This window comes from Euleptes europaea, chromosome 12, assembly GCF_029931775.1.
Source record: "Euleptes europaea isolate rEulEur1 chromosome 12, rEulEur1.hap1, whole genome shotgun sequence".
Classification (NCBI taxonomy): domain Eukaryota; kingdom Metazoa; phylum Chordata; class Lepidosauria; order Squamata; family Sphaerodactylidae; genus Euleptes; species Euleptes europaea.
Window position 1 is genome coordinate 27310573 of NC_079323.1, and position 72089 is coordinate 27382661.

General features: G+C 42.5%; 1 protein-coding gene and 1 non-coding gene across 2 annotated transcripts; one reads left to right on the plus strand and one right to left on the minus strand.

The window, feature by feature from the left end:
- Positions 1–9940: 9940 nt before the first annotated feature.
- SMAD9 (SMAD family member 9) lies at positions 9941–26842 on the minus strand. The gene is made up of 6 exons (XM_056858135.1): positions 26425–26842; positions 23223–23477; positions 22431–22541; positions 19419–19640; positions 17789–18045; positions 9941–10339 (listed from the first exon to the last, which is right to left on the minus strand). Exons 1-6 carry the CDS (start codon positions 26834–26836, stop codon positions 10196–10198), a joined length of 1401 nt encoding a protein of 466 aa, XP_056714113.1. The 5' UTR covers positions 26837–26842; the 3' UTR covers positions 9941–10195.
- Positions 15012–15083, plus strand: TRNAP-GGG (transfer RNA proline (anticodon GGG)). Its single transcript has one exon. It is a non-coding gene; the product is annotated as a tRNA-Pro (tRNA).
- Positions 26843–72089: the final 45247 nt, after the last annotated feature.

The following is a 72089-nucleotide window of genomic DNA, read 5'->3' on the forward strand; positions in this document are numbered from 1 at the left end:
TCTAATTAGATTCTCTTGTCCTGTCCAAATTGTTTGTAGCTTTTTATCTGTAGTGTTCTGTGCAGTTCTCTCTTTGAAATGCTTATTCTTAACAAAAGTACCCACCTTTTTGGTTTGTGTGTCGTAACTGTGGTGTAAAACTGCACATCCTGCTTAAGCTCAAAGTGGACTAGAACCTATGGAAATGGCTGTAAAAATGTTTTTGCCCATTTGATGTCCAATGTAGGAAAAAATTATTGGATCAAAACTATGAGGAAAATAAAATCAAAGCTAGAACAAAATCAAAAGCTGAGTTGAGCTTTTTGTTGAAACTTTGTTGTTCAGGTGAATACCACTTTATTTTGTTGCTTGCTTCTTTGAATGGAAATAGTGTTGGTCAGATTTGAAATTCATTAAATACAAAGGCTGGCCCCTATGTGAAAACTTCCATTTGAATGTTTGCGCATTACTTGAAAAGGTTGTTACAACATATTTTCACTGTACTGTGATAAATCCATTATAAACAGTTCATACAATTTGAAAATTTTATCTTACTATAGTAACACAGATCTTCTACAAAATATTTTTGTGTGTGGAAATGATATACATTTCATACTTGTGCGCACATGCACAACCAGTTACATGTGTCTATGAAAGTAATCTGAAGTCTGCAGTAATTGTTTTGCATAGCACTTAAGCAATACAGCCAGGCGTCGTATCAACTGTTTCAGCTATGAAACAGGCTGAAAGCTGGTCATGGAAGCAACCCTTCTGAGGTAAGCAGTGAGCAGGCAAAAGCAGCTTGTTATCCTGAGAGGGGGGGCGAATGGCCTTAGAGCTGGCGTGACCCCTGCACCAGCATTAGTGCCCCTTGCACCAGCTAAATGGGCACTAACACCGACGCAGGGCCACTTACATTGGCACCGGGGAACCACGCAGCAGCACCACCACACATGGGCACCAATGCAGCCTCTGTGGCAGTGTTTCTCGGGCACAAGGACTCGTGCCGGTGCCAAACAGGCCTTCCCGGGGGCAGGACTGACTTTAGTCAGCTCCCTGAGCCCTTTTGCCCCGGGAATGCCTCCTTTTGCTGGTGCAAACTTGCGCTTGCAAAAATGATGGCGCGGTTTGAGGAACATGACATTTTCGGCTTGCTGTGCCAGGCCAGCAAGATGCTCAAGAGGCAGCTCAGCTGCACCGTCCCAAGGCCCACTGCAACTATGCCCCCTTAGGATTGCACTGTTAGTATTTACCTGCTTAATAGTATCTTCCAGTTTTCATGTTATCGCTTTTCTTTTTTGAGGAGGGAGCTAGCATTGTTCTAATCATGTGGATCTCTCATCTTTGTGGTATGTTTCGGCTTCTCCAATAAAACAAACATCTGTTCCAAGTCTAGAAATGGACACCAAAGTAAAACTGGTACACTTAATGAAGGAATAACTTTATTAACATTAAAGATAATGCATTGCCACTGTTACAACAGAGTAATTTTAGCCAAAGAATTTGTTCATTGTGGCATGTTAAGTTTATTCACTGGCCAGCCAACTTCGGTAACAGCAAGGCTAGTGGGACATTGCATAACTCTTTCATTGCCTGTTGCAGAATTCAGAGTGGCTTTGAAATCTAAAGTTAGAACAGTTTTGAGATGTAATTTCTTGAGGCAAAGATAGGGTGGTATTTTATACAGCCATGTTTATTGTTAGCAGCATGCTGTTAATATTTCCTGAAGAATTTCAACAGTTCTTCTGTAACAGTTCTGCTCTGAAAACAAAGTGAGGGGTGAAGTCAGTGTCTTAGATCCTGTGAACAATTTCCATGTATGCTAGATTGTCAGTTGTGGAGCACAATTTCCCTTCGGCTACAACTTCCATATCCACAAACAAATGTTTTTCTATGGGTACCTGCAAAAATGGAAGTTTCAGCAGAAGGGGATGCGTGCTTTGCAGCAGAAACTAGAAAGTATGGAACTTCAAGCCATAGAGACTGATCAGATTAACTCTATATTGCATTTTATTCTAATTGCTGACTATTTTCCTTGCAATTGATTACCATTGGTAGTCAAAAACAGAATCTTACAAAGCCACATGCATAGATGTTACAATTGAATATGGGGTCTTAGTATGCTTTATAAAAGAGTAGCAACCATAAAAGAGTAGCAACTTCTCCCCACTTCTCAAGATTAAATAGTAGATATAGTATGTACTCAGCCTTGTCCCTACCAAGTACACTAAAGTACATCTACTCATATCTTACAAAATACTACATTTCATTATCAATAGCTGCAATGAGCATAATCTTGTTGATACGATATTAACTATTTTTCATGCCCATAGAAAATTGTTGCTGTGTGAATTAATTTTCTGCTATGCAGGAAAATAGTTTGCTACAGGTAACCGTTTTAAACTTATTTGACATTGCAAAGGGCCAGTGGTTTCAACAAACATCTATGGAATTTATTTACACTAGTATTCATTATAGTTCTATCCCATTTAAGAGACGGAACTGGCAGAGAGGACACAAACTGCACAGCAACGTTAATGAGTAACTGCAGATTTATGTTTGTCATAAAGGAGCATCCCCAAACCCACAAGGCAGATGAGTATCTAGGCCTTCTTTAACAGTGTTTCAAAGGGTAATTTTTAAAGGAAGACTAAGGGCCTACTTATAGTTGTTTGGGGTGGGGGATGCTAAAATACAAAGCATCTCTCAGTTCTCTCCACTTGTATGTCAGGGCCATTACAGGGCTGAGAAGATGAGGACGTATGCCAGGATAAAAGACTGTTTCCTGATGGAAGGACTTTAGTAAGTTCTTTTCCTTGGACTCTCCATGTGGTAAGGGCTACAGAAGTACCTGGCCGAAGGAACGGGAGAATGACCGAAGAGAACTTACATGAGGGTTAGGAGAATTGTGATTTTTATCTTGGTTGTCTTAGTCAACACCTTCAATTTGTATTTTTTTTCCAATTTTATATTCTGCTCCAAAAAGGCTTTTAATACAACTCCTAGCCTTTTTTGTTTGCTATTGTAGTTGTTGAAGGCAGATGGGGAAATCTTAAATCCCACAGCTAGTCTTGATGGCTCCCAGGGCAGTGCTGTTAATTTCGATGGTGAAGAAGAGGTCCATCCTAGGGACATTCTTCCTTGCATGGTTCCACTGACAGGCTGCCTTCACAACAGCTGGAAGGGGACTAAGGAGAAAGTATTTGTATAGGATGAGCTAATTCCAACTTGTTTCTTCGCACCTATGCCAATAGAGGAGTGGGGAAGACCTTACTTCCTTTACTAATATTAAGGGGTTTGGGTATTGTGTGTGTGTGGGGGGGGGGTGTCTTAGTACCTTCTTAGGAAACAATGCACCAACTAGTGTAGCTGATGCCTTAGATGTTATGCCATCAGCCTGACCCAACTGCCTACCTGGCTAATGTGGAATATGAGCGCTGCAAAACCATGTTTGCAGCTGTTTCGGGTTGGACGAGAGTAGGTGCCTAAGAGGCGTGCATCTGTCCCACGGCTCCTGTTTATCATGAACATACAGACCTTAGAGTGGGAAGCTGGCCATGTAAATGCACCCGGGGATTGTATTTAGGTCTTATTTTCAAAGGAGGCGCAACAATTGTGGAGAACTGCAAGGTTCTAAACACGCTGTCCTCATTTGCACATAAAACATAGGAGTGGGTTGACGTGGTTGTGAGTTCTTGGACGAGAACAGAAGACATATGGCATTTAATAAATTATAAAGCTATTATACAAATATACATCACGAGCAGCGTTTCTCTCAAACTCCCTACACCCTGAAAGCATAGTGGTGCTTTTTCAGCTAAATGAGTCTAGTAGGTTAGAATGCATGTCTGCAAAGTTTTAACAACCACCATATAATATGCTGTACTACTGCATACTTTACAACCTGCTTCAATTCACTAGAGGTACAAGAAAGCTGGTAGAGGCTAGTTCTGAGTACCAACAAAAAAGTGAATGAAGTGCGACCTGCTATCTTCTGTTACAAGCCTCCTGAGAAACAGTACCGGTAAGAGATTTAAACCTTTCAATTAACCCAGATTTCACGTAATATCATATATTCTTGAAGGTGAGAGTTGACAAAAATAACTTTCCAGTAAGATAAGATGGTTCACTATGGTCCCCCTGATATTAATGCAACTGACAAGAAACAGCTTTACATTGAATTAGACCACTGGTCTGTCAAGGTCAGTATAGTCAACTCATATTAGCAGCGGTTTTCTAGGGTTTGAGGCAGAGGTCTTTCAATCTTTTTAACTGGAGATGCCAGGGACTGAATCTGGGACCTTGTGCAGGCACAGCAGATGTTATACAACTGAACTACACCCTATCCTCATCCATAAACCTGTAATCCTGGAGTGACAATTAAGTAAAATTCTGGTCTTAATAGGCTTTAACTGTGGGGCTTGCACCTGAGCACAACACAGATGGAGGCTCCTCTGGTGAAAAATGGCTTGATTGTCTGGATTTGTGACTTGGTTCAAGAAGTAGACATGCCAGCACGGTGTAGTGGTTAAAGTGTCAGACTAAAAGGTAAAGGTAGTCCCCTGTGCAAGCACTGGGTCATTACTGAACCATGGGGTGGCGTCACATCCCAATGTTTACTAGGCAGACTATGTTTACAGGGTGGTTGCCAGTGCCTTTGCGTCAGACTAGGATTTATGAAATCCAGGTTCAAATCCCCATTTGTGCCATGGAAGTTTGCTGGGTGACCTTGGGCCAGTCACACACTCTCTTACGTCACAGGGTTGTGAGGAGAATGGCATGAGCTGCTTTGGTTCCCCATTGAGGTGAAAGGTAGGATATAAATAAAGTTTTTTAAAAACCAGCTATGTACCAATAGGTGTTTTTTTTCCTAAAGGTTTGTAGCTCTGTTTATCAAGCACTTGGTTTGAAAGCCTGTTAACCTATATAAGGCTTGGTCCTGACAGCTGATTGGTGATAACTGCTGCATTCAACCAAGAGATCACTCTGACACGTAGTTGAGTGGTCTAGCTCTGTAAGGGTGAGGGACCCTTGCATTTGATGAAGCAGACTCTCATCCACTAAAGTGTATGCTTAAAATCAAAATGAAGTGGACTTTAATCCATGAAAGCAAATTGCTGAAATAAAAATGTCTTTAAGATGCAGCAAGGCCCTGTTTTTGGATGCAACAGCCTAACAGCTGCCCCTTCAGAAATTTCTTTCTAGCATCAGTAAACACTTAATTGTCATCGCTGACAAGGCTATTTATTAGGTGTCAGAGTTCTCAGAAGACTAACATCATTCTCTACTTAATTTCTAAATTGGGCAGTGGTTACACAAAGCTTGCATCTTTTGGCTCCTGAGCCCATTCACTGTAATACTAGATGTGTGTGGTTAATTGTAGTTACTGACAACCCATTCCTGAGAACAGCCGGGAACGGCTTGGCCGCGGCGCCACCACGACGCCTCCAATGAGGTTTTGCGGCTGCTCTGAGAGGGGGGAAAGGGCTATTTAAAAAAATACAGGAAATGGGGGGGGAAGCCCCATTGGGAACAGCGATGCTGTGCCAACAAAAAGGTGGCGCAGCACCGCCATAGCTTTAGGGGGCATTCCTGGGATGAAAGGGGTGAGGAAGCTGCCTAATGGCAGCTCCACCCCCTGGAACGCCGGTGTGAGGTCTTGCGCCGGGAGGACACCAGCAGGAGGCCGAGCCAGCGTCCAAGGGCCACGCTGTTGTCCAGGAGGGCTGGCGTAAGTGCCCCAACGCTGGCGTCCATGCCAGTTTAGATGGCACAAGTGGCATGGGTGGCGGCATAGGGGGTCAACACCGCCTCCTAAGCTCATTCGACCCCCACCCTCAAGAATGGGCTGTAACAGGTGAATGAAAAGGCTCTCTTTTTTGTGCGGCCAAAGATGACACCTATTGTCAATTTATGTGTTCCACGGCTAAGTCCCTTCACTGCGTCAAATTAAGTCCGACCATTACCCTGAGAAAAACAGCAATTTTTAAAAAAAATCCTGTTTCTCTTGGGCCTGTTAATAAATTTATGCTCCACTAGAATGTGATCCAGAAAACAAATTATTTTTGTAATGACTGGCAGTTCATTATGATATATAATTAACATAATCTACGTGGATAATTCACAAATAATAGGTTTAATTATTTCCACCCCCAGCAAAGCTAGATTACTGCATCAAGATTATTAATGGAGAAAAAGGCTGAGAATATGGATCCCTTGGAGCTCCTGGTAAGATTCAATTCTGTGTTTGTGTGTTAAGTGCCGAAGATTCAATTACATCACTAAAATTCTGGTTTGCAGATAATCCACCCTCAGCCTATAGGAGTCCATTTTATGGGCAGATTTCTTCATAGGAAAATAGCAGACTTGAACACTGTGATAAGTGATTCTTTTTTTAAAGACACAGATTGAATGCTAGCAACTCCCCAATGGTAGCAATGTCCATGGAAAACCGGAATCTGCTTTGAACAGTTGACATGCAACTACCTTTACAAAATTGTCATCTTTTACTTAAACCAGCCATCAATAAATAACTCCCCCCGCCCGCCCCAATACAGTAAATGGTTTTCAATCTTCCAGGCAGCTGATCTCAAAGGATGGCTTGTTTATGAGCAGATTCTTTAAACATAACACTGGCTGAGAGCTATATGAAAACTTCTGGACATCAAAGTACCATTTAAATGGGAAAGTCATTAGAGGAGTGGCAAACAGCCCAAGGATTCCTATATGAGACCCTGAATCCAAAACTGAAGCCTCAGCCAGTGACCTTTTTCAAAAGGGAAAAGTAAAGGGCCTTTTAAAATGTATTTTTCAACCTTGATTTGGCAATATACTTTGTTTGCTTCTCCGTCCTATTCCCTGTTCCCCCCTTATTTCAGTAGCTGATTAGAACTCTCATGCTGCAGGTAATTTAATACTCATTACCTACCAGTCCAGTATTAGAAATGTATGAACCTCACAATGTCAGCAGATTCCTTAAATTTCAGAGGCAGTTTCTCATAATTATCACATATTACACAGCTTCTTAAGGGTGTGAAAAGAGCTTGTGTTTGATTCTTGACACAGCAGGTATGCCAGGATTTCAGAAAACATTGGTCTTACTAATTAAGACTGTGAAATAGATAACCTATATAGTTTTTTGTGTGGAAAAATCAGAGCAAAAGAACCACATGTTCAATAAAAGAATCCATAAGGTTATCGCACGTGTGGAGAAATTTGTTTTACTTCGGAGATTTGGACAAAACTTTCATCTTTAATTTTCAAAAAAAAAATTCCTCTCTTAGCAGAGAATAAGTAAGGGGGGGGGGGGAATCAAGCCTCACTCAGCCAGGCTTTGGAAATACTAATTGCTCCCTGGTCAGAGACAATGAGATAGTCAAGTCACAGTTCCAGCTGGAAGACAATTACTCCTAGCAGAGAAGAGTTTGAAGGTTTAAAATGCTAGCAACTGTCTTCCTGGAGACTTCAGGAAAGGCTTCTTTAAGCCACAGAGTGGGCAAAGAGAGAATAAAACCCCTTGGCACAGAGGGGAGGGGCACTTGGGGCTGATTCCATCTAGGGGGAAGGAACTCCCACAGTTTCCCACAGTCTTATGACACCTCAAGAGCCCACGCTGGGGTCTGGGAAGCCACACACTGTTGACAAAATGCAGTCATACTGCAGTGAGGAGGAACTGGGCAAAATCACCCCTCTTGCTCTTCCACATGCAGGAAACTTCCTTCTGCTAGAAGAAGGAGGCGGAATGAGATTGTGTCTGATTCCTCCTCATTCTCCTCCTCACTGCCCTCCCCTAACTTGTGCCTTGTTGCATTCTCTCTATGAAGTTTCCCCGACTGTCAGCTTGGCGGGGTGGGGGAAACAAAGGGGAAAGTTGTGCGAAAGGCAGGGAAGACCCACCTACCTAAAAACAAGTTTATAGGATCTAGGCTGATGTGTCCATCTCCTCAAAGACAATCTTTGATAATGTCACTTGGTAGAATCCACAGTGGAAACACTAAACTGGAACTCCCATCCTAGTTCTTGGGAATTTGCTGCTCCTAGCTCTGCCAAGAGCTTATGACAGAGAATATCCCATGAATAAATGCTACATTGGTTACTCAACTTCACAATATGCTAAATGCTTTACAAACACATATGTACTTCCCTTACTATTTTTTGGGATCTCAGTTTAAGTCCCTTTTGAAAACGTACCCTTGATGTCCACACCGTTAACTAGAGATATTCTAGTGTTTTTTTTTTTTTTTAAAGACACCAGTTCTACTTACCGAGTAAAATTTGGTAAACTGAAACAATAAATGTTTCCTTAATTTTTAATACTGAAGTTAGCTAATTTTTCATTAGATCTACTTTTGGTTCTTGCTAATACGTACCATTTTAATGAAAGTGTTGTTACTTTTAGTGTAACAAAACTAGAGGCTCAGAGTACCAAAGCACAGGCTTAGATCAAGGAATGGGATTGGCCAAATTGCTCTGCTAGAGGCCCTTCCTGTCAAGACCTGGATGCTACAGCAGGCGCTGTTTGGCAACTAAGATAAAATAGTCTCTACTAATTCAAAATGCTTTGTAGGAAGAAGAGATCCTTTAGAGTCCAGGTCGGCAATCATTTCCTGTATGGCCAATTTAAGAAACAGGGGTCTATCATGCGGGTCCCCAACGTGGTACCCAGCAAGTGTTTTCAGGAAGTGGGTGGGGCTTTCCCCCAGCAAAGTTTCTGCTTGACTATTGGAGATCTGATTGGCTGTGCAGATTTTTTAAAATGTTGCTTTGGCAGGAGCTGCCAGCACAGCACAAGGATCTGCACTGTGTTACTGAAGTTAAACTGTCACAATCATTTTGCGGCTGGCTCTGCCATCCTGAGACAGCCATATCGTTGCTACGCCCACTGTGCTGTGTTGGGATTCCAAATGTGCGCACAGGCTCAAAACGGCTGAGGACCCCTGGTCTAGCACATCAGTCCTCACTCCCCATAGGGCCCTGCCATCACGTTTTGTTGCCACCAGCACCACTTCTCCCATGCTTCTTTGGCTGTTCCCACCCTCACTGCCAGCCTGGAGGCAGAAGAAGCATTCCTCAGAGGGTGGCATTTGGCACAAGACCAACCAACTGGTGACCCCTAAACTAAAACAACCTGCATTATTTTGACCTCTCCCCAACACACTGTAAATAGGGTTGCCAGATCCCTCTTTGCTACCGGCAAGAGGTTTTTGGGGCAGAGCCTGAGGAGGGTGGGGTTTGGGGAGGGACTTCAATGCCATAGAGTCCAATTGCCAAAGTGGCCATTTTCTCCTGATGAACTGATCTCTATCGGCTGGAGATCAGTTGTAATAGCAGGAGATCTCCAGCTACTACCTGGAAGTTGGCAACCCTAACTGTGGGTGCCATTTTCAGTGGCAGCTGTGTGTTTAATCCAGTATATAACTCCAACCTCAGATTTCATTTTTAGGCAAGTTTATAAACCTCCATTATTGCAAAAACAGACTTGAAATGATGTGGCTAAAATCTTGTGAAATCTTGCGCGTGTGACTCAGCAAAATTTCACTGCTAGGCACAGCTCTGCCTCTCCACGTGACTGGAAGATGGAAAATGAATGGCACAAAATAAGGAAATTCTCTAGACAAATTCATGGAGTATGGGCCTATTAATGCTATTTGCCCTAACAGTTAAATGGAACCTGTATGACTGGAGGCTCCATGCCTCGATTACCAGGTATTAATGACAAAAAAAAAAAAAAAAAAAGATGTGGCCAAAACCATATGGACTTCCACATCTGATTGGCAATGGTTGGAAACACATTGTGGAGAAGATGAAACTTGGTCTGGATTTAGCATTACAATTTTACATGGCATTTTTCTAGACGTGCAAAATCTATATAAGTTATGGAGTTTTGCTTCTACTGGTGCAGTTTCGATTTTTTAAAAAAGCAATATACATAAACACTGGCCTTATTCAAACCAAAAAAACATGCCTGTTGACCCCAGATTTCTGTAGCTTTTCCCCACAGACAGCAACACAATGGATCAGATTGGCACCATATTAATAATCACAAAATGGACCATAAAACATTCACCAACATCACCCTTCCAATAATAGACTATGTATGTACACATTCATATATCTACAGCTACATACAGAAATTCGGGTTTGCTGCAATGGGAGAATTCTACTGGCCACTGCCTGCAATAGTGTTCATCCCATAGGTAAGCTACGGAGATGACTTTTATGAAACAGAGGAGATCGGGTTGTGTGGGGAACCCATTTGCGTCAGGACTTTATCTAGCCATTGCAACGGTCCATGGAGGTGGATCTCAATCCAGCACGGAGTACTTGTCACATCCTGCCGATGGTATTCTGCTCCCCAGCCCTACAAAGAAATGATCAAAAAAGGTGATTGCTATTTTGTCCTTTAACTCATCAAGAAAGGTCTAGTTCTACCACATTCAGTGCAAAAAACTCTTGCTGCATTTAAAAAAAAAGAGAAAGAGAAAAATAGTCATTTTTTGGCTTAGCCAGAGCAAAGTATTCAAATCAAATTTGTTCATACCGGGAAGTTGTCTAGAGGTAAACCCGAAATAAGAAAACAACAATCAAGCCCTACTGTGGGTATTACCTACTTACCAACTAAATAATTTAAAAACCAAGAAATAAATGATTCATTACATGAATGAGATTTAAGATGTTTAAATGTTTTTTCCTCTCTCTTTTAAGTTCAGTTTATGCTGAGGTTTGGAGGATGAAATATGTTTTACTAAGTTTTAAGATTTTTAAACATTCAGGATGAATGACAGAAATTATAGTAATAGCCTTTTTTAAGTTTAGATCATGCCGAGGCTCAGAGGATGAAATATGTTTTATCTTTTTCCCCTTTCCCTCTTTTTCCTTTCCTGTATCCCTTTATAGAAAACAACAACAACTATAAAAACAATCAAGCCCTACAAGCACTGGCTCTGTATCTGCGAGAACTTAACCCTACATACATTGTTATCTAGGTAGGGCATGATAGAGATCAGGGCTGTGAAGGATTTTCAGTACTGCCCGAGCACTGATTCACACGCATGCTTGCAAATCATACACATCTCTTCAATGACTCACAGCTTACCATGTTCATCGACTTCATTGAAAAGCACTGAGTTTTGAGCTTTGGTAAGTAATACAAAAATAAACCTTTTCAACAGAGTTTGATTGATGAACTCACCCCAAGATTATTCACAGAAGTTGTGCTGGTTTTACAGGAGAGAGTACTATGTGTTCACCTTGAAGGAGCAGTGAAGACTCTAACTCAGGCAGCTCTTCTCCCATTCAGAGAGACTTTGCACAGAGCAAGAACAAATTCCACCAATACTGAGCTTTTCTGACATATGGACTACCGAAGTGCGAGGGGCAAGCAAAGGCAACCATGTGACCAAGCCACCCCAGGACACAGAACCGAGTGCAAAAGTGCTCTTACTCCAAGTAACTGTTGTCGGACAAGTGGAACAGCACTTCTGTTGATAGAGGGGAGTTACCTTTCCACTACAAACCCTCACTTCACCTCCATGATACTTGTGAGGGTCCCCTGACCTTGAGAAGAATTTTAAGAAGCTCTTTTGGCTGAAGTAAGAGCAAGGAGGCTGGAAAACCCTGTTCTGTGAGCTTTACTCCTCTTGCAGTACTTTGGATCCAACCCACTGTCACCCAATAATTCTGTTTATTGCATAACTTTCTCCTTACTACTCCAATTTATACAGAGAAATCCACTTCAGAATGAGAACTGTATTGCTGGATCTGCTCCAAAAAATGCAAATCCAATTTTGAGGTTTAAAAAAACAGAAGAAGAGTTGGTTTTTATATGCCAACTTTTCTCTCCCACTTAAGAGAGAATCAAACCGGCTTACAATCCCTTCCCTTCCCCTCCCCACAACAGACACCCCGTGAGGTAGGTGGGGTTGAAAGAGTGTGACTCACCCAAGGTCACCCAGCTGGCTTCATGTGTAGGAGTGGGGAAACAAATCCAGTTCACCAGATTAGCCTCCTCTGCCGCTCATGTGGAGGAGTGGGGAATCAAACCCGGTTCTCCAGATCAGACTCCTCCACTCCAAACCACTGCTCTTAACCACTACACCACTACAAAAGAACACAACGACAAAAAACCTTTGTGCCATACCAAGGCCTCTTATTTGGCTTAGCCGGATAAGTGACTGCCCCTCCCCCCTGCCACCCTCACAGCTGACGGCAGCATCTATTTCAAGAGGCCTATACACCACAGCAAATCCAGAAAATGTCTGTCTTTATATTATACATCTGTGTTCATGTATGTTCATGACACCCAAAGACACACTTCATGCATCTGACAAAAGCAGGCTGAAGTCCAAGAAAGTCTGGGCTGTTACTGATAGAAACCTGTTATTGATAGAAAATTTCTTTTTTTGTTTTTAATCTATACACTGAAGACTTGAACATTTGTAACAATTGAGTGTAGGACAATAACAGCTGAAGTGTGGAAATACAGCTGCCAGATCCTGTAGACAGAGACCAACTCTTGAATTCTGTGTATGCATATGCATACATAGAGACACACACATATTGCATATCTGACATTTCAGGCAAGAAACAGCATCAGACCTGTAGTGCTTGTCTCGTTAAACGATTCTCCATCCCCCCCTGGTGGTAGTCAGAAACCAGTTTCAGGCTAATTTTTGTTAGTATTTGTTCTGTGTAAGCTACATGGCACTGGAGTGCTTTGCGTGCCTTTTTAAGACAGTAATTTAAGACAGTGGTTTGCATCCTTGGAGCTCCTAACAGTGCAGCTGTCTAGGATGGCTGATGAAATCCTTTATTATACTTTTTCAGGCGAGTCCCAAAGGTTCAACAAATGGACATGATGCAGCGAAAAATGTTGAGGTCTGTTTTCAACATTGGGCCCGCGGGATGGCCCAACAACACAAAAGCCTTGGTATATTGGCTGTGTGGGGACCACAGGCCAGGAAACCAGCAGGGGTACAGGGAAGCAGGGACCTGGGGGTGCCATCAAGCGACAGTGTGGCATCATGTGATGTCACGCCTCTCTTGGAATGGCCAGAGACACTGTGGTAAAACCAGTCTTCAGCTATTCCTAGAAAGGCGAGACCGCACTCCAAGGTTTCTCAGAAAGTGACATCATGCTATTGGTCCAATAGCCATTTTTTGGTGTATTTTTCTCCCAGCACTGCTCTGAGTGATGGCAGGAAACAAGACCCAGGGCGGGGGATCCCCCCAATGGGGAGAGTCTGCACCAATTCCTACAGTGGACCAACATTGCTTCTGGGTTTTTCCCAGAAGTTTTGTCATACCATTGCCCAATGGCAATTTTTTAACATTATTTTTCTTCCACTGACTGCAGGAGTGCTGGAGGGAAATGGGAGCTGGGGATCCACCCCCACCCCCAGTTGGAAACCAATAAGACTGGAGGACTATGACCTCACTATGGAAAGGTCTTACAGATTCCTAGGTCAGATCTGGAATACAGCAGCCAAGCCTAGGGCCACTTACTGAACTTTGCCACTGAAGAAGACCATCTGAGGTGAGCTAGAGAAACTGGTCGATCGGGAGCCCCGATAAAATCAAGATTTTCCTCTTCAATTACTTCCCCAAAGAAACCGTGCACCTGTGTGCCAGGGCTCTAGCCCAAGAAAAAGTTGTAGAAGCCTATATAATATACCCAACAATTTTCTCTCTAGGCATAACAGGATTACCAGATACCAAACTCCAGTTGAAGCAGAAGCTTTCTTGACTGACCTGACTGCTACTCATTCAGCTTTCATGCTTTCTTGAGTCCTACTGCAGATTGATACTTTATTCAGCAGCCTAAAGTTCTGAACATTTTTCAGAACTTTGTTGGTACTTTTCCTGAATGCTGTTTTTGCAAATTTTATTGGCTATGAACATCTACAGAAATGAGATGCCTGTACTAGAATGAGAGCAGCTAGGTCCCACCTGGCAACCAGCAGAGGATGGGGGTGGGGGGGACTTACTAGTTGCAGAGGGAGGCCAACGCAACAATGTCACTTCCAAAAGTGACATCATCACGTTGGTGACATCGAGGGAGACACTCTGGTACTGGGGCAGAAACTCTATGGTAGCAGCAGTTTTTACCATCGAGTTTTGCCCAAATACCAGAGCATCTCTATCGATGTCACTGATGTGATGACATCATTTTCAGAAGTGATGTCATCATGCCTGCAACATCGAAGGCTAAGCCTCATTTTAAGCCCTGTAAGATCCCCACCGGCCAGCTGGATGGTGCAGGTGGGGGGTCCAAAGTGGGGGATCCCCCGCCCCTGATGGGGGTATGGCAACCCTAAGAGCAGCTCACTAAGGGGTGAGTGGGACAGGCCTACTCTTCCGGGAACTCCAGTAAGGCTAGGGGAGTTGCAGTTCCAACACATATTATGCATGAAGTCACCTGGCCCATTTGTGGGACACTCTTAAAGCATATCTAAGGGGATTTACCATTGCTTATGTCTCTTGCAAAAAAAGTCAGTGTGTTGAAGAGCTGAATAAACAATAAATTAAATTACGGGATGCCACAATCTACTTTTATTCTGTTTCTACTCCTGAGAACTACAATAATATGATGAAACTTAGACATGAAATTAAGAAACTGATTTTATTGCAAGCTGAATTTAAGTTGGCCTGTATTAAACAGAATTATTGGGTGTCAACAGAAAAAGCTGGCAAATTACTGGCTTTTAGACTAATGCAAATATGAGCTTGCAACTATATTGCAGCAGTTAAAGATAAACAAGGACAGGTTCGTGTCACTCCAAAATCAGTTAATGACCAATTCAGAAAGTTTTATTTAGTTCTTTAAACTACAGACCGGGTCCCTGCTGCAGAGGCTCGTTCAAAGTTTCTGAGCAACCTGCCCACTTTGAAAAAGCAACATCAGGAATTTCTGGTAGCTTCTCTAATAGATTCTGAGATTGAAACAACAATAAAAAAAGGAAAGTAGTAAAGTTCCAAGGCCATATGGGGATCCTGTGGAATGGTATAAGGCCCTTGTCAACTGGTACCCCTCTTGAGCTGTGGCTCAGTGGTAGAGCATCTGCTTGGGATGCAGAAGGTCCCAGGTTCAATCCCTGGCATTTCCAGTTGAAGGAACCAGGCGAGTAGGTGAAAGACTTCTGCCTGAGACCCTGGAGAGCTGCTGCCAGTCTGAGAAGACAGTACAGACTTAGATGGACTAAGGGTCTGATTCAGTATAAGGCAGCTTCCTGTGTTCAGATTGCAAAAGATAAACAAGATTCTGGTGCTCTGCCAAAGTCGGCATATGAAGCATCCATTACCGTGCAGGGGAAGACCTGCTTCTCTGCCCGAACTACAGGCCTATATCCCTCATAAATGTTGATGAAAAAGTCCTTGCAACAGTGCTTGCAATACGCCTTAAACATAAATTACCTACGTTGCTCCACCCAAATCAGGTAGGTTTTGTCTTAAGGAGACAAAGTGCTAATAATCTAAGACATCTGACTGATATTATTGCCACTAGAGAATACAGGCATTATTTTTGTGGGCCCTGTCGCAGGATGCAAATGAGGCCTTTGACAGGTTGAATTGGGAGTTTCTGTATTCTGTGAGGCAATTCTCTGTCATCCTGACAGAATCTATTAAAGATCCTTTATAAAGAACCCTGTCCTAGTTACTAATGGTTTCCATTCAGATAGTTTTCCTGTGGCACATGCCAGGGTTGCCCTCTTTTCACCTCTAGTATTTGATCTGGCTCTAGAGCCCATGGCATGTTCCATCTGGCAACCAGTGGGAATTAAAGGTGTCAAAGTGTGGGACACTGAATTCAAGCTAATCTTGTACGCAGATGATGCACCTGGTTCTGCTGACTAATCCTAAGCAAATCATTATCAAAACTGATGAACCTTATCACTGAATTTGGGGAGAAATTAGGATACTGCATTAATTGTGATAAATCTCATGCCCTGTCTTTCGGAGGACACACTTCATCTGACATTTGCAGCCTGGGGCCATTTAATGTTGATGCTGGATCTGTCAAATACCTTGGCCTTATTGTTCCAAGAGTTCCTTAGTTCAAAGTGAATATGAAGTAGATTCTGGAACAGCTTTCCCAAGATTTAGAGGTGGGCCTTTTTAACTGTGAGTATCTGGGGTAGAATTAACATGCTTAAACTGAATGCTATTCCACATATCATTTATGTCCTGAGAGGGCTTCTGGTACATACACTCCAAAGGTTTGACAAAAACTAATTCCATTTCAAACATTTATTTGTGGTCCCTCAGGAGGGCAGGCCTATGATTCCATGTAAAAGCTTTAACTACCTACCAGTGAACTAATGAATAAAGTGAGGTCAAGTCGCAGTCGACTTCTGGTGACCCCAGCAAGGGGGTTTCAAGGTAAATGAGAAGCAGAGGTGGTTTGCCATTGCCTTCCTCTGCAGAGTGTCCCATGGTGGTCTCCTTTCTAAGTACTGACCATGCTTAACTTAGCTTCTGAGATCTGGCAAGATTGGCCTGCACCATGATGCCTTCCCTCCTGTTACCAGTAGAAGGGGGCTTTAATCTCCCTAATCTGCATAACACTTAGCCTTCCTGGTAGAAGCTATTTTTACTATAGAATTTTGCTCAAATACCAGAGCGTTTCCCCCAATGTCGCTGGTCACATCACTTCCAGAAGTGACATAATCATGTCAGCAGCACTGAAACCGAGGCCTGATTTTAAGGCTAGTAAGACCCCCACCGGCTAGCTGGATAGCACCGGGGGAGGGGTCCAAAGCAGGGGATTGGCAACCTTAGTAAGTGGATAGCCTGGGGTTTAGATCATCCTCTCATCTGTTCTTCTGCAATTGAGGCTACTACTGTGGCTACAAATTGAGGGTAGCACTCTATTGGCCTTTCTCTACTCCAATCCTCAGAAATTCTTCCTAGAATTTTATAGTTATATACAACGTTTTAAGAAACCAAGCAAAACACAATCTAGATTTCTCCAGTCCCAATGGAACTTGGAAGTAAATACCTCAACCCACTCTTCCCAATGACAAAATGCACTTAAATCCATTAAAACAGCTACCCTGTATTTGTGTCTAAGGCTTATTCACAAAAAAGAAATATTTGATGATTACACCGATATCCTGCTAGATTTAGCCACCTTGGTCTTGCTGAGAATGATGTCTGTTGGTGCTGCCAGATATCTACAACCAATTTGGTCTGCATGATAAGCAGTGTCAGCCCTGGCTAGTACTTGGATGGAAGACCACCAAGGAAGTCTATGGTCACTATGCAGAGGCAGGCAAAGACAAACCACCTCGGAACATCTCTTGCCTTGAAGACCCTACGGGGTTGCCATAAATTGGCTGTGACTAGAAGGCAAGGAAAATGCAAACGAGAAAGGGGGGAACTTGCTCTCAACTACCCAAAACTACAAACAAAACACAAATGTGAACAAGTATACAAATAGATTATGAACAGCTGAATGTAAGAAAATAACCAACTGGTTGCAGACTGTAAATCACCTCAAAACGAGAAGTGCAATATGCAGATTACAGTCTCACTATAGTTTCAGCATTTTAATGTCTATTTGTTGTATCATTAACAAACATTTCGGTTGAAACAGCTGATGTTTAATTGCGGTGAGATTCTGATCTGCATATCATGCTTCTTGCTTTGAGATGATTTACTGTTTGCGACCAGTTGGGGTTTTCCCCCCTTATATTCAGCTGGTTGTTTGTTTAAAGAACTGTCTGCAAGCGACTAAGTACGTTCACGATGAAAGAGATTAACAATGCCATTTTGTAGTCCAGTTTCACATGGGGAGAAAAGAAATCCTTACTTTAACGAAGCTCATCCGGATGGTGCACATCTTGGTTAGCTCATACACCACCTCAAATCCGTGATTAACAGACTGGGCGAGCAGCTGGGCAAAGAGCTGGTTGTTGAAAATCTTCAGGCTGCAGCCACTGGGGATCTTGCAGACAGTAGCCGGGTGGAAGCCATGCTGATAGTTACAGTTGCGGCTCTGCACAAAAATGCTGCTGTCACTCACACACTCGGCATATACCTCTCCTCCAACGTAATAGAGGTGAACACCTTCAAAAAACAAAACAAGACCATAAGAAAGGCCATGCTGAAACAGAGAAAGGTCCATCAAGTCCAGCAGTCTATTCACACAGTTGCCAATCAGGTGCCTCTAGGAAGCCCACAAACAAGACGACTGCAGAAGCATTGTCCTGCCTATGTTCCACAGCACCCAACAGGCATGCTCCTCTGACCCTGGATGGAATAGGCATGCATCATGACTAACAGCCATTTTCACTAGTAGCCACTTAAAGCCTTCCAAGTTGGCAGCCATCACCACATCCTGGGGCAGGGAGTTCCACAATTTAACAAGTTATTTGCAGTTTTAAAAAACACCCTGTAGCTCTAAACCATTTTATGTACAGTGCTTCATGCATTGTAACGTGCTTTACAGAACACAAAAAACGTCAACATCATAAAAGGGATGCCATCTACAAACCAGATCCTTAAAATTGGTACAGGGATCTGACTGCAGAGTCAGTTATTAGCTATGCTGTGGACATTCCACATCTCGGGTTTTGAACAGCCTGGTTACTTGAGTAAAGGACAGGCCCCTTGCGTTCTGGATAGCAAATTAATTGCCCCTAGCTGGTTTGCTTCTTATTCTTTATTTATTTACCATTTATTTATTTACTTCATTTATCCCCCGTCTTTCTCCCCTCTGGGGACCAAATCCCGCTTACAGTGTTCTCCTCTCCTCCATTTTATCCTCACAACAACCCTACGAGGTAGGTTAGGCTGAGATTGTATGACCTCTCATGGATACCCAGCAAGCTTCCATTACAGAGTAGGGATTTGAACCTGGGTCTCCCAGATCCTACTGCTTACTTAACACTTAAGTGCTTACGTGCTCACGTAGAATCCATTCCCAACTAGGAAACCCAGGCACTGTCAGAATAGGTTCATCTGAACTGGTTTTGCTGCCCCAGCTACTTTCACTGCTTATCCTTCCCTTCTGATCTCTGCTCCCGATATCACTCCCTCCATTTCTGTTAAGCCCTTCCCACTTTGAAGACTGCTGCAATATCATTGCACAGAAGGGAAAGGCTTAATGGCCAACACAGAGTGGCATTTTCATTGACATTCTGGGAAGCCACAGAAAACTAAGTATCCTGAGCAGCTCGCTAAGTTATCTATTTTATGCCCAATGGATCGTTGTGAAATCCCCTAGGATTCTCATGCAGCATGCAAAGTATACAGTTCTCATGGTGAAGTAAATATGTCAAACATGCCATAAGCCATATGGATAAATGGGGCTGAGCTGGATAGACCTCAGCATCAAATACTACTTCCAAGCACTGTTTCTTCTTTTTACCAATAACAATCATAATAACAATAACGTTAAAGCTGTAAGCATTTCACAATGAAGAAACATTTCCACTTACCCTTTCCAATGTGTCTCCTAGTGTTTTCTATAGTAGAGTTCCTGTTTACATTAGACAGCAGTCCAAGGCAGAACCTGTTCTTATTGTTTGAAGGATCTGTAAACCCATCTATAAGTATACTTCGAGAAGAGGCCTGGAAAGTCTCCCCTACTCGATTATTGAGTTCATAATAGGCTACTGAACACCAGTGCTGAGGCTCTTCATAACAAACTGGTCGGAAGTCTAGAAGAACAACACAGAAGTTGAAGAGCAATCCTATGGTCATGCAGAAGAAAGCAAAGCTCTTGCCTATTCAACAAAACACATATGACAACGTGGGCGTTACCGGAAGATGGCTCCATTATAAATTCTAACTTTCCAACTCAAACCATTCCAAACTTGTCTTGTTATATTCTGATGACTTACGGCCACCTGGTAGCTGCTTGAAAATTTACCATGTGGCACCTGTAACCTGGGAAGGAAATCAGTGATCTGTAGCAGCTAACTGAAGTATCCTCACCTCTCCACTTCTCCAAATTTCTGACAGCTGCCTAGAGGTGGTTTATCACGTGATCATGCTTCCTCATATGGTTCCAGCCACTGGGATGCACCTCACCAAACACCAGCGGAAGTCACATTTTCTCCAAGTTCTGCTTCCTGCAGCAGTATCCAACCAAATTCTAGCATAATGTGCTTTGATTTCGCCTTGTTCCCCCTATTCCAGCAATCCCTTTTGATACCCAGATTGATGATGCATAGATTTACAGGACGCAGGTAGAAGAAAGTCACACAAGCAGGGAGGATGCAGTGAGGAGGTAGAATTGTGCAAAATCAGCTCCCTCTTTGGGAGGCGAGCACAAGTGTGTGTATGTGGGGAGGTGATGAAATTGTGTTTGATTCTCCCTTTTCACTGCCTCATCTCAGTCCACATGCCTTTTGTCTGTACAGTTCCTACAACTCTAGACATCATATTTTTGGGGTTCAAAAGGGTCTGTTGAGAGAAGTAAAATACCATGTGCATTATGCTGGCAGTTAGTTAGATATAACCCATTATATTGTACCCCCCCCAAAAAAAAGAACTCTCACATTTACACATTTCCTTTTCAGACATGAGGAACGTGTGGTTAAAAATTCTCCCCCCATCTGCAGGTTATATTGTACAGACATCCTCACAACATCACAGTAACTATTCCTAGAGTATCCATTTGACAAACACTGTGTGCTCAATTGAGGGAAGATAATCTGCAGAGATCAAGAACCTTGCCTTCTTTGAGTGAAAACAGTTTTTACCGATGTACTACATTTCCCAGACTGTGTATTAGAGTAGGCACAGAGAAAGACAGCTAAGTAATTATTTATATCCCAGCTTTCCCAATGCTTAAGAAATTTCACAATACCAGGAGTTGCTTAAATATATATATATTTTTAGCTAAGGAGAAACAAAAGAGAACTGAGTGGGAAACGCTGAGTGAGGAGACCAAGGAAAAAAATTATTAATTCTTGTCAAAATTCACTCTCACAGTATCTTGCAATTAACAGTGGGTAGCCATGTTAGTCTGTCTGCAGTCTTTAAGGTGCTACTGGACTCTTGCTCTTTTCTAGTATCTTGAAATGAAGCTGACAGGAAGAAGAAAGCAACTGGGCCTTCACGCCACATGTAACACACTGGGAATTCACTGCCATAGGATGTTGTGTTGACCAGTAGGATATACGCCTTTCAAAAAGAATGATTAAATATGGTGGACCGGTATATTTGTTTACTTCATTTATGTGTGTGTAAAGTGCCTTCATTTATACCCCACCATTTTTCCCAACAGGCCCCCCAAAGTGGTTTATATTGTTGAAAGAAATAAGTCATGTAGTCTACAGTACTACTTTGGATCCATACAAATAGTTCTATTAAAGAGAATGAGGTGGGGTTTCCAGGGGGGGGGGAAGTGAATTGAAAGTATTCTGATGCCCTAATGTGCTAGGATTATCTGATTTTATTTCGTGTGTGTGTGTAAGGGAGAGAGATCTTTACCAGATTTGATTCTTAGAACAGGCAAACCGGAAACATCTCTACAACCTTGAAACGGCTCAGTTTGACTGGAATTTTCATGAAGTTAATGATTAATTTTACAAGACACTGCATTTATGGAAATGAAAAATTGTGTGCAGTATTTGTTCACAGAAAACTATAGCAGTGGGAAATTTTCTGCTCCACATCACTGCTCAGAGATTATTTATTAGCTATGGCTGGCAACAGTATAACCTTTATTATCAGAGGAACTTTGGTCTGAGCCAGAGGTGGTGATTTTTAAAAAATGTTTCTTAACAGAGGAAAAGTGTGCCAGATGTGCAGGTGAAGAATACAAAGGACAGGTTCTTCACCTCTATAGTCCTATCAAGAATGTCCTCAAATCTCTCTTAAGTATTTTTTTGAAGAAGAAGAGTTGGAGTCTCAAACTGGCTTACAATCACCTTCCCTTCCCCTCTCCCAAACAGACAACTTGTGAGGGGTTGAGAGAGTTCGGAGAGAACTGTGAGCAGCCCAAGGTCACCCAGCAGGCTTCATGTGTAGGAGTGGGGAAACCAACTGGTTCACCAGATTAGAGTCTGCCCCACACGTGGAGGAGAGGTGAATTGAAACCAGTTCTCCAGATTAGAGTCCACTGCTCTTAACCACACCATGCTGGCTTAGTTGCCTTGGGCTTTCAATACCAGTCTAATAACTGGCACGTTCTATCTGTCCCTGTGCACCAAAAAACAGCTAACACCAAAGCCTTAGAATCACTCCACAACTGTGCAATCCTAACAATATTTTAGGCAAAGCAACAGATCTACACAAAGATTTATCTGGAGTAAAGGATTTGAGGATTTTAGTAAAACACAACATTTGTTGTTGTTGTTAAGGATCACCCCTATTAACTATTTCAGGTATTTCAATCAGTGGACCATCAATCAGGCATTACCCACGTCTTTCCCCTAGAAAGTAAAACAAGTATACAAGTAATACAAGTATACTCTCGTGTTCTTCATCTGCAGATTTACCTCCATTGGGCAAAGACAGCACTAACTGACTGTCTGCAGGTGGGTGTATAGGACGTCCACTGTGGTTTCCTGGTGTTTCTCTTACATGATAAGGTGGAGGAGGTGTTTCAACTGGGAAGAAAAGCAAAAAGACACTGGATTTGACATTTCATTATCAGACTTGTACATGTGTTCACTGGAGAAGGGCTAAAAACAAAGCACTGGTTCTTCTACTTTTCCTTATCATCTCAGTTATGGCTGATTCAGTGAAAACACTGGGTGAAATCACCATCTATCTATGGAGCTCATACCTCTGAGGTTCTTGTATGTTTTTCTAACTAAGAACATGGAACAAATATATATATATTAAGTTAATAGTAGCAAAATTGTTTTTCCAAATATCAATTACTCTGCTTCCTCGATTGTCAAACAGAGGTAATACAGAAAGTTTTAGAGCTGACGGACACATTTACAAATCTTTGGAACTGTAAGGCATTCACCAAGGCCAAACTAGGAATGACAGGATGGTGTCCACACTGCCTTTTAAAGTAGTTTAAAAATACCATGAGGGCAGTCATGTTTCTTATTTTGACTTTATGGATTTGATTTGTACCCCGCCCTTTCACCAGGCTGCCTACCTCCCCATAATCTCCCGTAAACCTCCCCTAAATCTCTGACATCCCTGTTCACCTCCAGGGATCATAGTAATACAATTGGCATATACTTGACACACTGAGGTAATTTTCTTTATTGAAAATTCTGCAAATTTCTGGGTACTGGAAAAGGTGTCCAGGACTTAAGGCTGTCTTGTACCTGTGACTTGATAAGGACTTCCTGGTGCAGAAGAGCTTCCTGGAGAATCAGGGTAGCTTGCGCTGCTAGGCGACTGAGAGAACATATTGGGTGATGCTGGAAAAGGAGTGCAGGGAGGCTGCTGGAAAGAATCAGGATAGGTTGCATTGTGAGGCATCAGAGGCTCATTGTGAAGGGACGTGTTCCTGAATTTCGCAAGGAGGCTGAGGTGTGGGTTAAACTCACTGTGTCTTGGAACCAGCACCGGAGGCAACACTAGGACAAGAAAAAGAAGGACTAGTTACAAGCCAGCCTGTTAATAAGCTCTGGCGCTTACCCACATCATCCTTCTTATGCTGTTCCTGGAATGTTGACATCAACATGTTAACTCAAAGTAAAGAAACTGTAAATGCCATGTCAGGAATTCCTTAAGAACAGACCTATGAACTCATGGATTCTCTACTCCCCCTCCCAGTCAGTATCTTCTCTTTACCAGCTGTCACTTCTCCATTCTCTCCCCACACCTATTCTCATGTTTCCAGACCTGCTCACCCTTTCTCTCAGGTCTCTCTCTCAGACAGATACAGGCATGAAATCCATTTTTGAGAAAGCAGTTCGGCCTCTTGTTCATCAAAGAAGGCCAGGAGGCTTTCTCATGAGTGACCACCAGAAGCCACAGCCAAAGGACCTCTTACCCCGAGACGATTCTCAGGTATAGTGGCATCACTACTGCAGCAGCTCCCTCAGTGAAGCCAGGAGGCTGGCGAAACCATGGCCACAAGCCCAAATTACTATGATTTTAAATGTTGCATCTCTTACAACTAAAATGAAAAATGCAAAACAGACATCTTCCTTTCCCAGCTATCATAATGTTATACATTTGACCTACAGGATGCCTTTAAAATCACAGAATATTAGAGTGTTTCTTCAATCTTTCCAAACAATAGTTATCAGTTAAATGTCTGTGCAAATGTTAATTATAAAATGCAGTATTTCCTAGACAGGATTTCAACAGAAGATTTCAACAAAAAGAGACTTGACACAGGCTTTGGGAGACGCCAATCAGGATCTGAAAGTTAACAGGAAAACACATTTAGAAATCCCCTTTGGAAAGCAGCAACAAAATGAAGAGAATGGGAAAAGGAATTTTCATTTGCAACTGATGCTTTCCCCCCATGAAAATAACCAATGGTAAGAGTGCTATTGAGAGCCAGCGTTGTGTAGTGGTTAAGAGTAGCAGACTATAATCTGGAGAACTGGGATTGATTACCCACTCCTCCATATGAAGCCTGCTGGGTGACCTTGGGCCAGTAACAGTTTTCTCATAATATTCTCAGCTCATGCAGAGGCAGGCAATGGCAAACCATCCCTAAAGTCTCTTGCCTTGAAAACCCTACGGGGTCGTCATGGGTTGGCTGTGACTTGACAGCACACGCACGAGTGCTATAAAGCAGTAAAGATTGGGGGGGGGGATAATAGAATTTTGGAAACTTTGCATTAGCTCCATCAAAGTAATGGATTTTCTTCCACATGAACTGTCTCTCAAAACTACATTTCTTGAATCTGATTCACAAGTTTTTGAAAAAATGTGTCAAGCAACTGCCAGCGTACAGCGATGGGGCCTGTTCACATAAGCAACGCAGGTTTGTAGTTACAGAAAAGAATACTAGATGGTTTGTGAATGTTGGCTCCCAACCAGTGACAAACTGGGTGTGCATACATGCATATATGCAAGATCCACTCTTTTAGTGTGCAACAGCACATGCTAAAGAAGACAGTGAAGTGCCAAATGTGAAGCACTATCTAGCCACCACTCAGCTCATGAAGCATTTTCAGGTATCGACCACAACTCAGATGTTTGAACCTAATTTGCCATAACAAAAACACCATCATAATCACACATCAAACAGGTACAAGCCTTGGGGCAGTCAAGCAGAAATTCAGCGGGAAGCAAAAAACCAGTCAAAACTTCAGCACCTTGGACAAGGACAAATAACAGAAAGGCTATGAGAGAGGCATAGGCAGATACCAACTTCTTTTGTAAAACAAATGAAGAACTGCTGTTTATTGGTTCACCTACATTCAAAGCATTCAATAGCGCAGAGACTTTCAAGAAATATTTATTGTACAACCGACTTGCTAAGCCCTGACATAGGGTGGCAGTAAATGGTATAATTCAGTTTTTTAAAAAGACAGATCACAATTTAAATGGTAAGAAGTGCATCTGAGCTGAACTTGCAGTAGAAGTGATCATGTCTTTACAGAACTCAAAGCTGAATTCCCATGTGCAAGGTAACAACCCATTTGCAGAAGCTCTGCCAATTGCACAGTAGAGTTTAAGTGCAAGTGGTGTCCACGGTAAAGTAATCAGGAAACCAGTTTATCTCTACAGACTCTGCCCAGACACGGTCAACTCCCATTCTCACCATGCAAACCATGGTTTGGATTGGGATATTACTCAAAATTACCACTGATGCAAAGATTTCCATCTGCAGTGTACGACTTTCTTTTCTTCTGCCTCCCATTGCAGCCCTGAATGAAGAAGAGTTGGTTTTCATACCCCACTTTTCTCTACCTTAAGGAGTCTCAAAGTGGCTTACAATCACAATCTCTTCCTCGCCCCCCAACAGGCACCTTGTGAGGCAGGTGGGGCTGAGAGAGTTCTGAGAGAACTGTGACTGGCCCAAGATCACCCAGGAGGCTTCATGTGGAGGAGTGGGGAATCAAATCCAGTTCCCCAGATTACAGTCCATTGCTCTTAACAACTACCCTGCACTCGCTCTCTGCTGGTGTAATGCCAATACTGGAAGATGGAGCCACTGCTGAAGGATGGAGTACCCACCCTGGAAAGCATAAGTTGAAGGTCAGCAGTGGGGGGAAATCAGCAAAAAGCACACACACCCATCAGTGGAAATTAGGCAAGATCCAATCCAATGGCCCCTATCTAAAATGTGAACACAAAGCATGTGCTCTTATATTTAGGAGTAACTGAGCTTGAAATTGCCAGAAGGTAGCAACACAGAATTCCCCCCCCCCATTACTGTGTTGTAGTGCCCTTCCTGTCTGACTGTTGGAATAAGGCTTTTCAGCTAGAATGAACCATGTTTTTATCCTGCATTAGTAAAACCTGTTTCCTGATAACAGAGTAGGAGTTGCGGTCTGTTACATGACACTCAGTGCTGTGATAACCTTAAATGAAATGCTCTGTAGATGATTTACTCACCTGGGGTTTCCACCCGCCGATAATGGTAAGGATTAATGCACACTTCTTTTTGCTTGGAGCCAAAAGGGAACTCGCAGCATTCCAATGGTTTTAATTCGTGGTGAGACTGCAAATCGGGCCAGCGCCACACTCGGCAGTAAATGACATGTGGCAGACCTTTACGATGAGACACCTGCAATCTCCCATCCAAAGAGCGAGGGATTGTGACGCACTTGCTGGGCTGTCCAGGACAGCTCAGCGCCCTCTCCAGCTCCTCCATGGCACCTTTCTTTTTCTTCAGCTTCTTTACCAAGGAGTCAACAGCTTTTTCTGCCCACTTCTCCTCTTCATCTCCTTGCTTCCAGCCAAGCAGTCTCTTCACTGCAGGGCTGGTGAAGGAGAACAAAGAACTAATAGGGGTGCTGGAGTGCATATGAATTGGTGATATGTACAGTTGCAAATCGAGGCCCAGGTATTTCTCTTTCTCTCTCCTCCCACAACAAGGCTTGGATAAAAATGTGGGATGGGCAGCTGTCTTCCAAGTCAGGATCCTCCACACATTATCTTAGGAGTTGTTCAAAATATTTCATCTCAAATGTTTTCATCTCAAATGTCTTCAAATGTTGAACAAGTCTGCAATTGAAAAAAATAGTGTTTGGTCAGGACATTGAAATCTCATTCTATACTTTTTCTGGATTTTTTGGTCTTAAAAAAACCTTTGCACTTTGTCTTTCAAGGACATTTCTTATGAATGTCACAACCAGATTTTTTAAGCACTGGCAAAATTCAACAGGAACTCAACTGCAGTCAATGAAAAATAATATGCTGTCATTTGGTTGTGGATATGCCGTTACTTACAAAAGCTAAAGCAGAAAAAAATTGGGAAGGATCTCCAAACCTCTAACCCTATGTTTCCCTCACAAATATCATCATTCACAGACACTCTCCGTTTCACATTATCTTTAAATCCAGTTACTAGAAGTGGAATACATTATGCAACTTTCATGTAAGAACAAGCAGTATTTGTACTATTTATTCACTGTTTCAGATCCGAGTACTCACAGGCAGACACCGAGGAACACCAAGAGGTGTTTACTGCCTCAGATCAGAGGTTTTTGTGATCAAGAAGCATTCTTGCGGGATTTTTTTTTTCAAATCATGAAGTACCAATGTTAATCTTTAGCTTTTCCGACTCATAACAGGTTTCTTAATTTATTTCCTTTCTTTCTTGTTTAGCAGTGGCAATGGTCATATTTAGTCTCTTTTGCTTTTGACTAGGCGTTCAACATTTCAGTTTAAAACCAGTGATTTTCTGAAATAAAAATTTCAACCAGCTAGACTCTGTGCTATTTGTCCATGTTCTTAGAGCTGGGATTATTTTTATCTGAACTAGTTTTAGTTGGTGGGTTTCTGAGGAAAGTCAGATGGAGACATCAGTTCTTTTTGTGCCAGTTTACAAAAGCCAAGAAAAGACTACTTTTTATAGAAAATTAACACCAGGTAATGAATAAAGCTTGCTGGGGGTAAAGGGAAGATGACTGGGGAAGGCACTGGCAAACCACCCCGTAAACAAAGTCTGCCTAGAAAATGTTGGGATGTGACATCACCCCATGGGTCAAGAATGACTCGGTGCTTGAACAGGGGACCTTTACTTTTAATGAATAAAGAGCATTCATAGTCTTGAAGTTCCATAGGAATTTGTCAGCACTTTATTCCACGGATAGTTACTGAGACACACTGGGGACTTACTCAGGAAATAAGCATGAAGCTGAGTGATGGGAATTGCGATGGGAGTATGCATATGTTTGTTTATTGAAATATTTATATTCTGCCTTCTTCTAGGGAGTTAAGCTTTTAACAAATCGCTGGTCAGACAAAATTAAAACCACAAAAACATAAATCAACAATATCAACACAAATATAAACACAGATTAAGAAAATTATTTTCAGCTGTACTGATGTCCTTGCTGAGAAAGGATAGTTTTACACCCCTTCCTAGAGAGGCAATTAGGCTCTTCCAAATAACAGGTCCAATAACTGGAAAGGCTCCATATTGAATGGATGTGAAACAAACTATGATATGGTACCATGAGCAGGAGCTGGCAGGGACGCAATTAGTCCATGGGTTCATATATTTAGATGAGGTTCCTAATGCTGACAAGGCAGAGGTTTTCTGGGTTAGCAGAAAGGTAGACCTGGGACTTGGGATCTCTCCTATCTTGGATTTGGTTGTAAAAAGGTAAAGGTACTCCCCTTGAAAAGCAAGGTTCATATCTTGGGAGCGCTACTCGTCACAGCAGTCACCTTAGAAAAACCCAGGTGGTTCAGGGTGTTTTTCCCCAGCTTCACCCAGTGCATCAACTGCATCCATTCCTGGGTTAGTCAGATCTAGCCACAGTGATCCATGCCTTAATTACATCCAGACTAGACTACCGCAATGCACTCTACTTGGGGCTACCCTTGAAGACTGTTCGGAGGATACAGCTAGTGCAGAATGCTGTAGCTAGACTGCTGGTCAGGGCCAGCTACTGGGAGCATGTGACTCCCCGATATTACACCAATCAGTGGCTACTGATCTACTCCCGAGCCCAATTCAAGGTGTTGGTTTTGACCTTTAAAGCCCTTCTTGGGACCGGGATATCTAAAGGACCATCTTCTCCTGTATATTCCTGCCTGGGAATTAATATCACAGGGAGAGGCCCTCCTGACTGTCCCATCAATCAAAGAAGCTCGTTTGGTGAGTACCCAAGAGAGGACCTGTTTAGTGGCAAACCCACAATTATGGGACAACCTCCCCAAAGTAGTATGCCTGGCCCCCTCACTTTTGATCTTTAGGAAGCAGCTGAAGAGGGTTTTATTTAGATCATGATGGGTAGCCGTGTTAGTCTGTCACTAGCAGTACAAAATAGTGGGAGTCCAGTAACGTCTTAATGACTAACAAAATTTCTGGCAGGGTATGAGGTTTTATTTAGGATTGAGTTTGGTTAAGTTCATTAGCAGTCCAGCATTGTGATTTTAAAATTGTGTTTTAAACTTTTTTTAATGTGTGCTTTATCTATGGTGCCAGCCACCTTGAACTTCATAAGGAAGAAAGGCAGCTAATAAATGTTATAAATAAATAAACAAATAAATATGGACACACACATACCCGGAAGCAGTACTTATAAGCAGACATTGAGGAACACTACTGTGTATTCACTGATACTTAGGTTTTAATAAGGGAAATGTGTATTGCAATACTATGGAGAGGAAGCTCATAGCCTGCTAAGTACTTTTTTGAAAAACTTAAGAAAATACAGAAAGGCCATACTTCTAAGAGGCTTTCTTTCTACAAGCCTGCTCCTGATATAACATTATTCATTTTATTGAATTAATGGTTTGGAAATTGTGCTTATTTGTATGAACCACCTTGAGTGTTTCATGAAACAGAAAAGGCCATGTGTGCCTTACTATAGAAACACCCTTCAGTTCCTAGAATCTCTGAAAACTAAGTATTTTAACATTATCATCTCTGTAGAAGGAAACACCTGGGTTCTGGTATTTGTGGGTGATGAGAAAATCAGGTGTTGTTTTTTTTAATTCCATTTGAGAATCACTTCACAAGCAATAATATACTTAAACACTCTATCCCAAGTCTTTCAAGGTCCATTGACTAAATGATTCTAAGCTGGTGTGAAATTCACCTTCAGTCTTACCACCTGACCTAAAATTAAAACACACGCTTTTTATGCTGACAACCTATTCAGACAGATTTTGTGACCCACAGGTGAGATCTAACAGAGTTCAGGAACCAATGTATTAAATTCTTGTTATATGCTCAGGAACTAGAACATGGACTAACACAGAACTATGGACTAGTATCAGAGGTTAGTTGTGTTGGTCTGCAGTAGAACAGCTAGGCCCAGCAGCACCTTATAGAGACCAACAAGTTTTTCTGGGTATACGCTTTCAAGAGTCAAAGCTCCCTTTGTCAGAGCTATGAGATTATTCCAATCTCTTTAAGTGAACTGAAAGGAGGCGGTGGAGGGAAGTCTGGTACTGCCATCGAAGCAGGAAGTCTTGAGATCAAACAACATAAAAGAGAGAGCAACCCCAAAGCTGTGGGGTTACGCTACTTATCTGAAGGCAGCTGCACAATGGTTAACAGACGTAAGCAAGGTTTCCATCCCGATAAGTTAATGTGACTTCACAGTCATGCAATCGTCAGATCTTAAAACTAACATTTCTGTTGGGGAGTGCTGTCCTCAGACTCTTTCAAATCCATGTTCAACAAGGTTTTAAATAAATACATTTATCGTTGTTGTTTTCCAGTCAGATCAAACAGGCCACTAGTGACATCAGCATGACTTTAACACTGCCACTGTTAGTGGAAGAGAAACTTAGGACAGAGGGATTTATGCAAAATAAAATAAAAGCAGGCCTGCGAGCTGTACAATAGGAACCAATTCTTAATCATCTGTTCTTTTTCACGGATTCCTTTAAAAATCCCAGAAATGTCCAAAACACAAACAATGTCAAACTCTTGGAAATGTCAGTACTGACATAAGACCGCATTTTCTTGCCTTGGCAGATGATCCTGAGACCCAAAAAGGCTGGTGCAAGAGCCGGTGTGGTGGTCTGTAAGCCAGAATCCAAGCTATGAAGCTACTAGAAGCAAGCCGCTATCTCTCAGCCTGATCTTACCTCACAAAAGTTGCATTCAGATGTCATGTTAACCTGATTGATGTTAAGAAGACATTGCTGACAAGCCAGGCTTTGTTGCTGGGCTCCTGCACACACCTCATCCCTTCCTTCTTTCCCTCCCTTCTTTCATACAAGTAGTGTAGGAGGCTTTAAAACAATCTCTGATTACCTGTGACGTAAAAATGCATGCGTCTGAGTCAACCAGAGTTAGTTTCCCCCCTGGAGAAGGCAGGATTCTAAACCATGGTTTAATCTAAGCTTAGAGTTGTGGTTTGTGGGGTGCAAACTAACTCCAGTTAACCAAGGATCAAACTAGATGTCACAACAAAGCCGGGCCCAACTATTTTACAGCTGAATTCAGCCAATTAAAAATGTTGTGAGAGCCTGATCCAGTTTGGCTGTCTGCATAGCGGGACCAGGTGATCTTGTCCCCCACACACACACCTTTTCAAGCACCAAACCTGCCCATTTCAGCTCTTGAAAGGGAGCTGGAATGGGGGGGGGCGGGTAGGACAACGACAAGATCACCTGGTCCCACCACACTGTAGGTTCAATCAGGATTGGGCCCTTGCAATATTTCTAAAGGGCCAAATTCAGCTCTAAAATGGTGGTGTGCTGTAGTGTCTAGTTTGGCCCTAAGCCACCATTATATGCCAGTGACTGGAGTTTGTTTAAAAACTGGATTCCTTCGTTGTGCTCCCTGCAGGTAGAAGGACTGAGGGGCACTCATTAACTCAGCAACAAGCCTGGTTTGTACACAATGTCAACTTAATATCAGTTACTTTAACATGGTGTCTGAATGCAGATAACGCTGTTGTGAGGATAAAATTGAATAGTCCCATGTAAACTGCCCACAGCTCTTTGGAGAAAAGGTGGAATTCAATTGCAATATGTAATAAATAAGAGTGTTCTGAGAGCTGACACAACCACAATCAATGGCAGATTATAAAAAGAGAGTTGCTAAATTGCATCACACAAGGTCTTATGAGGCAGGCTTGTCTTAGGGTCCCTGTGGATTTGCTGTTCTGTTTTGAAAGCATCACTGAGAACAAGAGGACTGGACATCCGCCGGCACTATCCTCCCCCACTCTCAACAAAGTGGCTTTTATCATCCAGGATACAGTGTTCCACAATGACTCAGCCAGAATGAGCAAAGTACACCGTGCACATAATTGCACTGGTGGGAAATAAAATGACAGCCATTGGAAATGAAAGAGATATTGGATAGTTTAAGCAGAACTTGTTACTGACGTACTTCCAGAGGCTATTTTCTCATATGGATGATGTTAAGGCCCTGGAAGGACAAAAAAGAGTTTCGTCTTTGCTGCCTTCTTTGAACTTCGTGGAGCAACATGACACTCTAGACAGCAGGGACAGAGGCTGCTTGAGAGCTGGGCGTTGCATAACAAGTCTTGAGTTCCACAGGACAACCCAAGTCATATCCATTAAGGAAAAGGTGAATTGCTAAAAATGATTCTGAACCTTCGCTGGATGAATAAATCTACCCACACTATGGTTTACACATCTGAAAACAGCATGACATAGTAACAAAATTATCTAGGACAAACCCCTGAAATCGACAGACAGTGAAAATGTCAGGCAGGCAAAAACAGGAGAGAAATGGCATTTCTGGTTGCACTGGAGAGCTAGTGTGGTGTAGTGGTTAAGAGTGGTGGACTCTTACCTGGAGAACCGGGTTTGATTCCCCGCTCCTCCACATGAGCACTAATCTAGTGAGCTGGATTTGTTTCCCCACTCCTCCACATGAAGCCAGCGGAGTGACCTTGGGCCAGTCATACTCTTTCAGCCCCACCTACCTCCCAGGGTGTCTGTTGTGGAGAGGGGAAGGGAAGGTGATTGTAAGCCTGTTTGATTCTGCCTTAAGTGGTAGAGAAAGTCAGCATATAAAAACCAACTCTTCTTTTTCTTCTTCTTTTACCCAGTCGTCTTTCACATCACCTGCTACCTGATTCTCTTAACCAGGGATGCCAGGGTTTGAACCTGAGTCCTTCTGCATGCTGAGGCGATGCTCTACCACTGAGCCATGCCCCCTGCCCAGCCTAACCAGTGGCCCAGAGTGAGGGATGGATGGAAGGCAAGCAAGAGGAGGCTGACAGCATTAGCACAGCTGAGGGGGCAGGCAAAACAGTAGCTACCATGCCGTAAGACTCCAGGGCTTGGCTATGAGGGGGGGAGGGATGATCTGGCTGCTTCCTCCCCCTCTTTGACCTACTCTAATCACCTGCTCATCCATTGCTCATGCCAACACTATTGAGTCCATTGAGTGGCATTCCTTGGTGGTCTCCCATCCAAATACCAACCAGGGCTGACCCTGCTTAGCTTCTGAGATCTGACAAGATCAAGCTAGCCTGGGCCATCCAGGTCAGGGTTGAATAAATATTACATAAATAAATAAAGAGTAAGATTCAAGATTTCCAGAGTATAAGCTTTCAAGAGTCAACGCTCCCTTTATCAAATATATCTTTGACTTTTGAAAGCTTTTACCCTGGAAATATTGGTGCTACAGGACTCGAATCTTGCTCTTCTTCTGCAGACTGCCATGGCTACCCATCTGAAACTATAAATAAATAAACAAACAAATAAAGCAAACTAAAATGGATAACTGCTCAGTGAGTACTTGGACATTCACAAAGACTATACAAATTTTGAAGATACCATTGACAAAATGGGATCCTCAATAGAGAAGAATTGCACAACAGTTTTAAATTACATGCCTTATTAGAAGGGTATGTATTGGGTATTATGGGTTACATCTAAATCTTAGACATAAAGCCATACAGGCCATCGTGTGGAGTTAAGCAAGTAGCAGACTGTATGTCAAGAGGAGGTTGGTTCTTTTCATCACGTTTGGTGGTTATGCGAGAAAGCCAAGAACTTTTGGGATATGATTTATAATGAACTAAGATTGATATTACAACAAAATATCCCCAAAACACCGGAAATGATGTTGCTAAGTATCATACCGGAAACAATATTGACCCAGAGATCTTTTTTGATGTATGCTACCACAGCTGCAAGATTGGTTTATGCAGCAAAATAGAAACTGTCTGAAATACCGGACAAGACTGACTGGATAAATAAAATGTTGGAACTAGCAGAAATGGCTAAACTTACTGCATTAGTAAATCAAAAAGAAAATGTGGAATTTATGGGAGAATGGGAGGCATGGACAATATACTGTGTTAATGAATTTAACTTGGGAAATATTAAAGGTTATGTTTTGATCTAATTCAAATGATTTAGGCAGAAAAATATTACTGTTACAATTTAGATTATAAGAAAGTGTGATATATAGTTAATACTTATATATGAAATATTATAATGAATTAGAATTTAATTACAAAGGGAACCACAGATATATAAAACAGATAGAGGAGGGGAGAGGGGAAGTCAATAAGATAGAATTATTTGTAGTGATTAGACAAAGATTGTTTATGTTATATAAATATGTTAATTAAATGATGAAACTAAATGTGATTTAAGTGGAAAATAATATAAAATATGTTTTTTTTAAAAAAAACAAGTAGCAGACTGTCTTTTCTTGCACTAAGAAGGGCAATGCTGCATTTGAAGCTGGAAAAACATTACTTGTGAATGGCATAATATACATTAATTGAAGTACAGTAAGATTGCCAAGTAAAATTTAGACAATTTACAATGATTTCTGGCCTTCATCCCAACATTTGTAGAACTTCATTGTCTGATGACCTAGAGGTAATCCTTATTCAGTGTAGGTAATCAGGTGAGTAGCGATTCCCATGTCTGGTGTAACAAGTCCCAGAACAGTGGAGGCATTCCAAGCTTTTGATCCCCTCCCCCGAGTCCACAGTGCCTCCAAAAGCAGTTTATTGAAAGCTTGCAGGAGCCAGCCTCAAGAATCCACCATCAAAATATTGATTATTCCAGATTTTGGTAGCATAACGACGTGTGATACATACCCATCCATTTTCGGTCTGGAACCAAAATAATAGAAGAGACAGCTCTTTCTAAGATGCAATATACATGGAAAGGTTAAGCGGCTTTAGAGAAGGCTGTGATTATGGCAGAAGTCATGACAAAAACTGTCAAATTTGTGTGGTCTAAAGGAGAACTCCAGAATCTCTAATGTGTTCTGGACTGTGTCAAGCCTGTTTCCTTGCCACTTAGAAGACAGAAAATGCAGTTGCAAGAAACAGCAAGGCAAACATAGTCCTGGGAGGGACTGCCAACTTTAAAATGTTTAAATTGTAACTACACAAAAATATATTTGTGGCCACCAAGTGTTTTACACCAAAATACCTTTGTAAATTATAAAGCAGTTATGACACAGTTGCCATTTGGTGTAATACACCTTTCATTAAGGTAGGCATAGCGCGAGCATTCATAATGGTCATGGATGAAGGTGTTGAAAAGACTTCTGGTTATTTTTGCTGCAACAGACTAACGTGGCTTCTCCTCTGGAGTGGTCACTGATGGTGAATTGAGGGGATCATCAGCTACTCCAAACAAAAGGAATACAAGACACGTCTCTGGCCTGCTCTCTGCCTCTGAATGTTGGTGCCAAGGAGATGTACAACAGCAATCAGAATTTGGACAGAGTTCCAAGGCTGTGGAACTACTCGGTTTACCTGTAAGGAAGGTCAGTCCCCCCTCCCCTATGCCATCAAGGAAAAGAGAGCATGCCTTAAATTCACACAAAATTCAGCAACAGAAAACCTTGTGTGTATAACTTTTTTTTTTAGGGAGATCATCTTAAATTCAGGGTCAACTTCCTTTGGTGTAAATAACGAATCTAGTGGAGGAACACAAGAAGAAGCCTTGTACTGAATCAGACCCTTGGTCCATCAAAGTCACTGTTGTCTATTCAGAATGGCAGCGGCTCTCCAGGGTCTCAGGTTGAGGTCTTTCACATCACCTTCTTGCCTAGTCCTTTTGACTGGAGATGCTGGGGATTGAACCTGGGACCTTCTGCATACCAAGCTTATGCTCTACCACTGAGCCACAGCTCCTCCCTTAATCAGGGGTGTACTTTGTTGGTGTTTTTTACTTTAGTTACAGTGCAATCCTCAACACTTTCCTGGGAGCAAGCCTTTTGAATAGACCAACTAGGATTCTGAGTAAAATAACACAGCTAGTTAAGCTTATTTATAGACCACCTTTCAACGAAAAAGTCCCCAAGTAGTATACAACACAATAAAACCAATAAAATGCCAGGAAAATCCAATAAAAATCCGTTGAAATGCAAGAAAAAACTCAAAGTGTGGTAATAACTTGTACTTTTAAGACACAGGAAATTTTCTTCTTTAATAGGAATGAGCTAAGAGGTATTTTACAGGGAAAGTAAGATTCCCCCCCCCCTTCTGCACAAGTGACTTAAATATCAGGGTAGAAAAAGGCTGCCGGATGATGTCATCAATCTCAATGTCACAGAAAGCGCCAAATCAGTCCACAGGCTTGAGAGAGGGCTGTCTAGACAGATGTCGCACTAAATTCTTCTATACTGCCAGATGGTGGGGGGGGGGAACAATGTGCCAGAGCTATTACTAGAATCCAAAGGGTGGCAATTTAGATAGCCACAAGAATTTAAGAGGAATAATGCCTGCAAAGATATCGGTCCCTGCAAGAAAAGAAAAAATAGGCAGAGTGATGTACTTTTATTTCAAGCTTTTTCTGTACAGTAGTGAATAGCTACACATATGCACCACATGGGAATCCAGAGTAGATTTTTGATGCTATGTGGCTTATTTGTCCAAAACTGACCAGGATTCAACAGGATACCTGCATTTCTCAGGGATGCTTCCCCAGATTTCTACTTATGTGCTCAAATGCTAAAGGTGCAGAAAGTGTCAGTCCCAACAGAGCAGAGAAAGGCAAATCTCGGCACCGCTTCTCACTTTTACGCAGCAACCTGGGCATACTGCTATATTTTGCTAGCAATTCCGTTGCCAGACACAAAAGAGGGAATCCAAAGAGCTTCTTGGCACACACACCAGGGATAAGGTAATGCCCAATGAGATTTTAAAACTTCCTTATATTTGAACACAAATTGTAAAGGGAATTCTATGTTAGTCTGTTGTAGCAAAACCAAAAAAGAACCATGTTGGACTGTAAAGACTAACAACTTTGTTATGGGCCAAAATACATCTTAACAAAGTGGGCTCTCGTCCACAGACACTTATGGCCATCTATTAGTCTTTATGGTGCCACAAAACTAGCAGATGCTCTGTGCCATACCATAAACTGCTTTGGAAAGTCCCTTCAGTTTTTAAAGTACTTCTGGTGGGTAGAGGGGGTAGTTGCTGTGAAAAGAATACAAAGCCAAAGCCCCCCTAGCTGCAAAGTTCTTAGAATCCCAGCAACAAAGAGAAGTGCATCCTCAAAGCCACTGCGTGCACCTCCTGATACATTGCCTACTTGGCCATGCACACCTACATGTTTTATTCCTTTACAACGGCAAATCCTCCGGCCACTGAATAAATTGTGAAATGGCTCTTAATTCTGCATTCTGCACAAGTATAGTTTTCATTCCTATTCTGAGCAGTTCTAAAATTCCACCCTGCAGAAGATTTCCAGCCGAACATCAAGAAAAGTATTTGTTCTACTAGCTGACAATTGCCCAGAAGTTCAGCAGCCTGCACTTTGAGGGACAAAATGGCATGCTCCAGCTACACATTCCCCCTCTGCTCTCCTTACTCTTCACACACACCCACACACACCCACACACACACTTTCTTTGAAGAAAAGCCCTTTCCTGTCTGCCAATCTGTCCCCATGACCTCCCCGTCTGCTTTGGGTAAGAATTCTCTGCGTTTAGATTCTTTTAAAATGAGCTGTGGAAAACATGACAAAAACACCGCTCATGATTTGAAACAAAAATGGTCCATTCTTTAATACATATAAGCCTCCAGGCATAATGCTTAACAGAGGAAAACGGGGAATACATCAGAATTTGATGGAGTCACTTGACACAGTATTTGCTTTAGCATGAAATATCTGTGCTGAATTTTGCTGCAGTTTTCATTTTGGGTTTTCATTTTGTTTCCCTTTCTGCTCTCAAGGGTGGAACTGGCAACAACCAAGCACACTAGAGAAATCATAGGGCCATTCCAGGACTGCAACCATTTTACCAGAAAGGGCTGCTGGGCCTTTAAAAGCTGCATGATTAGCAAGAACTCAACTTTTCCCATAACTGTGGATCAGGGAAAGCAGAACCTGTTGGATTTCTGTCTGCAATGCAGTTATTAAAACACAGAGGTCCTTGAAGGGGGAAAATGGTGGCAACCATATATGCATTCTAGTTAACGGATTGTGAATTTCTCCTTGGGTGTTTCCCATCGAAAGTTGTCAGATGCACCATAATGTTACTAAATGTTTTCTTTGGAAGAAAGAGCTTGTCCATTATGTAGGCCCTTAAATATGTTTACTGTTCCATAGAATTTTGTCCAGCTCCATATTATCTCTTATTTGACTTTGCATCTTTGGGGTATAACTTACATCTTGCGCTATGATCCAAAGAGCCCCTTCAAGGGAGCCCAAGGGGCTGTGCTTTCCCAGTAGACCTTTTAGGACTTGAATGGCAGCCGCCAATGCTGTATTACAAGCTGCTTTCAAAACTCCCCAGAGTTTCATTATTCTGCCATGTAGAGGAAAGTGGGTATTTAGTTTGGATACAAACTCAAAAGCCTTACTAAATATCCAGAGCAGGCTGTGCGGTAATTCTTCAGGCTAGGGCTTTACCGTGCAAGTCTGCAATTGGTAAAAGGTAAAGGTCCCCTGTGCAAGCACCGGGTCATTCCTGACCCATGAGGTGATGTCACATCCTGACGTTTACTAGGCAGACTATGTTTACGGGGTGGTTTGCCAGTGCCTTCCCCAGTCATCTTCCCTTTACCCCCAGCAAGCTGGGTACTCAGTTTACCGACCTCGGAAGGTTGGAAGGCTGAGTCAACCTTGAGCCGGCTACCTGAAACCAACTTCTGTTGGGATCGAATTCAGGTCATGAACAGAGCTTGGACTGCAGTACTGCAGCTTACCACTATGTGCCATGGGGCTCCAATTGGTAATGCATGCAAATATCACTGGCTTTGAAGGACTTCGGACTTATGCAACTGAAATGGCAGGATAGTCTGGTGACAGAAGCCATGCATTTCTGAGGTCCCAACCTTTCTCTAAGGAGCTCTGAGTAATGCATTTGGCTCTCCCTTCTTCCACTAGATTTGAGTCCAGTAGCTCCTTAGAGACTAACAAGATGTTCGCGGTTTAGGCTTTCAAGAGTCAAAGCTCCCTTTGTCAGATTTCTAGCTCTTCCTCAGCAGCCCAACACAGCTATCATCTGAAACTACCTTCTTCCACTGGATCCCCTCAACAACTGTGTGATGTAGGTTAGGCTGAGATAGAGACTGGTCCGTTACCCTAACCACGAAACCATACTGGCTCTTTAAAACTCTAAAGCCAATTCCAAAACTGACCCAGGTGTGAGTGTATGTCATACAATAGTTCCCCATGACAGTCACCTCCCCACCCCACCCTACTTGCAGACACATCCCTTTCCATTACGCTAGTGTGTGTGTGTTAAGTGCCGTCAAGTCACTTCCGACTCATGGTGACCCTATGAATGAAAGTCCTCCAAAATGTCCTATCTTTGACAGCCCTGCTCAGATCTTGCAAATTGAAGGTTGTGGCTCCTTTACTGAGTCAATCCATCTCTTGTTGGGTCTTCCTGTTTTCCTGCTGCCCTCAACTTTTCCTAGCATGACTGTCTTTTCCAGTGACTCTTGTCGTCTCATGACATGACCAAAAAACGACAGCCTCAGTTTAGTCATTTTAGCTTCTAGGGTCAGTTCAGGCTTGATTTGATCTATAACCCACTGATTTGTTTTTTTGGGGGGGAGTCCACGGTATCCGTAACACTCTCCTCCAACACCACATTTCAAAGGAATCTATCAGTCTCAATCTCCTTCTGATTTCTTGGCTGCAGTCTCCCTTTTGGTTGATGGTGGAGCCAAGAAATAGAAAGTCTTGAACAATTTCAATTTCCTCATTGTCAACCTTAAAGTTGTGTAATTCTCCTGTAGTCATTACTTTTGTTTTCTTGATGTTCAGCTGTAGTCCTGCTTTGGCACTTTCTCTTTTAACTTTTATCAGTAGTTGTTTCAAATCTTCACTATTTTCTGCCAATAATGTAGTGTCATCAGCATATCTCAAATTATTAATGTTCCTCCCTCCAATTTTCACTCCACCTTCATCTAAATCTAATCCAGCTTTCCTAATTACATGTTCTGCATATAGATTGAAGAGATAGGGAGATAAAATACATCCTTGTCTGACACCTTTGCCAATTGGAAACCATTCCGTTTCTCCATATTCTGTTCTAACTGTGGCCTCTTGTCCAGAGTACAGGTTGCGCATTAAAATGATCAGATGTAGTGGCACACCCATTTCCTTTAAAACCAGCCATAGCTTTTCATGATCCACACAGTCAAAAGCTTTGCTGTAATCTATGAAACACAAGCTGATTTTCTTCTGAAATTCTCTCGTATGCTCCAGTAACCAGCGTATATTTGCAATATGATCTCTAGTGCCTCTCCCTTTTCTGAAACTACGCTAGGCATATGGCTAAGAACTAGTTTTGACTTTTTCCTGCAAACCAAGTTTGCTCATAGCCCAGGGGAGGGCAGAGAAAATGGACAGTGTGTATTACCACCCTCACCCCCGAGTGCCACATAATGTTTTATATTTTAGCAGCATATTGATGGTAGAAAGTGATGACAAGTCACAGCTGTTATGGTGTCCTTGGAGGGTTTTCAAGACAAAAGATGAACAGAGGTGGTTTGCCATTGCCTACCTCTGTGTAGCAACCCTAAATTTTCCTTGATGGTCTCCCATTCAAGTACTACTACTAACCCTGCTTACGAGATCTGACACGATCAAGCTAGCCTGAGCCATCCAGGTCAGAGCAGCAACACATTAGCATTCCACTGTAGTATCCTCATCCTTGTGCAGAGCAGGGTGGGTTACTTCCAGGGACTTTTTGCCCTTTGACAAGGACATTGTAGGTACAATGTGTCCCATGACTTCCATTGAAAATACAGGTACTTGCGTCAGGTACAATATGGGCACTTATTGATGCATTAAATATTATCCTACAGTCTAGTAATTACTCCCAGGAAAAAAAATGTTCTTAGTACATAATGCTCTGTCACCGCAATGTCACAAACCATGACACTGCAAGCATTTTTGCCTGCTCAGATGTTCAGGTCTGCAACATTAGTTGCTAATGTATCTTTTCAGTAATTGCAGATGATCAAAGCCGGGGCAAACTTGGGAGAGCAGCATTTTGATTGCTGAGTGGCTGAAAATTACATTCCTGTAGAAGGAAGTATAAAATAAGAACAATAGTAATGTCTTGACAACCCAGTGGTCAAAGAAAATAATAAATATAGCAAGGACTACAAAGAGATATATAATAATGTTTCATGACATTAGAACTGACAGGAAGAAGTTTCTTCTCCAAGAAATAGGACTAGACACCGTACACAATCCACAAGGACTTTCTCTTGCACTAGCTTCACTGAGCAATTCTATCATGATGAGTAGCCGTGTTAGTTTGTCTGTAGCAGTAGAAAAGAGCAAGAGTCCAGTAGCACCTTAAAGACTAACAAAATTTCTGGCAGAGTATGAGCTTTCGTGAGTCACAGCTCTTCAGGTGCTACTGGACTCTTGCTCTTTTTTACTGACCAGTTCTATGCGATCCTGCACAACTCCGATTTAAAGTGGGTTTGCACAAGAGAGCATAACTATGGATTGAGCCCCAAAACTCCTGTGGCACCCAAGACTAACTATACAAATATCACAAGCATAAAGTGGACCAAGAAAATGGTATGTGTACAGAAGATGTACACAGGAAGAAGAGGAAAGTTCACAAAATATAACAGGAATGCAAATAACATTCTGTTGTATGATACACAATGCACATTCCAATCATGACCTGCAATTCCTAGCACATGAAAAGGGGCAGGAATCAAGTTTGGGGAATGCAAAAGCCACCCATGTTCCATAAGGTACAGTGACAGAACAGCCCCTCTGACCTCATATCCTGCAAGTTCAACACCTTACACATGTACAAACATATGCACATATAAGTGTAGGGTTCCCAACTATGTGAAGTGTACACTGCACGTGCACACTGGTGAATGAAAGCCCACAGACTGGGATCGGAGCTTGCCAAAACATTCCCACTCCACCCCTTCCTTTTACATGGAATACTGTGTGAAGACAGATAATGACAGCATGAAATGTATACAGAAAAAGACTTTTATTCCATTTTTGACAGACAGGGGAAGGTTTGGCAGTACCTGCTAACATCTCAAACATCTCCCCCTCTGCTTGGCTTGGTGGTACCTTTTTTGGACCTCCCCTTCTACTTTCTGGGTGGTACCTGCTTTGGACTAAGATGGAACTTGAATTTTGAAATTTGAAGATACACATATAGGACTTTTGCATTGCATATATTAGGATTAGGATAGTAGAGTCTTTCATATGTATATTGTGATGTGTCACACTGTGTTTTTGTTATTGTAGCACTTAATATATAATTTTGCACTTTGTTGTACCTAGTCGCTCCTGTGCTGATTTCCAAACCTCTTGGTACTAGTGCAGAGGTGTCTCTTTTTTTGTTAGTAACATCTCAAGCATGGCAACATATATTTTATTTATCCATCTGTCTTTTCTTGGACATCTCTCTTATAGAAGAGTTCTAAGCAGCTTAAAAGCTTGTGTACTCTACAAACACACAAGGGTGATCCTTGCACAAAGCAGGTTTTCACTTATGGACTGCATTCCTGGAATCCTCACCCCTGCATGTGGGAGGAGGATGGATTAGGAAACCAATCTTCATGTTCTCTTTAGCAGAAGAGGATCTTTCCACTTCCACTCTAGTTGAACAGGTATCCAATACTGTAACAGCAGACAACACTCATCATCAGTTTGGGCAAGAGAGAATGAATCCATGCCTTCTAACCAAAAGCAGGTCATTGGTACTGCTGGAGTTTACATAGCTGTTTGTGGACAGGAGAGGAAAAACTCATTGTTTATCATGGCATACGGTGCATTGGGTTGGATCTAGCTAGCTTTTTCAATGAACTTCACCCAATTCCCCTTCCTACTACAGCTGAAGTCCTGCATGGCTTTTGAACCTGTTGGTCCCATGATCCTCTGTATAGCCTTTCGGTGGTCAAAGGGAACTCCTCCTTCCCTTTGTCACCAGCAGAGAAACTAGTTGGACCCAACCTACTGCTGCAGAACACAATCTCTGGATCACAACTATTATTTGTATTTGTGGTATAGAGGAAAGCAAGTTCCAGTAACAGCAGTTTTGCCACAAATTTCAGTGGTTAGCAGAATGCACTGTAGCCCTATTCATTTTATTAATATTAAATAAATTTATTTAAAATGCTTATTAGGCTACTTTTATCCTATGATGGATGGCAGGTACAATAAGACACAACCAAAAATCCATAATAATAAAACCCAACAATATGCTCTCTCTCTCTCTCACTCTTTTTTTTGTTGTCAAGTCACAATTAACTCATGGCAGACCCTGTAGGGTTTTCAAGGCAAGAGATGTTCAGAGGTGGTTTGCCATTGCCTACCTCTGCATAGCAACTCTGGTATTCCTTGGTGGTCTCCCATCTAAATACTGACCAGGGCCGACCCTGAATAGCTTCCAAGATCTGATGAGATCGTGCTTGCCTGGACTATCCGAGTCAGGGATAATAGATAGGAAAAATACACTCTAGCTAAAAATAAAAATGTTCTAGCAAAGGATAAAACCAGATACCAATATAAAATAAGAATTTAAAACAACCAATTGACTACTGTACATGATTCTTATCCTACTTCAAACGTCTTCCTGAATATCTGTTATAGAGAACTTCCTTTTTTATATAATTTTTTTTATTTTTATAACATAAACACATAAAACAAAACAAATACAATAATAAAAAGAAAATACAAAAGAATATCAATTATATAATCTACTTAATATAATCAAAATTACAAAATTCATAATATCCTTTTGACCCACCACCCACCAAAAAAGTGACCCATCACCAAACTTCAGGAGAAGTGTCTAAACAGTTTGAAAATTACATTATTAACAGTAAAATAAAAAAGTTAAACTTATTTCTATAATTCATTAACTAATATAGTAAAATCCATTTTTGCCAGTTTATCCCAATATGTGACGGCCTTCATCCATGTTTTTTTAAATTCTTCCATATCTTTTCCATGTAGGAATTCTGTTAATTTGGCCATCCTCATATAAATCCATAATTTCTCTCTCCAGTCACTGATTGAAGGTTTATTTACTTGCTTCCAAACTTTGGCTATTGTAATTCTTGCAGCAGCAAAACTATATTGGCAAATGACCCTATCCTTTTTATCCATTTTTTCTTGAGGAATCCCCAATAAACAAAACGCAGGATTTCTTTTTTACTTTCATATTAATCAAATTATTTGTTTCTTTTATTATTTTTTTCCAAAATTTTTTAATCTTTTTGCATATCCACCATGCAGGCATAAAAGTTTCTTCCCCTTCCACATTTCCAACATATCTCCTTTTTTCATTTTACTTATCATCACGGGAGTTATATACCATCTATAAAACATTTTATATAGGTTCTCTCTAATTTCATTGGTTACTGTAAATTTAAGTTCTTTCTTCCATAAGTTTTCCCATATTTCCAAATCAATGTTATATCCTAACTCCTTCATCCATTTCACCATTACTGGCTTAATTCTTTCTTGTTCTAGATTTACTTCAATTAATAGCCTATATATCCTGAAGACCAAGAGGGCAGACACACTCCTCACACTCTCAGAATATGGAGGCTACGACAGAGAAAGCCTGAGAGTGTGCCATGGCCGCACTATGGCATTTACTTGCATAAGGTGATGTATAGAAGGAACTGTTTGGAATTATCAAAGTTTCCATGTTGGCAGAGGTCTGTGAGTCCCAAGTTATGATGAGCGTTAAAGGTAATAACCAGCATCATGAATCGAACCTGGAAACAAACAGATAGCCAGTGCAAAGATTTCAAAATAGGAGCAGTATGTGCCAAGCGGTTTGCTCCAGATAACGATTAAGTTGCTACATTATGGACCAAATGACATATCCGGATAGCCTTCAAGGGTACCCCATGTAGAACATGATGCAGTAATCTAGCCGTAAGGTTACCACAGCACAGATCAATGTGGCTAGATCACTTTTTGTGCTAGATAAAGTTAGAAAAGAGCACCTTCTGCTACCATGCAAACTTAATTTTTTTAACTGGAAGTGTGGATCTCATAGGACTCATAGGTCTATAATAGCAAAGCTCACTCCATCCACAGTAAACAGCTCAATCCCGTCAGACACCACAAGCCAGCATCACTTTTTTCTTATCTGTATTCAGGTGCAGCTTATTCTTCCTCAGCCACTCAACCATAGCTGCCAGATAGCGGCAAAATGTACAGCAGAAAAAGACTTTTATTCCATTTTTGACAGACAGGGGAAGAATGTATTCTTTCTGTTAACTATACAGCACTCCAGATATGGACAGCAGCTAGAATTCCAACCCACTAAAAAGAAGAGCTTTTATCCCATGTATTTTAGATGTTTGGGGGTTAGTATCCAGCTTGCTGGGGGTAAAGGGAAGATGACTGGGGAAGGTACTGGCAAACCACCCCATAAAACAAAAGTCTGCCTAGAAAACGTCGGGATATGACGTCCCCTCCATGGGTCATGAATGACCCGGTGCTTGCACAGGGGACCTTTACTTTTTAATAATAAAAATAATAAGCCCTGAATGTTCAGATAATACAATAACCCCATAAAAAACATGGAACTTGGACAGACCGTGCACAATAAATAAAAAATTAATTACTTTAGCAAATAAAAGTAATCACCCACAGAGGCTTTCAAAAAGACAGAATATCGATGGCCCTAGAAGACTGCCCACCCCCCATTACTGAATGGTCAACAGCCAAATCTAATCATAATGCTACAGACCACATATTGAATGCTGCTAAGGCTGGTAATGCCCTGGAATTGGATAGCCCAGGCTAGACTAATCTCATCAGATCTTGGAAGCTAAGCAGGGTTGGCCCTGGTCAGTATTTGGATAGGAAACCAACAGGGAATACCACAGTTGCTATGCCTGTGGCAAACCACCTCTCAACATCTCTCGCCTTGAAAATCCTACAGGGTTGCCATAAGTTGGCTGCGACATGACAGCAAAACACACACACACACACCTGGTAATGGCTATTCAAAGGTTTTGCTGATGTGTTTTTTAAAACATTGCTGATGTGGAAGTGGGGGCTTTAAACAACACAGTAATTATAGAATTTAAGCCAAGAGTTGTGGCGGCTTGTTCAGCATCGAGGAATGCTGCGGGGGGGGGGGGGGGACCATTGCAAACTTGAGATTCATGACTAAGTTGTGTGGCGAGCATCCCTGCAGGATGGAGCTCTCGGATGCTTCCAAGAGGAGGCAGAGGGAAGGAGAATAAATGAAGCTTAGCAAGTACTCCTGCTCACTGCTCAAATGTCTGGGTCATTCCCACACCTCCTCACTGGCATGATGCCTTAACAGCATGGTAGTGCTCTTGACCCTCGTCACCCCCATTCCTACCCGGCACTGGTGTAAGGGAACTCGCCCTTGCCATCACCTGAAGCAGCCAATCTGAGCCCTAAGCAAGCTCAGGACTAATTTGAATGTGATCAGAGTTAGAGGAATAAAAGGTACAGTTGAGTAGTGCTTCCCCAGTCCTGAGCTTCTCTGTCTCATTCAGAATTGTACTTCTGCATCTCTTGTTCTTATACGTCTCTTTGTGGTTGTGTAGAGGAATCTTGCATATATCCCGGCTAGGAGAGAGACACAAGATAGCATTTGGACAAAATAGAGCAAGGCAGCAAAAAGCGAGTGTGAGCCAATAGCACAACCTGTTCTCATTTTTCATCACATCTGAAACAGCTTTCTGGCATTTGCCGGTCTTGTTGCTCTACTCCTTGTAGATTTGCTTCTTCCCTCTGAAGAGCTATGATATTTTGTGTCCGAAACGCGGAACAATCTGAGATGCCCAAGGAGAAGCAGAAGAAGGATAAATGCTTCCAGAGCCTCAGTGTCTCACACTTCACAAATTTACCTCAACATCTCACCTCCTGTGTGTAACACTTCATGCTCAGTGGTAATAAATCCAAGAAAAGGGTTTATTAAGGCTTGGGAATGAACCGCAAAACAAAATGTTCGTGCATTTTCTAACCTGCACTTGACTCCTAGTCTACAGCGTGGAGAGCCAGTGTGGTGCAGTGGTTAAGAGCGGTGGTTTGGAGCAGTGGATTCTGATCTGGAGAACTGGGTTTAATTCCCCACTCCTTCACATGAGCAGTGGAGGCTGATCTGGCGAACTGGATTAGTTTCCCCACTCTTATACATGAAGCCAGGTGGGCAAGTCACATTCGCTCAGCTTCACCTACCTCACAGGGTGTCTGTTGTGGGGAGGGGAAGGGAAGGTGATTGTAAGTCAGTTTGATTCTGCCTTAAGTGGTAGAGAAAGTTGGCATATAAAAACCAACTCTTCTTCTTCTACAGATACAACCGTTACTATCCGGTTTGCTAGCCTATGTGGGGCTGTCTCTTATGTAATAAGGTGTCTGCCAATGTGTCTGTATCCCAGATGAGTGACCCTATGGTACTCCAGCCTATTCCCTTTTATTCCTAAATTTTATTATCCCTGTATCTTCAAGTCGGTCATACAATCCCTTGGAAAGTCTTATTGCCAACTCAGCTTCCCCCTCCCCGGTACAACTCTTTGCCCGTGTTAATTAGGTCTAATTAAGCAGGAGACCTTTGCTAATGAGGGTTCTGCACAGTCAGGATCTGAACTCTCATCTTGTTCACAGATAGATGCTTCATTGGGCAAGGGTGGGGCAAACTGGGCCAAACAGCCCGCAGCTTGGAAAGGGCTAGACACTACTACCAGCTTCCATGTTTCGCATGTGGTTTGCTTGCTAACTGGGCTACCCATCCAGTCATAGATGAGCTAGGATAAATTCCTTGGCAATTGCTAAACAGAAAATGGAGGTTGGCAGGGAGAACGGATGGGCAGTTCAAGGTGCAGTTCAGGGTACAACAATGACATCACAGCACACAGGCACAAGGATCGATCTCAAATGTAATTTACTGTCAAGGCTGTAAGCCACATAAAACATATTGTAAATTGCCATTTTAATTCAATAAAACTAATGCCATTAAAATACGAGTGAACTAAGGCTGCAATCTTGAAGGGGGGGCAAAGCTCCTTAGGAGCCGGCGTGATCCCGCGCTGGCGTAAGTGCCCATTTGTCCCGGGATAACAGGCACTTACGCCGTCCTGGGGGCAAATACACTGGCGCCAGGGAGCTGTGTTGGCTCCTGCTGCCAATGCAGCCATACCCGCAGGGAACTCCCGGAAGGGAAAGCCCACGCCATCTTGGGGGAGGGGGCATTCCCCAGGCAAAAGGGGTTAGGAAGCTGCTTAAATGCAGCTCCGCCTCCAGGAGCGGCTTCCTAACCCCTTTCACCCTGGGAATGCCCCCTCGAGCAGCGGCATTGCTACGCCACCTTTTTTTTTGGTAGTGTAGCCTCGCTTTGTTCTATGGGGGCATTTTCCCTTTTAAATTTTACTAAAACCTTTCATTTTATTGTCAGCAGCAGGGAAGCCTCTGTGGATGTGGCGTGGCTTTGCCACTCCCAGCCACTGCCTAACTGCCCCCCCTTCAGGAATGGGCTGCCCGTCATAATCATTATTCATTTTCATTACAGCCGTTTATTGTACTGCGCAAGCGTAAGAGTTTGATGCGCTGATTAACCACCCACGATCCCAGTACGACCCACCAGTTCCATGCAGCACTATGACACCACTTGGGTAAGATCTGACATCCAGAGAAGTTAGCCATGGCTAGGGATAGGAAATGAATGCTACTGCATGAGCTCCTGCAAGAGGTCCTCTTAGCAGAATGAAATACAGATGCAGGTTTTAACCTTCACAGAACTCCTAGTCAACTCACAGTATAAGGGTGTGGAAGTCACTGTCTTGCTAGCCTGGCCAATTAGTTGTTTTTGAATGCTGACGCAAGCACCGCCATGTTGTTCTCTCTCTCTTTTTTTGCAAGTGGACACATGAACACTGCCTTATACTGAATCAGACACTTGGTCTATCGAAGTCAGTATTGTCTACTCAGACCAGCTTGAGACCTTGGAGAGCTGCTGCCAGCCTGACAATACTGACTTTGATGGACCAAGAGTCTGATTCAGTATAAGGCAGCTTCATGTGTTCATGTGTGCTACTGGACTCGCATCTAACTGAATAAGCTAGGTATGGCGTCCCCCTGGACAGCAGAGGGATGAAGGCGGATTTGCCCCAAACATAGAGCTCTATATATGGGAGTGGGGGGTAGGTACAGTTTCTTTACGGGGAGGGGCCGTGGCTCAGTGGTAGAGCATCAGCTTGGCATGCAGAAGGTCCCAGGTTCAATCTCCCAGCATCTCCAGTTAAAAGGACTAGGCAAGCAGGTGATGGGAAAGACCTCTGCCTGAGACCCTGGAGAGCTGCTGCCTTTCTGAGTAGACAATACTGACTTTGATGGACCAAGGGCCTGATTCAGTATAAGGCAGCTTCATATATGTTCAAGGCTACCCACCTAAACATACTTCGCTGTGTGCATCTGCTCTTACCTTTGAGTAAGCATACGCTGTAAAGAGCCATCATAACAGCAACAGGTTAGAGAAATACTTCATTACATCTGTTTCAAAGTAGCTGATGGAAGGATAAACTACAGGGAGAATCCACTGGGAATCCATTGGAATGTTCTCATGCATAAGCTCCATTAAGATTTATGTGAACTTCAATTATGCAGATTAGTAATTGTAGTTTCTGGTCTTAAGCCCCCTCCCCCTTCAGCTGGCAATGTATACATCAGATGGGGACCCTGTAGCCCACTCTGGGGGAGTCTCAAGCTGAGCCCATGAGTCAGGGTCCTCGACTTCTGGCCCAAAGTGTGGCCTTGACAGCACCACTGGTGAATTGCGCAACAGCATCAATGAGCCTTCCGGTTATGACAAGTAAAAATGAACTGCTGAACATTTTCATAGGTTTTTACACATTTTTCCCAATGTTCAGGCACCTTCATTTAGAAAGAGATGGTTAAGAAAATGCAGAGCTGTTTGACAATGACAAAGACCTGCAATTAGCAAATCAGAAAAAAAAGAGCTTGGCATAGAACCATAAAAGTTTATTCGAATGTTGACCTATGTCCTGCCTATTGTTCTGAGATCTATTGTCCTTAAAAGACTTCTATAATATTAGCTTTGCACAAAGACAATACACTTATTCCTGAAAACTCTGCCTTTTAAAAAGAAGCAAGTCTTTACCTGTCTTTCTGCTACAAAATATTACATCTTTCTCTTATCTGCAGTCTTCCTAGAGAGCTGCAAACTTGACTACATTCCAAAAACCTGTATATCTATTCATGTATCTCAGAGCTATGTGAAGATGAATTCAAGAAGAAATTGCTCCTGATTTGTCCCCTCCCCTTTTTTGTTTGTGTGGCTCTTGGTAATAAGTGTTTCATTATATATGCATTCTTCCTTGATTCAGAGAAATTCTCAACACCTGAACAGAAACTGTATGGTAATCTCAGATGGAAGCAAAACAAAACATGAGTCCAGTGGCACTTTAGAGTCACAGAGAATTTATTCTGGTATAAACTTTCACAAGAGTTTATGCTGGAATAAATTCTAAAATGCCCCTGGAGTGCCCTAGGGCTCCTTGGTTTTATCTCACTGAATATTCTTGACTGCTGATTTGCGCTGGAGATACCTACGAGAATATTATATACATATTATTTCCACCCATAGAGGTGAAAGACAGCATGAATACAGTTAACCTGAATCCTTTATTTTCCAGCGGATACTTTCAGAAAAGCTAAAGTACCAATAATGCTGCTATGATCCAATGACTAGCCTTCAGAACTGAATGAACTGCATTTCCACCCCTCCCCCTCAAAAACAACATAAACACATAAATCAATCTTTTAACAACCTATGTAAGACTTGGAACGGGAAATAACCATTTAATAATTAAAAAATTATTAAATATAATATATATAATATATAAAATATAATATTCCGTATGGGAATATTATATACATATTATTTCTACCCATAGAGGTGAAAGACAGCATGAATACAGTTACCTTGAATCCTTTATTTTCCAGCTGATACTTTCAGAAAAGCTAAAGTTATTAAAGACTTGGAACTGGAAATAACCATTTAATAATTAAAAAATTATTAAATATAATATATAATATTTTGTATGGGAATATTATATACATATTATTTCCACCCATAGAGGTGAAAGACAGCATGAATACAGTTACCTTGAATCCTTTATTTTTCAGCTGATATTTTCAGAAAAGCTAAAGTTATTAAAGACTTGGAACTGGAAATAACCATTTAATAATTAAAAAAAATATGTTCTAAGTTTTGACCCTGAAAGATCCCATTTAGGGGCTGTATAAATGAAAAAAAATTGCCCGTATTTCGTTGACAGGTGATGTCCAGTTGCTTCATTAAAAAAAAAAAAACTCTAAGAAAAGACTAGTTTTGCAAAATGCGCCGCGGCTTTCTCTCTCTCTCTCTCTCTCTCTCTCTCTCTCTCTCTCTCTCTCTCTCTCTCTTAATTTAGAAAGCAGAGAAAAGGAATCAAAACAGAGGCTGGAAAGGGCTTGACAGCGTTTAACTAGCCATAAAAAACAAAAAAACCCTTGCTTCTTGCATTCCTCCTTTCCATCACAATACTGGCGTCAGTTTGTCTCCTGTATCTCTTCTCTCCCCCTCCCTCCCCCCGCGCGCGCTCCCCTCTCCCTCCCCCTCCCTCCGCAAGGATCTGGCCGTTTTGCAAGCTAAGAAGGGAGTGGGGGTGGCGGTGGGGGAACCCCAAGCGAAAGTCTTCCAGCGCGAGGCAGCGAGCCCCCCGGCGTCCTCGTCCAAACATCTCCAGCGCTTTCCAAGACGGGCGCGCAATCCCCGGGTCCAAAGCCAAGCCGGGGGTCAAGAGGCGTTCACTCGCGCCTGCCGCCCTGCGAATGACCTGCGGCTCCCGGGTCCGCAGCCGCCACGGCCCCGGAGGCCCCGGAGCGGCGCTTTCCCCTCGCCTTCCCTCGGGGCGCGTCTGCCGGGGGACGCCCCGGGGCAGCGGCGCGAGGGGCAGGAGCCGCGCCCAGAGGCCAGGGGCGGCCGCCCAAGCCCCCACCCCCGGCGGGCTGGGCTGGGCACCAAGTGGGGAAACCAACCCGACCCAAGTGGGGAAAGCAAGCCCGCCCGCCCGGCCCTCACCTGGGGCGGCGGCGGCGGCTGCGGAGCGCCCCGAAGCAGGCTTGCGGGGCAGGAGACTTGGGCACTGGCCAAAGGGGAGGGCGGCGGACGCGGCGCTTACCTGCCCGTGGCGCGGCCGGCTCGCCTGCCCCGACTCCTCCGGAGCCAGCTGCTCACTCGGGGTGGGTTTGGTGCGTGCCTCTTCTTTTTTTTCCTTCCCCCCCCCCCCCGCTCCTGCCTTTCTGCAAACAGGGACGCGGCTGCAGCGACCCGGCGGCGGCCCGCGCAACGGCAAGCGCGAGAGCAAGAGCAGCCCCAGCCGGCGTCAGTCAGGCGGGAGCCGCCGAGCTTGTCTTGGTGCGCCGACCTGGACAGCGGCCAGGAATCCCTTCTGACTGACGGCCTGGCTGGGAGGCGGCCTCGCCCGGCAGCCTGCTCCGGCACACACACACACACACACCCCAGGCCCGGGAGGGAGGGAGGCGGCGGCCCGGGCTCGCTCGACCCCGGGGCGCCGCTGCCTTGACCCGGCTGCCTTGACCCAACCGCGCGCCGCCGCTGTTGGACCCCGCCGGCGACACCGGGGGGATTTCCTGCACACACACACACACAAAACCCCACAACAACCCCTCTGTGTTGTCTTTGTTGGAGGCCCTCTTCCTCCAGTGTGTTCAGGACAGCGGCTCATCTCGCAACAGCCCTGTGAGGTGGATCAGATGGGGCGAAAACGCGCGGTCGCTTGAGCCTCCTTTCTTCCCTGTTCCAGCCAGGATCGAACGCACGAATGTTCTTGGAACGCACGAACGTTCTTGGATCGAACGCACGAACGTTCTTCCCTGTTCCAGCCAGGATTCAGCCAGGATCGAATGCGCGTCCGTGCGTTCGATCCTGGCTGAATCCTGGCTGGAACAGGGAAGAAAGGAGGCTCAAGCGACCGCACGTTTTCGCCCTGTGTTGTCTTTCTTAGAGGCCCTCTTCCCCCAGTGTGTTCAGGACAGCAGCTCATCTCACAACAACCCTGGGAGGTGGATCAGATGGAGGGCTCCAGCTAGTTTTTTTTGTTTTTGTTTTTTTTGCTCGAACTCACCCAAGAGCCAGCGTGGTGTAACGGTTAAGAGCGGTGGTTTGGAGCAGTATGCTCTGATCTGGAGAACCGGGTTAATTTTTTTTTTCATTTCTACAGACAGATCACCTAAATGGGATCTTTCAGGGTCGAAACTGAGAACATGGTTTTTTTTTTTAATTATTAAATGGTTATTTCCCGTTCCAAGTCTTACATAGGTTGTTAAAAGATTGATTTATGTGTTGTTGTTTTTGAGGGGAGGGGGGAAATGCAGTTCATTCAGTTCTGAAGGCTAGTCATTGGATCATAGCAGCATTATTAACCAGCATAATAATAATAATAATAATAATAATAATAATAATAATAATAATAATAAATACGGTCACTGACCAGCAAAAACAAACAACCGAGAACCGGGTTGGTTTCCCCACTCCTCCACATGAAGCCAGCTGGGTGACCTTGGGCTAGTCACAGCTCTCTTAGAGCTCTCTCAACCCCACCTACCTCACAGGGTGTCTGTTGTGGGGAGGGGAAGAGAATGGGATTGTAAACTGGTTAGATTCTCCTTTAAGTGGTAGAGAAAATCAGCATATAAAAAACAACTTTCCTTCCTTCCTTCCTTCCTTATGGCAAGCCCCATCGCACATGACTTTTGTCCATGCAGATCCTCTGATTTATGGCATAGCTTTGTCTTTTTCTCCCGCTAGTTGGATCCAACACAGACGGTGTTGCTGTCCCAAGTTGCCCACTCCACATGAGCCCTGTTCACAATGTGACATACATCCTGCATGTACATCTGTTTGTAAGAAAGAATTAGCATACATTCACTTTACAAATGAAATTGGGGATCAGTACCTGGACAAATGTGGAGTTTGAGGCACACAATCAGGCATGCATGCGTTAAATGGAACATGGGAATTGCTCAACCCATGCATAACGAAAAATTGTATGTGTATGGTACATGTCTTTGCTGTAATTTGTGAACAGGGCAATGGGGAACTGAACATGGTTAGACCTCATCTCTTACTCTGGACATTCTATGTCATACTGACCCCCCTACCTTTTAAAAAAAACAGCTATACAGACAAATTACCCTCCCCCCAAAGTTCTCTATTGCTATATTGTCCTGGAGACATCATGTGTTAAAATATAGTGGACAACAATATTTTGTGCTGTAGATAGTGCTGGTCCAAACACTCTGCTAACTGAGAGAATACATGTAGTTTAGGGGTGGCCCATAGCTTATTCATCAACTAAAAGGGAGACTACAACCAAGAAATCAGAAGGAGACTGAGACTGGGAAGGGCAGCCATGAAGGAGTTAGACAAGATCCTTAAGTGAAAGGAAGCATCGCTGGAGACCAAGATCAAGACAATTCATGCTGTGGTATTCCCCATTACTATATATGGCTGTGAAAGTTAGACAATGAAGAAAGCTGGCCGGAAGAAAGTTGATTCCTTTGAAATGTGGTGTTGGAAGAGAGAGTTACAGATACTATGGACCACCGAGAAGACAAATAAATGGGTTCTAGATCAAATCAAGCCTGAACTCTCCCTAGAAGCTAAAATGACTAACCTGAGGATATCATACTTTTGTCACATCATGAGAAGACGACTCACTGGAAAAGACAATAATGCTAAAAGTTGAAGGCAGCAGGAAAAGAGGAAGGCCCAACATGAGATGGATTGACTCCATAAAAGGAAGCCACAGTCCTCAGGTTGCAAGACCTGAGCAAGGCTGTTAACAATAGGACATTTTGGAGTTCATTAATTAATAGGGTCTCTATAAGTCAGAAGCAACTCAAACACATTACACACACATTTTATTTTTAAGATGAAGACGTGTGCAAACATCAGCTCCCAATCTAAGTTGCTTGTGCACCTTTGTATTGAATAGGGAACAGGTAAGCAGAAACCAGAGTGGCTTGCTTGGTCCTTGGGTCTCGCTCTTCTTTCTCAGCTTAACTTTCCTCACAGGGTGGTTGTGAGATAAACTGGAGGAGGGGAAGACAAGATATACCACCCCCAGTTCCTTGGGGAAAGGGCAGGATAAAAATTTATGAAATTAAGGATACATCGAAGAATGCCCTTCCAGTTGGGAAAAGCAAGGCAAGGCACTTCAGCTATCAGGTTTTGGGCAGCATTAAAGGCTGGCACATTGCTAGTCAATTAAATATCATAGAAACTCTCCTGTGGCCCATAGTATCTTCTCAATCCTCTAACAAGTGATAAATTTTTCTGTGACTGATCTCCTCTCCCATTCTGCAGGACACTTGTGCTTGTCTAATAATAGCACACATATGGGAACAACTGGATTCAGCCCCATGTTTTTACACGTGTGTGTGTGAGAGGGTGGTGGTGGTTCTATTTGGATTATCTACCCCAGACAACTGAAGTGACGTACACTTGTTTTAATTTTTGTTGTAAACCACCCTGTGGATGCTGTGTGGACCCAAGATCTAGAATGTTATAATAAATAAAACAGAATACGTGTTATATTCTGTAAGCTGCCATTCTTAGGGTGCTTTCACATATGATGTTGTATTATGTTATAGCATATGTGTGAAGAAGAAAAACCAAAAAGAGCAGTGACTTGCCACAGCTGCTATAATGTCCACACTCCTGATAGGCAGTGAGCACTCGTGGAAGGAAAAAGTCAGAGAAAAATGCACAGAAAGCTACCCGAGTGGAAGCGCTATTGCCGATACATATGCCTACACGTTTGCAGTGACACCGAAAGCAAAGGGAAAGCAGCTTATGTCAGTTCTTCAATGGCAAAATTAGTTCTAGGTGTGTTTGTCTATTTGTGTCAAAAGAGTCCCAAGATGTCAATTTAGATCCCTCCCTATTACTTGGAGGTCTTTGACCATTTATGCATGGCTGTTTCCTCACGGTCACCCCTCCGACTACTTTGGAGCTTTGCTTTGATTATGCTTGCATTTTCCGACCATCAGAGGTCGACTTGCTCTCCCTGCACGTTTTGTCCATGTTTTCTGGATTTGTGTTTCGACAGCCTTCAGAAAAGGGGAGAGCGAGGCGACCTCTGAAAATGCAAGCATAATCAAAGCAAAGCCTCAAAGTAGTCAGAGGGGTGACCGCGAGGAAACAGCCATGCATAAATGGTCTTTGTGTTCCATCATATTCAGCACCCTTGAAGCTCCCCCCCCCCCGGCTTCTGGACAAACTCCCCATGGCATTTCTCAGTATCCACCCCCCATTGAAATGTTCAGAGTTGCACAAGACCACAGTAATGCCTCAGTGTGACTACTGTTCATTTCAGTGGTGATCACACAGGAACTTCCTGGTTGATTGTGCCCAATGAAACTAGGAAAGATATTAAAACAGTTGAGTTCATTTATATTACATTATTGACTGGATGCTGGTGAAAATAGTAAGACAACACTCTAACATTATTGTACATTAAGAGGTTAAAGACGTTTGATCCGTGATGTGTTTGTAAATGTTAACCTTAGGTCTACACAGAAGTAAGTACCATGTTATTCAATGGAGCTCACTCCAAGGAGAGAGTCCTCAGGACCTCAGCCTTACAGTGTAGAACCACGCAGAGTTACTCCACTCTAATCCCATTGTAAGTTTATAGGATATAGGATTGCACTCTTGTTGATTTCTTACAAAACCTATTATGCATCCTAGCTCTTGCAAGGAGATGTGTTAATGTTGGCATAGTTTGTTTTATTTAGCAGCTTGGCTCTTGCAGGAGTCTCCTGCTTGTCTCAGTTGCCAACAACATCATTTAGGTTTTTCTCCTGAGGAGAAAACATATCCTTGTTCCTTGATGACTAAAATGAAAGCAAATTACTAAAGATGAGATAAGATTTTTTAAAGGGCAATTGAGGTATCAGCTCCTGCCTAGCAGTTTGCTACACAAAGAAGAAAGATTGTCAAGTCTACAGAAGCCATTTTTAGATATCACAGAAAATAGCCTGATAGTGCTTTCACACAATCAGGTTTGGAGCCGTATCAGCGCAACAAAGAGTGTGCGACAATTGATTTCATGTTGCGTTCATTCAGTTACCACATGGCGAATTCCTGGACAAATGTTGATTGGGTAGTAGACCACTGCTGATCCAATACAAGGCATTGACTTAGATCATATAAAAGTATAGAAAGCTGTATATTGCGTTGTTTGAAATAATGTAGTCCCTAGTAAGAATGGTCTGAACTGGCATTTGAGTAACCAGTCCACATTGATCCAAAATTTGGGGTCCCTCTGCAAAGCCAGGACCATCTAATTTAGGAAGGTTTGGTGATACCTGCAAGCAATTAAGAATAAAGACCTTTTAAAAACGGTTTCGTAGTGCATGCCCAGTCTCTCCATCCATTGCCAGTTTCATCCACTTGTAGGTTATGGGGAAACAACTTCAGGAGGGAGGCTGAAGAAGAGTCTCTATACACTGTCCATGAATACACATATATGTTACAGGACAAAAGTGTAGTTTATTCTTCCCCACAATCATATTCCTTATTCCAGATCCCTGGGAGTCACCAGGTCATGTTTGCAGGTGAACTCATTTCAGCCGGGGTTTTACCACATTTGATTTGAGGTTAAGCTGGCATGACTCTGTTTGCCTGCTTCACAGGAATAATATCCTTTGACTTCCTGCAGTATAGGGAATGCTTGCGTTGGGTAGGGTGTGAAGTGCAAATCACACCTCCTTTTCCTACCTCAGTTCCTGGTGGTACCAAAGGCAATTCAAGTTGCTGAAAGAGAAATCTCTTAATTTTTATACCCCATTTCTTCTCCAGTGGGGATCAAAAGGGGTTCACAATGCCATTCTTCATTTTATTCTCATAACAACCATCCTGTGAGGTGGCTAAGTAGGGTTGCCAGGTCCGACCGGTGGGAGGTTTTTGGGGCGGAGCCTGAGGAGAGCGCGGTTTGGGGAGGGGAGGGACTTCAACGCCATAGAGTCCAATTGCCTAAGCGGCCATTTTCTTTAGGTGAACTGATCTCTATCGGCTGAAGATCCGTTGTAAGAGCGGGAGATCTCCAGCTATTACTTGGGGGTTGGCAACCCTATGACTAAGGCTTAGAGAGAGAGTGACTAGCCCAAGGTCACCCAGAGACCTTCCACAGTGGATTGGGTATTTTAATGTAGGTCTCACAGATCTTAGTCTGACATAGGGTTGCCACCCTCCAGGTGGTGTCTGGAGATCTCCTGCTATTATGTATAATTTCTAGGCAACAGAGATCAGTTCCCCTGGAGAAAATGGCCACTTTGGAAGGTGGACTTTATGGCATTATACCCAATTGAATCCCTCCCCTCCTCATACCCCTTCAGGCTCCACCCCCAAAATTTCCAGGTATTTCCCAACCAGGAGCTGGTGATCCTGGTCTGACACACACACTCGATCCACTAGACCACACTGGCCGTCTCTACTGAAGATGTAGAGTCCAGTAATTTTTTCCCCTTGCTCAATAGGAAATCACAACATGAGGGTGACAATGGGACAGCATGCTATTCTGATCACAGAGCGAGATATGCCAATATTCTTCCCTTCTCTTGTCTGTGGGCTGGGTTTGGAAGGACGGAGCAAGCAATTGAGTAAGTGTTGTAAGGAGAGTTCTGTCGCAACTGCATGAGAAGCCCAGTGCGGAAAGAAACTGGAAAGTGTTACACAATGAAGAGTGTGTGATTTAAAGACCCATCTGCCCAAGCTTATTCCCCCCCAGAGGGATTCTGAAGCAGGATCTCATTTCTTTCACATTCCTGTTTCTCTGAGACATGTCACCACTCCATCATGTCAGAAGTGGTCTCAGTTCCTGCTCTGTGGGGAGTTGGGAAGAGGATGTCATGCATCCTTGAAAAACTCATCTCTCCCCTCCACGTACACGCAGACATTAAAACGTTAATAACAGTACAGGCAGCTGAGCTAAGGCTTCCATCCCTTCTCTACTCTGTACAACAGTCCTGGTCCTTGTCAAGGTGGTGGGCACAGCATGCCTTTAACAGACCACCCTCCCGCATAACTCTGAATTACATCCAATGCGGCATTGGGGGTCATTTTTCTCTTGTCGAGCATTGGTTTGTTTTTTCTCTTCTCCCTCTATCAGCCATGATGTACTGAATAACATTTTTGGAGACTGCAGGGGGAGAGAGAAAGATGCAGAAGAACAGGGTAGCCACACACTTCTAGAGCAGGGTGGCTTTCTAGAGCTTTTGCATAGTATTTATTTCTAGAGCCCTTTTTAAAGTTAAAAAGGAGACCTCTTGAGATTTCTTCAGTTGGCTAAATTACATTTGAGGGTTCATTCTGCCCTTTTTTACTGCTTTAACATCTCTTTTCCTGTAAATCTCTGTGTTTTTCGCGTCGTTCTTTTATTTGGGTTATGGAACAGACATTGAATAAGGAATTTTAGATTTCTGCCAGCTCTGTTGGTTCAAATCAATCCTTTTCTAAAAATTAATTTTATGGTTGCATTTCCTTGTTTCTTGAAACTGTTTTTTGTTTTGCATTGTGTAATTTGTCCTCTTATGCCATTTGAAAAATGATGCCTATATGGTGGTATCCAGTTTAAGTATTTTTTTTTTTATTGTGGGATTATAAATGCAGCAGTCTGGCAGTGCAGTCCTTAAAAGAGATACACTCTTCTAAGCCCCATTTACTTTAATGGACTCAGAAGTCTGTAATTCTGTTTAGGATTGCACTGTAAGGATTGTTCAGTATGGATCTTCAGTATGTTTATTAGTACATTGGTGAAACTTGTTGATGCAGGATTCAAATCAAAAGAGAGTCATTCTTAATTTGAGTATATTTTCTAGTTAATATAGGTTTTGCATTGTATTACAAATGTGGTAGATGGAAAAATCAGACACAGTGGCTCAATCGTGTATAAAGATTATGATAATGTAACATGCAAACATGTTCACAAAGTGTGAATGATATGTATGATATGGTGATGTAAAAGTTCACCACAAACGGTAGCAGTGGTGAAAAGTTCAAACGTTAATAATGCAAACAGAAGTCTATTTGATATACATTGCCATTTCTGTTTCGTAGTCTAGTATTATCTTACGTATTGCATTGATTCTACTATTTACAGCCTGAATACAATGTTCTGTTTGCACCTGGAGCAGATTTGATTATACAATTAAACTAATTTCTGTTTCCAACCCACTAGTTTTGTACAAAGGTTTTGAAATAAAGGCTTCATCCACACATCACTGGATATTGTGCTATCATTGTGCTTTAGTAATAATTCACAATTGGGTTGTCTTGTGTGGACAAGCTGATTCAGTTGCCAATCACTAGTACTGTACAACACTGGTCCATAGGGTTGCCTATAGTAGGAAACCTCCCAACTATCCAGAAGAAACAGGAAGGGGGAAATGTTGTTGTGTACCAGCATTGCACCGGTGCACTAATACCATTTCCAGTGAAAATTAGAAGTGCCATCATGGGATGCTCTAGGGCAGGGGTGTAAAACATAAGGCCTGCGGGCCAGATCCGACCCCTTGAGAGCTGTAATCCAGCCTGTGAGCCAGCCGAGGCAGCCACCCCCCCATACTCTCAATCTGGGCTGCCGAGGCATGGCCCGGCCCAACCAAGTGGCATTTATGTCCGGTCCTTGTAACAATTGAGTTCAACACCCCTGCCCTAGGGTTTGCCAAAAAAAACCCCACAAACGGCCTATGGTTTTACAGTAGAATCCTAGAGTGTCTCATGATGTCACTTCTACTTTTCACCAGAAGTGATGTCAGTGCACTGACATCATACAGCTGTTCCAGACCCCACCCCCTAAATGCTCCCAGGGGTTGCTGGCTGCAGCTGGCAACCCTTTGTGATGTAATACCCAATGATGTGCGGAATGCATTTCTAATCTCAAAACAGCATTTGTGAGAAATTCTTAATGTGCTGCATGCCGGTGTTAACCCATGTAGACTCCGAAGGATATGAGATTGTTTTGAAGGCTTTTGAAGGCTTCTGTAGATGCCCATGACCCATGACCGCCAAAATCAATAGAATAGCACCACATTTAAAATAAGTTAGAGTTCCGATCCAATTGAGGCTTGGATCGTATTAAAAAGTTCTGTGTGTGCTAGATCGCCTCTGCTGTGTGGTGTGCTTCGTCTTCTGCCAACACTTCTGTTTACACAAGATAAATAGTTTTCAGTGAGCCCTTACACAAACAGAAGTTCTAATGGCGGAGGAACCATGCTCCGTGGCAGAGACTTTTTAGTGTGCTTGAAAGTCATTCATAGGTTCCAAGCCCAAGCAAGTATTAAACGTTGGGGAAAGCCATAGAAATGACAGAAGAGCCATGAGGGAAACATGTCAATATCCCCAGATGAAGCACTGCTAACAAACACTTGGGTTTGTGCCTGGGTTGTGCGTGTCTGGGTTGTGCCCAAAATACCACCCCATGGGTCCTACTTTCCATTTGCATCCTAGTTTCACTCCCTTTTTCCTATTATGGATACACTGCTTCTGATTCACTGTGCAAATCTGGAAAATGAGGTAGGAAATCACTTGACAGGGATTGTTCCTGTGTCCGCTTTCCATTCCTTGTTTCATTATTTTTGTTCCAAAGGAAACTTTCTTGGGAATAATGTAACCATTCAGGTTGTATCGGTTGAGTGCCTTTCTCATTCAATTACATTATGTTCTATCTAGAGTGTAGTAGAGCAAATATATGTACATGGGACAGCTCTGGGGTTTTCAAAATGATTTTCAGTGGTTATAATTATCAGAGGATATCCATTGTATGTTAGGGAGATCACTAGTACTCTGTGAGATTATGCTATTTTTTTACCAGGGTAAAATGATAGAATTCTTTATCTTGGGGGATATTTCAGTAACAGAATGATCATGGTTCTTGTAGGTTATCCGGGCTGTGTAACCGTGGTCTTGGAATTTTCTTTCCTGACGTTTCGCCAGCAACTGTGGCAGGCATCTTCAGAGTAGTAACACTGAAGGACAGTGTCTCTCAGTGTCAAGGGTGTAGGAAGAGTAATATATAGTCAGAAAGGTGTTGGGTTTGAGCTGAGTATTGTCCTGCAAAAGTATTGTCCTGTAAGTATCAAGATAATGTGCTAATGAGGGTATGGTATGTTAATATGGAACCATTGTATCCTGAAGTGATCTGTTAATGTGTGTAATCCAAAGCTAATCTGTATGGCTATTGTTGAATGTTGTCTTTGTCTGGAGGTTTTTCAGGGCAGGAAGCCAAGCCTTATTCATTCTTAAACTCTCTTCTTTTCTGTTAAAGTTGTGCTGATGTTTATGAATTTCAATGGCTTCTCTGTGCAATCTGACAAAATAGTTGGTAGAATTGTCACTGAAAGACTGGACAATTCTACCAACTATTTTGTCAGATTGCACAGAGAAGCCATTGAAATTCATAAACATCAGCACAACTTTAACAGAAAAGAAGAGAGTTTAAGAATGAATAAGGCTTGGCTTCCTGCCCTGAAAAACCTCCAGACAAAGACAACATTCAACAATAGCCATACAGATTAGCTTTGGATTACACACATTAACAGATCACTTCAGGATACAATGGTTCCATATTAACATACCATACCCTCATTAGCACATTATCTTGATACTTACAGGACAATACTTTTGCAGGACAATACTCAGCTCAAACCCAACACCTTTCTGACTATATATTACTCTTCCTACACCCTTGACACTGAGAGACACTGTCCTTCAGTGTTACTACTCTGAAGATGCCTGCCACAGTTGCTGGCGAAACGTCAGGAAAGAAAATTCCAAGACCACGGTTACACAGCCCGGATAACCTACAAGAACCAACCAATAATATTATGTCTAAAACAAGACAGACCCAGACTTGGTGAAATATAGCTGTTCTATATGTAGCCCCATTAGTGCAAAAAATATTGCTCCAAGAGAACTTATAGCAGCCAAGCAGTCAGGGTAAATTAATCTTGTTTTGCTATATGGATAGCAAATAGGAAATAGTAACCATGGGAGAATAAGAGTTTAAAGAACAGTACATGGGCTGTTCGTGGCAAGGAAGTAAACTTTTGGTTCAGCAAAATCTCAGATTATTAATATCTGAGAAATCAACAACGGAAATAAAAAAGAGACATTCAGTGCAATCCTAACTGCATGTGACTCAGTTTAGGATTGCGTTGATCGCTGGTGCTGACAACAGAAAACCGCTCCAGCTTTTGCAATGAGCTGCTCCTATGAGAAATCTGTTTGCCTGAGCAGTGAAAAGCAATCATGCCTTCCCTTCTGTGAACACAAGTGTGGCAAATTATTTGTAGCCCTGGTAGCTTTTTTTTTTGTATTGTTGGAAATGATTTAAAGAATGCTACCTTTCATGCATTTTAATATCCATCCATCTCGGGACTGGTGCCATAAGCAACCCTAATACGATGAATAATGCCCATGTTTTATTATTCTGTTTCCATTTATTTCATTAACTGACTCCAGTGTATGTTTGTATGCATTTTAAACGGCTCCTTTGGTACTTGCCTGGCTGAAAATATATGTATGTTTCTGACTGTCTCATCTGGCACTGATTCAAAATTTCTACGGCTTCGCTGCTTCCTGAGTTTCATTCATGATGTTGGAACGAAGCATCAGCCACTGCATGCATGTTTACATCGACTCAATGAACTCTTCACCCTACTAACTGAGAATAGCTGTCCACGGTAAAGAAATCTTGTACAGATATCCATTACCCAAAGCCCTTGGGGCTGTGCCAGTGAGACATTTTCACAGATTATGATTGTTTATTGGCGGGCAAAGGTCAGTGATGTAGTGTGCTAAATGTTAAAGAGCCTGAACTGGTGTTTTGAGAAGGGGGTGATCTCCATGGGATGTAATTGCAAGGACCAGCTATTACTTGGGCGCAACAAACATTTGTCCTGCTATTCAAGGTGACATTGAATGGATCCAGTGCTCCACTACCTTATTGTGCTAAAGAGACAGTAGAGCTGCTGTGTGGGAAGATGGATTGTTGGGAAAAGAAAGATGCATGGAAATGGATGGGGAAGCAGAAGGTGGGGCAGAATGATGCCTGGTTGAGGGAAGCAGGCAGTGATCACGAAAGAGATGGGGGGAAGTCAGAGTAAAGGTGGGGGGAAATGGAGAAAGGCTATGTAAGATGGCGGAGGGGAGGGAGCACAGAATCAAACAATGGTGATGATCCATTAGCCATTCATTGTGACCACGATAATAGCTTGAGACAAGAGGCTTTCCAGTTTAAGGAAAGGATAATTAATGCTATAAATTAATGGTTCTCCCTATTTTCCAAATAAAAACAACAACTAAATAAGAGGTACATAAGCAAAGTCTGGTTCGTTACTGATTCAGAAATTTATTTGAGAATCTTTCCTTCTTTGTCAACCAAATCCTTCTCTAAACCCCCAACATTTGAGGGAAATGTTGCCTATTTCCCCCACAAATAGACTCCCTCAATTACAAATGCTTCTGGAGTATTCTTTTTCATAGGGTCTCCTGTAAATAGCCTCCCCCAGAAATATATTTGTGCCTTTAAAAAAACACAACTAATTTTTTTGCTGAACATCTGTACTGCCTTTGTGTCATCCCAAGAACCTCAATTCATGCAGTAGTTCACAAACTATTTCCCATGTCCTCATTTGTAAAGCAGGCCTAATTTTAGCAACATCCTTTATAATCTTGATGATCTAACTCTGATCCTTTCTAGTTCCTTTTTGGGTTTGTTTCTAGACTGCAAAAAGCATGTCACTGAATCATTTGTAGCATAGTGTCGTGTAAATTCTTCTCAACCTTTGACTACATTCACAATAAGAAATGAGCTGGGCATTCCTCAGGCTCACGTGGTCCTCCTCTACCCTCTCTTCTCCCCTGGTGCACAGGGCAGGGACTGAAAACTGTTTTATCTGGAGCAAACTGGTTTGTTGTAACACCAGGAAAAACAACAGTGGTTTGTCCTCTTACCAACAAGCCAGATTTTTAATCATTAATCTTAATTTTTAAGATTAAACTAAGATTAATCTTAATTTTTAAGATTAAACTATGGTTTAGAATCCTGGTTTGCTGGCAAGAAAATAATAATCAGATATTGTCATATTGCCTAATTAGAATATCACCCGATAAACGCAGTTCATTCTTAGCTAGGAATGTCCCCATTGCATGCCGGGGAAAGGGGAGAGGTAGAGAATACACAGTTTAGGAATTCCTGATTTGTTCTCTTAATGCAACTTTGCTGTATTAGAGTTACTAGTCAATGCACTTTGCATTCTGCAATGAACTCTGGCTGCTCCCTGAAAAATCCAGACTCCTGCAATCTGAGAAATGGTTGGCGTGTGAAGTAGGGCTGCTAGCTCCGAGTTGGGACATTCCTGGAGATATGGGGGATGAAGACTGGGGAAGGCAGAGGGTGGAGAGGGGAGGGACTTCAGTGGGGTGTAATGCCATGGAGTCCACCCTCCAAAACAGCCATTTTCTCCAAGGGAACTGATCTCTGCAGTCTGGAGATCAGTTGTAATTCCAAAAGATCTCCAGGCTCCACTTGGAGGGTGGTAATCCTAGCTCTGTGAAGGTAATGTTTTATATCCTCCTTTCTGTTGCATGCATGTAACCAAATGAACAAGCTTTAGTACATATATACAGCTTGTGTTTTTCCATATCTCTCTTTCCATAGCAGACGGTCAGCATCTTGGGTTCAAAGCAGTGAGGCTCTGTATTGCTTTCTTCTGGGGACTGCAAAGCAATCTTCTGGATGTGTATACTCTCAGTCCTGAATATCTATAATGAGCTGTTAGGTAACTTGCCATCTTGTGGACAATTAGGAGAGCACTTCCAAAGAGCAGATTATTCAGGGTTTGGTGCAATCATCAGTCTGAAGAAGTTTGCCGACCATAGTGCTACTACGTTTGGCTTCTCAGACCACGCAACCTTCACCGGTGAAAAACTGCTTGCTTTGGGGTGGGGGGAGAGCCAGGCGACTTTGGGCACACGATGTGGAGAGAATAAGCTTCAGTTTGCAGAGTGGCAAAGTCCAGACCAGATTAGCATCTCCCTTTGTGTGCAAATGGACTCATGTGCTGTCATATATGTGAGAGAAAAACATAAAGGTGATTGGTCATACCGGGTGGGTTGAGCATGGGAAGGGAGGGTGGGCAACAAGCAAGAAGTACTAGGCCAAACCAACTACATGGGGGTGGCAGGTGGGGGTGTTTCTTGGTTCTATACATTAAGGTATTTTGAAAACAAAAACCTCAGAAATACCCATGTAAGTGAACATATCTTCCAGGAGAACCAAGTTTCAGCCAACCTTACAGCAAAATATCAAATGCTTTAATCCCTTCCTCAGCGTCATCTCTTTCTGTCGCAAGACTTAAAGGCACCATATTCCACTAAAGATTTTTTTACAGCCAAGAGGAACTCTGTAACTATGCACTAATGTAATAGCCAGAGATCTGATTAAAATAGCTACTGTAATAATATCTTATCGGAATGCAAAATGAAGACAAAACTTGGTTACTCAAGAGACAGTGGTTTATAGCAGTGGAAATACAGATAATGATAACAGGCCTTTCACCTTTTAGCCAGGATGGCACAATATTTTGAGGGGCCAGAGGAATACCCTAGTTCACTATATAATGGGGGGGGAACTAGTTTCAGGTCAGGCAAGGGATGGGCTGTGGTTCAGAGGCAGAAGCTCTGCTTGGAATGCAGAAGGTCCCAGATTCAGCCCTTGGCATCTCCAGTTAAAAAACAAAACAAAGCACTGATGGCACAATGTGTATGTAATGAGATTTCCTTTTTATCTATATAATAAATATAACAATCAACTCAACCCGACACTCTGTAATATTTACAGAACATGCTGCCAATCTAAGTAGGCAATACTGACCTTGATGGACCAATGGTCTGATTCAGTATAAGGTAGCTTAATGTGTTCATGTGTTATAGAAACATAATGTCATGTGTTATAGAAACCTAGACCTCAAGAGTAATCTATTCCAAACCTCCTGCACAATGCAGGAAATTTACAGCTATCTCCCCCCCCCCACACACACACACACACACACACACACTCCCCCAGTGACCCCTGCTGTATGCTCAGAGAAAGGCAAAAAAACCCTCGAGAATCCCTGGCCAATCTGGTCTGGAGCAAAATCCCTTCCTGACCCCAAAGTGGTGTTCAGCATTACCCTGGGTATGTAAAAATGAGCCGTGAGAGCCAAGCACTGACTCATCCCTTCCTGCCCTCCCTCTCATGATCTGCCTAAGTTCACAGAATCAGCCTTGCTGTCAGATGGCCATCTAGCCTCTGCTTAAAAACCTCCAAAGGAGAGCCCACCACCTCCCAAGGAAGCCTGTTCAACCGAGGAACCGCTCTGTCAGGAAGTTCTTCTTTATATTTAGCTGAAAACTCTTACGAAAATAATTCTAAAATCTATTTTTATGCTTAAATATTTAGAATACATAAACAGTGAATAAACATCTCAGTTAGCAAAAGGTGGCAGAAGAAGACACGTATAAAAGAAATAATAAACTACATAAGTGATAGCTATGCAAATTATATACAAAAATACATATGATGCTACAAAAATCTGAATGCCAGATTTTGTTAACAACAGGCAAGAAATGTATAGGTTTCAACTATATATATTATACATTACATTAAACGAACTGGCTTGAATAACCAGTTCCAATGTGTACAATGGCACTCTGAGGGATAAACAGATGCTTCTCTGGCATTTGTCAGGATGGTTTTAGTGAGGCCAAGATGCAGCCTGTCAAGTTATTCCTATTGGGACATTTGGTTAATATAGTAGAGTTTGTCCAGTCATAGAAGCGTGAGGGGAAGAGAAGGAGATTGTAAGCCGGTTTGATTCTTCCTTAAGTGGTAGAGAAAGTCGGCATATAAAAACAAACTCTTCTTCTTCTTCTTCTTCTGGAGGAGGACAAGATTGGGCTACAAGTCAGCAGAGGTAGTGTTCACTGTATTAATTTAAATTATTAATTAATTATCTGTTTTGTATCTGTATCTTGTTAGGACAATATTGTTATTTGCTTGTTAATTACTTCAGGAATTACTATATCCAAAACCAAGATATACAACATACAGAAATTATTCTAGTTAGCCCCAGATCTTGTGTGTGTATTTTACATGTATAGAAGACACTTTGATGTGTCTGGCCCCAGACTCATTTGGGTAATAGCTGGTTCATACCAGACATTTTCCTTTTTTTCTGCCCTCTGTGAAGTTTCTTTGTGACTTGCAGCATAATCCTAAACAGAATAACTCCTCCTTTTAAGTCTACTTAGGTTAATGGGCTTAGAAGGTGTAACTCTGTTTAGGATTGCACAGTTGGTTTTAAGATTTTATTAAAAATTAAAAGGGAGTACAGATAATCCGTGAAGGTGAATCATTGCTTCCTGGACAAAAAGGGCTTGTGGATATTCATGTCTTTGATCTGGGCTTCTTGGATGAAAAGAAGGAGGGGGATCTTTCATCAGTAGAATATAAGAGTTAGGGAACACAAACATTAAAAAGCCTGGAGATAACCAGAATGGAACCTAATAGCTCAGTACTATGTAAACACAGAAGTTGTTCCCAGTTTTAATGTAATTACAAAATAAAGGTAGTCAGATGCAAAGTGAGTACAAGTTCTGTGAGCCAGAACACGCGCATTAGCACATGGTGTTTACACAGTAGTCAATTCCTTAGAGAACCTCACTCTGACAAACTGTGAGAATCCTTGGTCCAGACTATTCATAGATGGTGGGAAAAGGTCTAACTGGCAAGAGTCTTCTGGTTTTTGGAACGGTACTTTAATTAAGCCATTAACTGGACTCACTCCAGCCATTTCCAAGGGAGTCTCAAAGAAACTGGGGGGAAAATGAGAAAAAGCTATCCTCCTTTTTTGTTCTGAAGGGTTGCCAGGATGAGAGAGAGAGCCAAAATTTGGCTCTAAAGAGTTTAGCTAAAACCATTAAACACTCTAGAGATGGTGCCATGCTTACTGAGGCTAAATGGAAATGACTCTGCAAACAGATTCCTTCATTAACTCTCCTTGAAAAACACACATGCACATTTCTAGTCCTCTTCTGCAGAGATGGAGAGCATTTTCATATATAAATCTCTCACATTTACTATGTAATGTATAAATTTTGGTAAATGTATGGCAGCATTCAAAAGAGCTCTGTATGATTCTAGGTTGTGTGAAACAGTAAAGCATGAGGCAATTTGGAGCCTGGATGTAGTTGCCAAGTACCTGGCATGCATTAGATCTTCTGTAAGACGTGGTTCCACGCCTGCTTCACTAGATATCCATCTTGTGCAGTCTTAACACACTATCTATTTATTTATTTATACCCTGCTTTTCTCTCCAATTGGGGACCCAAAGTAGCTTACCACATCGTTCTCCCCTTTTCCATTTTATCCTCACAACAGCCCTGTGAGGCTAACTGGCCCAAGGTCACCCAGTGAGCTTCCATGGCAGAGTCATGGAGATTCAAACTGTAGTCCAACCACTACACCATACTGTCTCTCAGTACCATAGTGGGCTGTTCTGTCCGTCCACATTATAAACTGCAGTGAGTATTAACTCCTTCAGCAGAAATTATGCTATGATAATCCAAATAAGGGTACTTTGAAGATGTTCTGTTCATCCATTTTGGTGCTCATATTTTAAGGAGAGTGCACAGGAAGCTGCTTGCTCCCTGTACATTTGCTTGGTAACTTTCATACCAAGAAATTTTGGTGTCTGAGACAAAACAACCACACTGTATTCCCCATGAGATTAAAAATATAATAAGCTAAAATAGCATTCCTATGCAAAGTTAGACCTTTCTAAATCTATTGAAGTCAATGTATTTAGAAAGGTGTAACTCTGTTTAGGATTGCACTGTAAATGAATTATGCAGTGTTCAAGAGGGCTTGTATCAGGTGTTCCCTCCCCATCTATTATGCCTCCCCCTCCTCTCTTGGAAAACAGGTGTGGGATTGAGCTGAGCTTGGTTTCCTGCTTGAAATGTAGCACAGACACCCACTTTTGTTCTGATATCTTGAACTTCGAGGGAAGTACTGTACCATATTGCATTTTTCATTTTCCCACCCAATTTGAAAAGATTTGCAGGGGGGTGACCTGGCATTTTACACCAAACTGTAAAATTGTGTCCTAAATGTGTGTACAACATTTACTTTCAGTATCTGACATATCATTACAAACTACTAGGGTTGCCAGCTCTGGGTTGGGAAATGCCTGGAGATTTTTGGGGTGGAGCCTGAGGAGGATGGTGTTTGGGGAGGGGAGGGACTTCAATGCCATAGAGTCCAATTACCAAAGCAGCCATTTTCTCAAGGAGAACTGATCTCTATCGGTTGGAGATCAGTTGTAATAGCAGATCTCCGACTAGTACTTGAAGGTTGGCAACCCTACAAACTACAGAATTACCAACAAACAGAATGCCAGATTGTGGAGTTGAACCCAAGGGCTCACTTTGCTCAGCTACTAATTTATCATTTGCTTACCTGAGACTTCAAAATCTGGTCTCCGAGCCGCTATGCTAGGGCAATCTATGCAGTACTTATTGGGAAGGTTTTGTCATAGAAGGGAGGAAGGGAAAGGAGGACAAATTATCAATTTGTTTCTTGTACTGGGATGAGGAGGTTGACACTTGATAAGAAAACACTTTCTCAGATTAGCAGTTCTTTACATTTCAATAGGGTCTTTAATCACAGAATATTAAAGTATTTAAGTTAAACAGTTACTCCATATGACCAGCAAATCTGAGCCTGGCCTGGCCAGGAAAGAGGGGCCTAAAAATCAAATAAATAAATAAAAAATAAATAAAATCTAATCCTGAACTCTGAGGAAGGAACATTATATCAGTGCCGGATTTTTTTCTTTAAAACACCTTCTCATTGTTCACCTCATTTAAGTTGTTAACAAGACCAACAACCTCAGTGCCCTGATGACTAGGGTTGCCAGTTCCGGGTTGGGAAATATCTGGAGATTTTTGGGGCAGAGCCTGAGGAGGGCGGGGTTTTGAGAGGGGAGGGACTTCAATGCCATAGAGCCCAATTGCCAAAGCGGCTATTTTCTCCAGGTGAACTGATCTCTTACGGCTAGAGATCAATTGTAATAGCAGGAGATCTCCAGCTATTACATGGAGGTTGGCCACCCTATACTACATAGATCCCAACTTGCTCCACTCTCTGGTTGCAGTTACAATTTAAAGTATTGCTTGCTAGCCTTGTTCTCGTTCATTACTATTATCAGTTATTTTATTTAAGTCAATTGATCCAGTCACCATGGTAAGATGTACCAATATTTCCTTCTGGACTAACTCCCTCCACTACAGTTGTTGACATGTAAACAGCACCTCAAAGTTTCCTTTCCTTCTGCTTGACATGTAGTACCGTAAGCATTTTCAAGGCATTCCTCCTGAGCTGCATAAAGAATCTCCACATAACATGCCCTGAAATAGAACAGGAAACAAAAATCCACAGATATTTATTCACAGTAGAAAGACTTGCAGTTCTTGTGAAATATTTAACATAGCATTATTTAAGGAGCTTGGTGTGCAGTTATGAAGTTCA

Coding starts and splice junctions, on each gene's coding strand:
- SMAD9 (XM_056858135.1), bottom strand. CDS start 26,836: ATGCACTCCAGCACCCCTATTAGTTCTTTGTTCTCCTTCACCAGCCCT. Junction 22,542..23,222: donor AAGTCCTTATCAAGTCACAG/GTACAAGACAGC, acceptor TTTTCTTCCCAG/TTGAAACACCTCCTCCACCT. Junction 19,641..22,430: donor GCTGTCTTTGCCCAATGGAG/GTAAATCTGCAG, acceptor TTGTTCTTCTAG/ACTTCCGACCAGTTTGTTAT.